The sequence below is a fragment of the Megalops cyprinoides genome, chromosome 5 (assembly GCF_013368585.1).
Source record: "Megalops cyprinoides isolate fMegCyp1 chromosome 5, fMegCyp1.pri, whole genome shotgun sequence".
In the NCBI taxonomy this organism is placed as follows: domain Eukaryota; kingdom Metazoa; phylum Chordata; class Actinopteri; order Elopiformes; family Megalopidae; genus Megalops; species Megalops cyprinoides.
In genome coordinates, this window is record NC_050587.1 from 6,381,841 (window position 1) to 6,453,929 (window position 72,089).

Genomic DNA, 72,089 nt, shown 5'->3' on the forward strand with positions numbered 1-72,089 from the left:
GAGTCTGGGTGGCGTGTGGATAGAGAAAGTGTAGTCAGGTTTACATGCCATGTGTGTCACACTGTCACGGGCTCCTTGGATCCGTGCGGAGGCATTGGGTCAAGGTCTCCCTGGGGTTCCGTGGGACTTTCGTGGGACTTCACGGCTCGCCCCCACACTGGGGTCTGTGCAGTGGCAGATACTCTCCGAGGTGCACAGTAATCACCACAGGGGAATCTGCCCACGCTGACTGTGTGGGTGCAGGTGATTCAGGGAGACAGGCTGGCGTGCCGGGTAAGATGGCCATTGGGCTGCTGCGGCTGCAGTCTGGCAAAGTGGCAGCACTGTTTGCCAAACCTGCATGCCATCCAATCCCAGAATCCCACACTGCAGCACTGTCCTTACATGAAGACAGCACAGCACACACACATTTTGCACACTGCAAAGAGAAACAGCTGCACAGACATCTTTACTGTGGGCTACAAATGTTCCTATTGATTGGAAAAGCCAATACCTTTTTGTTCGCCTTTCAAGATTAACCTTTGCTCTGAATGCTCACATGAAGTGAATTGCTGTTGTAATTTACGTGCAGGAAATGTAACACGGAGCAGCCTAAAGCACAGATGGCAGCACATGGGCAGAGCTGGATTGGTTCTTACATGTATTTCACTACTGCGGGGGATTCCTTGTGGTCTCCAAATTAAAAAAGGAGCTGATTCAAAACTCTGCCAGTGCAATCTTTGCTTCAGTAGCCTCTTGAGTGACCTGCAGTGTTAGTTTTTCTCACTGATAGTCCTTGCTGTGCTTCTCTCAGTGTAAATTAGAGCTTCATCAGACCTAACCTACACGTGTGTGGAGGAAAGACGCTTGTGCTATTGTGTCTGGAGGGAGCCTGTGGAAGGCGCACATTCTGCTGCCGGATTAGAACACTCGAGTTCCCAGCTACCGCAGGAACATGAGAAACAAACATGGCAGTGCCAGAGCCGACCCTGTCTGGGGCGGACGCCCTGCATGTTACTGCATCCACCTCCAGGTAGGGTGACATAATCGGCTTTGCGCATGTTACACTCTCCTCTCCTCTGTGCTCACTGACCCGCTTTCAGCGCTGGGCTGGAAAGAGACACTTAGCATCCCACACACTCAGAGGGGTTTGGGGGAGGGGAGGCGTCAAAGCTGATTTTAGTGGAATGATGTGATGAGGCTCATACTGTCTTTTTTCTCCTTACCAATACTATACTCAATACGGGTTAAGGTCTGACAATGCTCATATAACCACTAAGTTAGGAGGAGATTCTTTTTTGTGCCTGGTAGCTATCTGATACACCTCTGACACACACCAGTTTTAATGAATTATAATGTGGGGGCCATGTTACATATGACAAATATACAGGTTTTTTTTTCTGAAACTCTGACACTCTGTCACTGGAATTCATATTAACTAAAACACTTGCCTTACTGCATAAACTCGTTCTTAATAATGTATGACTAGAGTACATTGCTGCCTGGAAGGCTATATTGCTGTTAGCCACCCCCCAGTTAAATATTTTAAACAGATCCTCTTCCAGGAGAATGAACTCCTCTAAGCTGCAGTAGTAACATGATACGAGATGAACCTTGCAATCATTTTTAGATAAAAGCATCTCTTTCTTTATTCTTCCTGTTGAATGCTTCAGCTCTGTTGCTTGTGGTGGATATGTGAAGTGTCATAAATGGGTTAAGATGCGTCTTCTTGTTGTTGTTGACCAGAATTCCCCAAGCCTATAGTGCAGTGTCTGGCCTTCCTCACCCTCTTTAATTGTGATATTCTCTGATGGTTGGAGGTTGTATCTTCTGTCTGGAATGGATTATCGATGCTGGCTTCATTCATCAGCTCCCTTAACAGGCTTTCAATCTCCCACTGCTTGGCTTTCTTTCAAAAAGTTCCCATCAGAGACACAGGAACTAGCCTACATGCACAGGTCACATGGGAGAGGATGTTACCATGTGGATGAATCTGCAGGAAAAACATACAAGCTATAATAACCAATTACCATTTCGTACTGATTTCTGCTGGAGTTGATTATACATCAGCTAGAGTGAAATGGGGATGTGACAAGAGATAAAATCACAGAAGGCTTGTCAGAACAGAAGTGATGACAGAACCAATATGATTTCACTGAAATGACTGGATTGGTAATGGGATGCACTGTAGTGGAGTCCTTCTAGCATCCTACTGTAGTAGGCAGCAGTGTGGTGTAGTGGTAAGGAGCAGGGCTTGTAACTAAAAGGTTGCTGGTTCAATCCTCCACTGGCGCACTGCTGTTGTACCCTTGGGCAAAGTACTTAATTACCTCAGTAAATATCCAGCTGTACAAATGGATAACATTTAAAAACTGTAACTTATGTAGGTTGCTCTGGATAAGAGCATCTGCTAAATGATATTGTTGTTGTTGACCGCAGTATGAGCTCCCAAAGAGAGGGTTTATAGGAGGTGTCCTCCTTGTTCTGGCTTTATATTGGCCATGCTGTGGAGGGTGTATGCTGTCTCTGAAGGTAAAGTACCGTATCCATTATGCTGGGGTTACAGGGGTGGTTATCTGAGGATCTCAGGACTGTGACAGGCCCAGACAGCACCAGAGCCACTAATTAAGCAGATTATAGTCATTTTGATGAAAGCAATGAAAACTCCTTGAAATTGCAGTGGATGAAATCCAAAGCTGTCATTTTCAGTGCAGCTTACCTGATGAGGCAATAGTTTTTGAATTGTTCATTCGATTCCCTGTGGAATGAAATCAATTGTTTAACATAAATGTAATAACATCAAAAATGAGAAGGCTGGATTTCAGCAACAAATGATGACTTGTTGGTATAAACAGATGCATTACACTGGTCCTGTGTTTTGTTTATGTGGGGGCAGCATGTGAGCTGGGGAGGTGAATGGGGGTGGGGGGCCAGGATTGACAGCTACAGAGAGAAGACCAGCATGGAGTGTGGACCTCCTGTGAGCACTTAACCCCTGCCCCCTCTCACCCAGTCCTGCGGAGACCCCAGCAAAGCACACTTTCAGGAACCCACACCCTCAGGAGCTTTGCCCGTGGGCCAGCACACTGCACCAGCTCTTGCTCTGAGACACTGAAAGCCCAACACTATTCATAGGGATGTGTTCTGGGAAATGTGTCACTTCAAAGTATGTATGTGGTATTTATGTGTTCATGCTCTATTCAAGGCATCTTCTGGTACATTTTGTTCTTTCATTTCATATTTCACATGTCTGACATTGCCATGTGATTCATCCTGCTTGTGTGTGTGTGTGCGTTACACTGAATATTCACAACAAGGGCAGTATAGTATTCTGCTCTGACCTGACCCCACTCAGACAACCCACATTAGAGCTTGGATATCTGTTACACCAACATAAAAATCAATTTCCCATTGGTTCCACTCCGTATCTGTATCCATATTCTGAATCATTCTTTTGACCTCTGTATCGGATATTATATGTTGTATTTACAGTATTGTAATTTTGTGAACGGAAAAGTACAAAGTTTGTAGATGTTATGCAACAGTCCCGCTGTCTAGTGTTTGTTATTTTGAAGGCTGGGTCCGTTTGCGTGGCTGAGTGTTTGTGGGTGCGTGGGTGGTGACTCCAGCAGCACTGCATTGAGGAAGTGGCCCCCAGCATGTGTCTCAGCCCTGTGGGCTGAGCGCGGAGGTGTTAACGTACCTGTTACCGTGCTCAAGTGCCCAGGAAGCAATCAGGAGGGAAGGGCCATTCAGATGTTAAATGTAGGTGTTGATGAGTACCTCCTCATCGAATAACAAGAGCTACCGCCTGAGAGGTTAGCTATTTTTAGGGAACAATGGCGCAAGAAACTAATGTGTTTGGGGGGATGGCAATTCAAACAAGCAGAGAACATTTAGCATAGGAAGGTATCAGGAATAATTTAAAGCAAACTGGTTGGAAGTTTGCTTGTGGGTAATCTCCCCAAAACCACACTCCTTTAAAGTGATATCTGAGGGTGAAATATGACACCAATATTCAGTGATTTTACATACTTTATCTATGACTGCTAGGTAAGTGATAAAACAGGCTAATCAAACACTTTGGAATCTGAAAGAGTATAAAGAGTGTTAACTTGCTTGCTGATATTGCTACTATTGCTGATATTACCTGAAAGTCACCATTATGTATATTTTCTTAAGCAGGATCCACTGGATTGGCAGACAGATAATGCAGATTCATCTGTTAGTTTATGGACTGTTGCAAGAGCACACATACTGTGGGTACACTGCGCTTGAAACAGCAGGAAGGATGTATGAAGTCTTGCCACCCCCCCAACTGGCACTATTTTTATAGTTACACAGCAAGAGACTATTTCCCAGCTACCTTGTCTGTATGTGAGAGTAAGTTGTGAAAATGTGCCAAGAGGAGGTAGGTCATCCATAGCTTTAACCTTTTGCCTAGGGCCATGCAACATGAGAGTATGAACCTTTACATGAACCGAATCTCTCTCTCTCTCTCTAGTTCTCTTTTTTTGAGGGGCTTTGGGAGTTTAGTTGGTTGGATATATATAATTTCTGACAGTGGTCCTCTCAGAAAGTGGGCTTCCTACCTAAAGATAAAATAATGACAGTCTCACCTTCAAAGTTAAGCCTTTGGAGCGTGAATAAAAGTTAGTTTTAATGGCCAGTTAGTTCGGCTCTGATATGGTAATTGTTTTGCTCGGTTCCACACTGAAATACAGCGATGCGGAGTTTCATGCACTGCGGCTGGTGTGAACGGAGGGCAGACTGGATCCTCTTAGCAGAAAAAAAACGGGCTACATCAGGAGCCCCGTCTAATCAGAAAGATTTGGAGCATTAAGCGCGCTGAAATGTCTAATCGCTTTCGGTAGATGCAGGTGTCTAATGCCGCGGATCATTGTTGAAATCGTTCCGCACTTCCGCGCGGTGGGCTGCCACAGCTTAGCGCGAGGTCTGCACGTTTGCCAAAAATCAAACACGGGATCACGACGGATACGGTTCAGCCATCAGTTTTGGGAAAGGTGCCATCTCGGTACTGACCCCACTGCTGTGCCCACTCAGGACTGTAAAACCGCGCTGACCTCCATTCAAGACCCCGTTTCGTTTCATTGAATCAGCGAGATGTAAAATAAAGCTTGACGTGAATTCCCTTTCAGTGATCAAGTTACCAGGTGTAGTGAATAAATATCATATGGTATATATTTCCTTTGCCTGTTAACCCAGCAGACAGTATTTTTCACATATGGTTCTCATTTGGTCTTTATTATGTAAACAATATATGAGTTACATAATGTGATATCTGTTGTGACAATATATAAGTAGAAATGTTACATAATATGATATGAAATACTAGAATTTTTCATATTCTCTTCCTTATACAGCCCACTACACAGCTGTCATAATATGGTGGTAGAAACCATATCTAAGATAAATCAATATAGATCGATATACATGGATAGATCAAGGACACGGTTCTGGTATGAAAGAGTAGGCTACAGGAAACCGCATCTAATTATATTTGTTTGAAATGTAACTAATACACATCCTGGCATTGTAAATTGCATAAAATAAGCACCGAATACATCTGCTTCTTCAAACGGCATAAACGTTAGGGCATACGAATGCAATTTAACGTTTTTTAATGATTTTTTAAAAATGTGAAATATTTCAATGATCATGTTCTGTCAGCAGTAAGCGTATTACTGCCAGTTTAACTTCATTCAAGTTATCCGCCTACAGGGCTGTTTAACTAGCCGTTTTACACGCAGTGGTTTGTAGAAATGGGGCAATGGGATGACTCTCTGGTATTTGGATTTTCTCGTTCTGCACTCTGATTGGCCGGTGCGGTCGGAGTTAAACGCTGCTGAGCGTATGAGAGGACTGCGTTTCCCGGCTTTCTGACTAATATATTTGAACAAGCCTGTGTTTGCGATTTGTCTTACTCGGTGAGGGAAGCGATCGTGCGGCGTGGATGTGTCGATCTGCAGAGATCCAAGCTTCATCAAACTAATTGTGCGACTTCTTCGCGCTCATCTTTGAAGGACCATACAGAGGAAAAAAAAACTCATTCGGAGGCTGTGAATTTTTAAACTGCGCTTTATTCGGTGGTTAATTTATCTGCAGAAAGTGGGATTTACGACTCTGATATGTGCTCGAACATCTTCCCTTGTTTATGTTGCTTCTGTGTCTAACCTAGAGGGATCTTTACATCTACAATCCAGTTGTTCGTTTTACGGTAAGTTTGTGCCTAAAGTGCGTTTGAGCAGGACTTGGCTTTTTATTTTAGTGATGAGTACTTTGAGTGTACTACCGTATAATAGCACCCAAAACTAAATGTAATCGATATGTTCACAGTCCTGATGTCGAATCGTATAATATCGCTGTGTCTGGTTATTCCCTGGTTGATATTCAGATTATACTGATTGATTTTCAATTATGTTGCGCTGCCAAGCAGTTGTGGTTCAATAGGAAGGAGTGCTCCCGTGTTATCTTACGTGTGTAAAGTGTAGCGGACAAGCATCGCTGTCTTTCGTATCTTGCTAGTCTGATAACGTTAAATGAAAAATAACGTTAAAATTCCCCTGGGTCTACATGTAAATAGGGTGCCTGGTGTAACTTTTGTTTACTTTATATTATAATTAACAATTAGGATGGTGTCCACCTTGCTAAAATTGAGATAAAGTTTATCTCTGCTTCGGAGTGTAAAATCATCTGTTTTATGCATGTTTAGTTTCTGGTGTTCGTGTTCTAGTTTCGAGCAGTTTTTGGAGCATTTAAGTACTATCCCGTACTGAAATTTGCATTGTGGTTTCATGTTGACCTATATTTAGTTTCAAAACAACGTGTTCCAATAATAACAGGACTTATTGTTTTATATAATGTTCTCCGATGATTCTCTGAAATTTTGACCACTTTGCCTGAAGGACTTTACTGTTGTATTCTTATCAAATCCCGAACGTGTTCTTGTAGTGCGTGACCCCATCGGGCTTAGCTGATACTAAGTGTCATTATATTTTCAGTTTATTTCTCAGCTTCTCTGTTGTGAGTTGGAATGCACCTTTGAACAGTGCCGATGGTGACGTGTTTTGTCGATAATTTTAATCTGTTATTGTTTTGCATGAGCTCGTGGTGTTTATGCCGTGTTTTTCTTTGCCTTGGCGGCTTACATTACTCACCCATTTCAGCCACGAGATGCGATCCGTCCGATTAGGGACGCTGCGCATTGTGTCCGAGTCAATTGTCTTAAAGTTAACCATTCAAAGGAGGGGCGGTATAAAGCAGAGCCTCCTATTAGCGCTGTGGCTGCCCGGAGCAGATAAAAACAAGGGAAGTGTGGGAATTATTTCCAGCCTGTTTTGACTTTTGCTGCCCTGGCTATCTCTCTTCGGTAGCTGTTAGCACATCGTTGGCAGGAGCGAGACCGTTTAAAATATGCTCTTCTGCTGTAAAGCGAAACCCACCCAACCCCGCCTAACCATAAAAATGAACACACGTCTGTGTTAAAGCATGAATGCATACGGTCCTGTTCATTTTTCACTTAAATTTTACCAGGCAAACGTTTAGATGAGCTCTGCAGTATAAACGGAAAAGTCACTGGCGCTGTATCCCTGCAGCTGCGTACCTTTGTAGAGATCGATCATTATTATGTGACATTAGTTCCAACACATTTGTAATACGTGTAGTATGTATTCACTTTAATACTGAGGGTTTGTGGAGAAAGGATCCACTCCCTGATGCATCGTGTTCCTTTTTAATAAACAGTTACAGTATTACCTCAGTGCAGCCAGAGTTTCCAGCATGTAGTTCCTAATCATCTGGTATTTTCCACAAGTCTTCCACATGAAGAGCATAGTTCCTTGTGAGTGGAACTGCCAGAAGATGTGTTGACTCAGGTCTTCATTTTTACAGTCATACTTATGAGATGTCACTAGATGGTTTGAAGGGGACACCTTCCTCATACTATAACTGTATAACACAGTTTCAAGTAAATGTTCATTTAGTAAGTATAATCATTTTCCAAATGTTCTTTTTTTCCTTTCTTGTTTCAACTACAGTATTAGTCTAGATTAGATGCGTAGGGCTACCTGCATGTTATATATGTAAAACATGCACACAAGCACTGTGCTATGCACTGTATAATGCGCAGAAGTGCAGTCTTTCACATGCTTGTCATTCACTGTTTTTGAGTGTTTATGTCACACAGCACTCCCCAGGCCTGGCTCATTATTACATAAATGTAGGCCTGGCTATTACATAATCTCTTGTTGTTGTTATGGTATTATTACTTAAGTGTGCATATTAGCCATATTTTTACATTATGACATTGTTTATGCACAGAATGTCGTTTTGTGCCTGAAATAAATCCCTCTTCCAATGTAGTATCAGAACGGTACAGTATCTGTTGTTTTTTGATAGTGGGATGCTCTTGAATGTGTCTGTGTTTGATGGCTCGGGTCTGTGCAGTGTCTCAGTTACTTTTGGCCTGTGCATTTGGACACCTGCAGCCACAGTATAAATGGTTTGAGGATAACCTTCCCCTGCTTTGTTGAACACTTTTATAGGATTACGTGCACTTGCAGCTGCTGTACGTATCTGGGGAAAGGGCACAAGGGAAAGCCTGTGGAAAGTGCATTTGCATGCTGTGCAGAGGCTGGGTCTCGCTGGCCCAGGCGCTCGCTGGACCTCTGCCTGCTCGGCTCATGCAGGCTGAAGGGAGAAGAGGCTTTAGCGTTTTCTGTACGGGCTGGATTTCTGTGCCTGGCCATCACTGATCGCTGAAGAGCTTTAACAATTAAACAAATCATTGACACAAATTTAGTGTCAATCCCTGTGAAGAAGCCAGCTGCGACCTCTCCTATGAGAAAAGGTTATCATTTAAAAAAGTAACACAGGATTGGAAATGTTTAAAAAATGCATCATTAAACACAAGCAGTAAACCACTCCCCCTTCCCTGCTTCTCTTCTCTCCTTTTACTCAAAATCCTCTTAACATGTGGTGGGTGTGGCTTCTCAATTAAACAATTACCCAGTTATCCAATACCCTACCAGCTAGACAGATGCACAGACTCATGATTTTAACTGTTTGGAAGTGAACTTGATAACGAAAAGCTGCGGTTTGTAAATGAACACAAATGCACACAGGGCCCAAAGGCAAACAAACATTCATTCAAATACATACATGTAATAAAAATAGGAAGAAGTGTCCATGGTAAAGACTGTATCTTCACTATTCCCATGCAGTGCTTATGGCAGGTTCAGTGCTCTGCCACATACTGCATGTTAAGGCTTCCTCATGCAGGCCTGTATAAGCTGGCTCAGCATCTGCATGTGGCACACTCATGTGCGCTTTTATGGTCCTCATTTTGATTCGGATCGCGTTCACATCACCGTGGCAGCTTGCGATAAACTCCCTCTCTGTTGGTATTCCTCCACATTATTGGGGGGAAGAGGCCACAGATGCGCAGGGTGCTGATGTGACTTTGGAAATACGCAGGCCACCATATCCTTTTTAATGCAAAATTTCCAGGGTGTGTTTAAGTGGGGGTATTAATGCAGTATGCACATGTCCCGCCTCCCCCGCCCTCCCTGGACCCCCTGGCTCAGGAGCAGTCACCCAGAGGCTCGATTAGCAGGCTGCCAGCAGCCACCGAGGGGGGCTTTTGTTCCCCATGCCCTGTGCAGGGGGAGATGAATGCACCCATTGTGCGGATCAGGGGTGCAGAGCAGCGGATCTCCCCTGCAAGCACCATCCCGACGAATCAGCCTAATCGTGTAATAGTGCTCCCCTAATGCGCCGTGTGAAAGGGTGGCCCGGGCAGGAAGAGGGTGCACCGGCACGTGCTGGCACACACAGGGGTACCCCCCCCAAAAAAGCGAGGCGTTTGGAAGGGAGGTGTAAGGGACCAGGGGTGGGGGGAGTACAGAGCACAGAGGGAGATGATCACCAGCTCAAACTGTTGTTTACATGCCGAGGGGGGTGACCCAGATTTCCCTCACAAGCAGGCTTTCAGGGCCACATGCTCCTGGAGTGCGTCTCGCCTGTCCCGCACGGACAGCACAGGCATGCACTGTGCAGGATCAGCAGCAGCGCGCTGATAAGCCCATGTTCTCGAGGTCAGAAACTGGTCACAGTAACGGTTTCCTGGATAAATGGCTGCATTGTGTGTGTGGCCTCGTGAGAGGAGAGCCTGTGGAAATTGCCGCAGTTACATCGCTGTGTAGAAGGTTAGCGAGCATGTCCTGCGAGCTTGTGGGTCGTGGCTGATCAGAAAGCATGTCTGATGTCCAGGATGGATATAACCCTTTTCCTTTGAGTTCCGCGGAGCCGCAATGACTCTTTGAAGCTTAGCGCTGCTTGTGCATCAGTGTGTGACTGCGCACGGATCATCCAGCATTTTCTGCGTCTAATGATCTTAACAGCCTTCTTTGAAGGTAACAGACAGGCTCGGGTCAGTGCTTTTGTGGCCTTTGTCTGATTCATTTCCATTTTTACCCTCTGTCGTTTTCCATAAATGGGTTGAGTCATGCCTTTTGTTCATCTTGCTCATCGGCCTGTTTGTTTGTTCTTATTTTGACAGGAAAATATGCCGCAAACGCCACCGTTTCCCAGCACGTTTGGTGGCACTGGTTTTAACAACAATGTCTACCAGACAAAGGAAGAGAGCTATGGAGGCCTCTATTACCATGACAACAACCTCGTGTCCGGGTCCCTGGAGGCTCTCATTCAGCACTTGGTCCCTAATGTGGACTACTACCCTGACGTGAGTGTCTCTGCTTCTTGACATCAGAAAGTAAAAGGAGACCTTTTTTTTTTTTTTAAATGAATGTCTGTACTCTGAGTAGACATATTCTTTGCAGGCTAAAAGTAGTTACCATTGTGTGCTTCTGTCTTAGTTCCGTTTTGCAGGTTTGTCCTGTTGCTGTTGGAACATGCCTTTAGTGTATCTTGCCACAGAGGCTTTGCGAGTCTCTGCAGATTAGAGTGTATTATAACAAGTGGATAAGTAACTGTCTTCTGTCCTGCAGAGGACGTACATCTTCACTTTCCTGCTCAGCTCCCGCCTCTTCCTGCACCCCTATGAGCTCATGTCCAAGGTTTGCTACCTGTGTGTGGAGCACCAGAGGCTCAGCGACCCCCAGGCTGACAAGGTACCCAACCGCCGGCTCCACCCACTCCTCCTGTCACCCATCTTGGTCTCTACACTTCCCACTCCCCCTCCCACTCTCACTCTCAGTGTCTCGTCTCACCTGCATTCTGCTGATTCAGTGTCTGCATGAAATTAGGTGTCTGTAGCTGAGGGTTTAGTATTGTAGGCTGTAGGCTCTAGGTTATTATTGACTCATTGCATATATTATCTTATATTTAGTTATCTGCCCATCCCACTCTGAGGCTTCATATGTAGGAGGTTCCATATGAACCTTTCCGGTATTTGCTCCCCCCGCTTCCTTTGATCCAGACAGACCAGCTTTAGTGTCCTTGTGTCACGTGTCCGTATGCGTGTGCAGGTGGGCGTTTGACGCTTCTCTCCTCCTGTCACTGCAGATCAGACTGCGGAAGATCGCCCCGAAGGTGGTGCAGCTGCTGACGGAGTGGACGGAGACCTTCCCTTACGACTTCAGGGACGAGCGCATGATGCGCAGCCTGAAGGAGCTCACGCACCGATTGGCCAGCGGGGATGAGGTCAGTCTTCCAATGAACTGCTGTGTGTCCCAGCCATCACGGTCTGCACACAGCTCCACAGCTGCCACTCTTCAGGCCATTCCTTTCCTGCGCTGCTGTGGAGGAACGTTGTAATCCAGTCTCATTACATCCATTGAGCAGTAATGTTCATTACTGTGTGATCCATGCTAGTGAGTGCAGTAGGAGCATAGTGTAGTGTAGTGGTAAGGAGCAGGGCTTGTCACCAAAAGGTTGCTGGTTTGATTCCCTGCACTGCTGCTGTAAGCTTGGGCAAGGTACTTAACCCACAATTGTAAATATCCAGCTGTATAAAAGGAGTAGGTCCCTTTGGAGAATGGCATAAGAGAAAATAATATAATGTAAAGTACTTACTGATTATAAAGTATTGCTTTGTTTGCTGGTTAAGGTTTATTAGGATATATGAGGCATCTGGCTGGAAATAGATGTGGGCTGAAGACACACCTCTTCAGACTCTACCTGGACTGACACCCTTGCCATTTTGACCTTGTAAATCTAAGATTCTTGGCTTGTACTTGTAGCTCTCTCTCTTACCTTGTATTTGTAGCATGCTTTTACCTAGGTAGTATAGCAGCACTTTATTGTCCCAGTGACTGTATTTGATATATGTAACCTTAGATCAGATTAATTCTTCAGCACTAGCTGCATTGTATGACCTGTACACATCTTGCCCTTGTGCCTGTTTGCCCACTATATGCACATTTGTACGTCACTTTGGATAAACATGTCTGCTAAATGAATAAATGTAACATGTAAATGTAAATATTATAGCCCTTTGGAGATTGGGAAGGAAATGTCCTGGCTCCAGCAGAGAGATTAGCGTGCTCTAACATGAGAGTTCTCAAACTGACCCAAAAGACATAGACAGTGCTTTTTGGGGACCAGGGTGTGGAATGTAGCAGTAGAGGCAGGTCCTCTGTGCGGCAGGATTGTATGAAGCGTCATCCTTTAACAGACAGTTCCTGAGTGTGTGAAAACATCAATATTTTAGATTTGCTGTCATTTGTTTAGTGACTCACATCAGGAGTCTATATTATGCCTCTGTTGCCTCGGGCCCAGTTCACCACAGAAAAAGCAGTATGCTGTGTGAGGTGGGCTGGCCCCGGGTTCAGCAGCTGCAGTGGTGTGCATGGGGCAGCACGTGGAGAGTAATGGCGGAGGGGGCGGGAAAGGGGAGGGGACCGTGCTCCCAGCCACAAAGCAGTGTGCAGAGCCTTGCCGCACACAGAGAAAGGCAGCATTGTCCGGATTCTGGCAGCTTCTGTCTGCTTCAGCGCTCTCCCTCAGACGGCCTTCTGGCCTGCGTCATGGGTCGAGTGCACTCATGCTGGAGAGGCGACGCTTCTTCATGTTGGAGGAGTTCTAACGTCCACGCAAGACCTGCCAGGTATCATGGCAAAATGGCACGGATCACACTCAGACAGGAGGGTTAGAACACGTGTTCATTTAGCTAGAGTTTATTAGGTAATAATAATCAGTGGCCCATTGATAATTAATGAATTCGTTTATTTAGTGGATGGCCCCTCTGGGCCCCCCTTACCTTGTTATATTTTATCAACTCAGTGCACTACCTGGTAAAGGTGCCTGCAGCTTTACAAGGCCAGTTCCCTAATCATCACACCACACAGCTGTGCCACTGCCTGATGGTGGCCTCAGGCGGTACATGTTATTAAAAGGGGGATATCTGCAGCCTGTTCAGAGTGAGGAGGAGTGCAGTCAAGGCAGATTGCTTCCAATCAAGGATGCTCTCACATCTGCTGAGATCAACACCTCCCTGAAAAGACCGCCCGATTTTAAAGTGTTTCATCTGGCAATGTAAGGAGTGGATATTGATGCCACACATTCCAAATGATCGGCGATCAATTTCACCGGCGGCCTCTGCTCCCCGTGGGTGCCCTGCGTGACCTCCGCAGGGGTCGGCCGTGGCTCACAGGCTAAGATCTCCCACCACGGCGCGCTTGTCTTTGATGTCCTGCCACTGGAGCTCGGAGCCCATGAGAGGCTGCAGGCGGGGGAGGCCAGAATGTTCTGCGCCAGTTTGAAAAGCTTGTGAAACGGGATTGGCGGCCAGGCTCGGCCTGCGGTGTTCTGCGAGGTTGGCGGGTGCATTGCGTGGACTCGCAGGGGCTTGCGGAGTCATTAAAGATGTTTTCACTGGATGTGATTTATTTTTGCTGAGAATCAGGGGCCATGTTATGCGCCCAGAGAGCAATTTCAGTTTTTTTTTTCCTCTCCCTGCATGCGTCACCGGGTTCAAACATTTACAAATAGGTAGACCAGCACATAACTGGGTCTGAACGTTTACAGATAGGTAGGCAGGCACATGGCTGGGTTCTAATGTTTACAGACAGGTAAACCAGCACACAGCTGGGTCTGAATATATACAGATGGGTAGATCAGCAGAGAGCTGGGTTCAAACGTTTACAGATAGGTAGACCAGCACACAGCTTTAGGCCATTTCTGTCCAGAGGTTTTCATTAGCAGCTCCCCAGCCTTCTTCACATGTGACTATTTTGTCAATCAGGTTTCTGTGTGCTGGCTGTAAGGCTGCATTCATAATCACACAGAGGCCAGTGTAAGGTTGTACTGTGCGCTTGTAGGCCCTGCTTGTTTTTGGTAGAGTGTGGGCTACTTGTGCTTGGTACTGCACAGTGTCTGCAGTGGGCCATCAGTTCCCTGCTCCCCAGCATGTGCGAGCCAAAGCACAGAGCTTCTCTTCATGCTTAATAATGCGACAGCATGGGGACTAGGGTTTTCATGTGGTCCTCTGTATGCAGAGTGACACAGCATGATTGTAAAGTTGGTCTGTTAGCAGTTAACGAACATACACGCACAACCTACATAAATATTTATTGTCACTGCACCTTGCAGTGTGTTGTGTTGATGGTGCACTGTGCTTCTAACAGTTTTGAGCTGCAAATACAGCTGAAAATCCATTTGGGGCCGGTTACAGAAGTTGGAATCAAACCCAGAGTTCAGAACCAGAGTGCGCACTGAGCATGTCTGACCTAATGCACTGTACATCAAAGTGTAGGCAGGATGGCAGAAGCCCAGAATAGATGCTCCAGCATCTGTCTGCGGTGGAGTCCAGACCGCATCGCTCCTCTGCCCCTTACTTTGCAAAGGCTGTCATTATGGAAGTGGTGCAGCTATATAGAGAAAGCTGCTCTTTCAGCAAAGCCAGACAACACCAGCACTCTGCATGACCTGCAACACACACGCACGAGTGAGTGCCATCTCCATCAGTGCGTCTGTTCCCCCTCAAAAGGGGTTGTATGACCCTGCCAGGAAGTGATGTCACAGCACCAGAAAAGAGCAGAAGTGGAGGCCATACCATTAGCTGAGCTACCTATTTTTCCCATCATGCAGTCTGGCTAAGGCTAAGCACGGAAGTGAGGCAGAAACACTTTTTTCTTTTAAACTGAGCATCAGAGCAGCTGAACAGCATGAGGCTTTAAAATGTCTGTTAGCTCTTGCCCAGGAATGGTTTCTAAATATAATTCTTCCATTTGTAGTGATGGTTGACACTTTACCAGATGGTGAAATTTGAAGAGACAAGGCGCTACATTCTTTGATCCTCACTACGGTCACATAAACAGCTCAACACACAAGTAGTGCTTTGTCATAATGGGAAGGTCTCATGAAATACAAGAGCTCTAGATCTAATCATGACAACCATACTTCTGATATATTCTCAGGTTCAACAGATGACAATTTTATATTCTCTGAGTATGATCATATCTATCATAGCAGGACTCTAAGCAGCTGCTGTTTCCACCCACTGCAGACAGAGAGACTTTTTCATCCCAGTTTATTCTCCTGCTCAGAAAGCACTGCTCAGCACCTGCTCCCAATTCTACAGATTTATTTTAGGATCCAAAATGCTCTGCATTTCCACATATTTACAACAGTGAGCAAGGAGCACGCACAATAGCAACAGCTTGGCCAGAACGTCCTGACAATCTAGTTTTCCTTGCGCTCAGCCTCAGACATTTTTCTCTTTAGTTTTTTCCAATGTCCCCGATGCATTCCAAACGGTTCTTATTGTCAGAGCTCTTAAACATTTCTGATCCCCCCTCATTGAGGTTTAGAGGGTAGTGTCTGGTCATGCCCAGCGAGGCAGAAAAGGATTTATCAGTGTGAGTTAAAGCTGGGGGCCAGTATGCTTACTCTAACCTGGCTGATTGATGGTGGACAGCCCAATTTCCCCGATGCTGGGGTGTCACGCTGACAGCTCTGAAAATGGCAAGGGCTTTAAGAGCCCAGCCTGACACATCCATCACAGGGAAGGTGGCCGCGGAAATCTCCTCACCTGTGCTGTGAATCTCGGGCTCTCGGCCCATGCCTGGCTCTCGGATTCAATGCAAGTGGATGGATGCAGGTGTGAATTCTCCACTCTCTCCATCGCTTCCACCAGCAGAGGCAAAGTAGCGCATGCCTACACCCTCTTCACAAGAGCTGTTCCCTAAGTGTATTGGCTCCTGTTAGCGTATGATCATGTGATCACACAGTGTATGGAGGAAGAGAGGGTCATGTGATCACACAGTACATGGAGGAAGAGAAAGTCATGTGATCACACAGTGTATGGAGGAAGAGAAGGTCATGTGATCACACAGTACATGGAGAAAGAGATGGTCATGTGACCACTCAGTATATGGAGGAAGAGAAGCGCCTAAATGCCCTTATTGACCCCAGGATGGCAGTGGCATGTGCTGAACTTCAGAAGTTGACTCTTTAAAGAGGCTCAGGGAGTCTGTGTGTCAGTCTGTGTGTCAGTTTGTGTGTTTCAAAGCCAAAGCTTCTCTGGAACAGGGTCTGCGCTCCTCCTGCTTGTATATGCAACATTCAGAGGAAAGTGGATCTTGTTGTGGGGTTATAATGAGCAAAGTAGCTTCAGCCTGGAGTAGTATATGAGGCCCTCTAGCATGCTCACAAAATCACACAAGATCACAAAATATGGAATTCACTGGCAGTTACATACACTGTACACTACACCTGCACCAAGTCTACTCAGAGTGCGTACAGCCAACCAGCCAGTAGTGCTTTATTAGCTACTGTTCCTGCTGCCACATTTTACCAACTAAAATCTTACCATAGGATCAGCATTCTCTCCAAATGTTTCTCTTTTGCCACAGTTGGGAGACCTTGTGTTTGTCCCATTCCTGTCCTTTCATTCCTTGCTTCTATATACAGCCTGATTGTCTTTAGTCATGAGCATCAGTCTAATGTTGAGCAGAGCACACAGTGATGGAGGTCAGTATCAGTGGGTCTCCTTTTTCTTCATCTCACAGTTTTACCGGAAGGCCGTCCAGCAGATGATGCAGGCCCTCATCCGCAAGCTGACCACGCTCAGCCAGTATGAGGAGGTGCTGGCCAAGCTGAGCGCCACGGCGACGGACAGGTTGACTGTGCTGAAAACCAAGCCCCAGTCCATCCAGAGAGACATCCTGACCATCTGCAACGACCCTTTCACACTCGCCCAGCAGCTCACCCACATAGAGCTGGTGAGTAAACCGTCTGTCAGCTGGCCCGGAGCATCATGGGAAACTGAGTTTTCCCCTGGCATTGGTTTTTGCCTCAGGACTGAATGTTTGATAACAAGACCATACAATACTTTGTGGTTATGCTTTGTGGTGCGCAATGTAATATTCTACGTCAGCCTTTGCAATGACATTGAAATTTTGGCACAGAAACATGGAAGTGTTATATATGTCAAATGCGGTCCACATTGTATGTAATGTCTGGTGCTGTTTTTCAGGAGAGACTGAGTTACATCGGCCCTGAGGAGTTTGTCCAAGCCTTTGTTCAGAAGGACCCTCTGGACAATGATAAGGTAGCACGACCTATATCTTTCTGCAGAAGACACCTTGTTAACTCATTACTTACATAAGAGTTTGGCTCTCAGCGAGTTCGTGTAGAACTGTAGCTGGTGGTTTGTGGGTGATTTGGTCAGCCAATGAAGATTGAAAATTCTTAACTAATTAAATCACCCTGACGGCCTCAAGCACTGAGGAAGAACCCGTTGCAGACCTCTTTGATAAACACTGAGCTTGAAAAGGAAAAACTAACTTATGAAACACTTGTTTGTGATATTATATTCCTTATTTGTGAAATTTGGAGCAATGAAACAGGGCTTTGACCGAACTTAATCGCTCTGGAATGCCCGATCTGGCCGGGATTTCCTCCTCAGTCCCCAATCTTGAGTACTTCCTCTGAGCCAGTGCAGGGATGCTTGGAAATTTCAGACTATGGAGTCTAGACATGACAAAGACCTGATAGTGCCACTCCTGGTCATCACTGACTTTTCTTCAAACATCTCAGATTCTGAATAGCATATTTGTCCACAATAGCCCAGCAACCACTGGGCAACAAAGACCCACCAAAGCTCGCCTGGCCTGCACATAGGGCCAAGGCTGATGGCTTCGGCTGCTAGGCAACAGTGAGTTTTGTTATTTGGCGCACTACCCCGTCTGTGACGGCGGCCCCCCAGCCGGCATTGGGAGGCGCGACACTGAGAGTAATGGTGGATTCGGGCCCCCCCTCACTGGCCTGTGAAGTCATTGTATGGAGTGCCAGAGCACTGGAATGTCGCTGCTATTGAAATGGGAATCTCCACCAATCAGAAGCTTAATAGCTTGCCTTAATGCAGTGAATGGAGGCTGTTTCAAAGGCTGTAGCCCCCCCCCCCCCCCCCCCCCCCCCATTCTCACGACGGCCATGGCCACCAAAGCTGCCAGGATAACGGAGTGTAGCTGTCGTTGCTTGGTGTGACTGAAATAACCGAAGTGAACAGTGAGCTGTTTTACTGAGATGGCTGTGTGCGTGTGCTCCTGACAGAGCTGCTTCAGCGAGCGGAAGAAGGCCAGCAGCCTGCAGATGTACGTGGAGTGGTTCAATAGGCTCAGCTACCTGGTGGCCTCAGAGATCTGCATGGTGAGCGCTCTCCTACGGCATCCTTCCTCACTGTCACTGTTTCTGGGTGTGGCTCATTCGGCTGCATGCCATACACAGGGTTAATGGCTCTTCCTCTTTGTCCCCCCCCCCCCCTCCCCCCACAGCCTGTAAAGAAGAAGCAGAGAGCTCGGGTCATTGAGTTCTTCGTAGATGTGGCACGGGAATGCTTCAACATCGGCAATTTCAACTCCATGATGGCCATTATCTGTAAGTGTCTTTTCCGTTGCAGTTTCCTGCACCAGCTTGCTTTGTTTCTGAATCACCTGTGTTCTGGTTTCTGCTTCTTTAAAAAAAGCATTTGTTTTAAAACCCAACTAGGTGATACATGGTCTAACAAGGATGCCACAGGTTTCACAATATAGTAAAATATAAAATGTGTTTATTCAAAGTATGTTTAGTTTGTATGTTATTATACTTCTTTTAATAGTATAACATGTTGGGAAAGTGAAAATGGAAGTCATTAACAAACTGATCAGAATACTAAAACTACAGCATGGTTAAAGCATCACTGACATAATGGACTGCTACCTGGCAAGATAGTCACTGATACATGGCTTGTTTTTGTATAGTTCTTAAACAACATGCTGACACAGTTGTTTATCAGCTGCTGAGCTAGCTGATGAGAATCACTTCAAAATCATGTGCCGTAACATCACAGGATGAAGCATTTTCTTATCAGTTCAGTACAACCCAAAACTACCACCTTGCAGTTACACACTCAATTAAACATGTTATAAAAGGTCATTTGTATTTATTGATTTTTACTTTGGACATTTCCAACCATTTACCAAGCACTAAGTTCCAGATTATGTGAAGTGGCCAAGTGAACCGATGGCAGAGAAACCAAATGCGTTCTAGAGAGAGACTGGGAAGATGGCCATCTAGTGTGATTCTGTAAAACGTTCCTCAGCTGAGTTCTGGAGAATGTGGCAGCCTTAGGCATCATGGGTAGCGTGGACCCCAGCCCTGGGAGGTGGGGAGGAGGCTGAGGAGACAGCTGGCCAATCTAAGGATGGTTGCGGAGGCGGGGCGCGCTGGTGAGGCTGGGTACAGGCAGATGGTCAGGGCAGGCCGGCGAGGGGAGTATTGGCAGGCAGGCTGCAGGGGGACAGAGAGGGGAGAACCAGCTGTCCCCCTCCAGCCTCTCCCGGGAGACCTTGCCCCAGGCAAGGGCTATACACACGCCCTCTCCAGGGAGATGGAGAGGGGAAATTAAACTCCTGAAAAGAAGAGCAAACCAGTCGTGAGAAAGGTTGTGTTGTGTGCCTTGTTTGTCCCACAGCACAGGGCTCTGACATTGTGCGCTTTGAATGGAGGGTTTCGGCTGGCGACCGTGCCCTGGGGAACCGCAGCATTCACGCGGCTCTGTTTCACTGGGTTTTAGTGCTCCTCTGATCAGCACCTGTTAACGCTCAACAGGCCTTTGTCCTTAAACTGCTGTTCATCGGGTGAAGGGCTGATGGGAAAACAATACCTCCACACAAACAGTGTGTGTTAATCACCAAGCATCTGCAGCACTGCCTTTTCAAAATAAAAAATAAAACCAGTCAGACCCTGTTCAGATCAGATTCAGCTTCTTCTTTGTCACACTTGTATCATTTCCATCTCCCAGTAAAATAATATCTTCCAAACTCCTTACAAACAATGAATTGTATGAAAATAAAAAGAATAAAGGTGTCCAGCATATGGTGAGGCTGTAAATGATTCCTCACACCACTGAATTCCACAGCTCCTCTGTAACGGTGTCTCTGTGAGTCTGTCTCAGGGCAGAGGGGAGACCCCTCTGCGGTGACGGGGCCATCCTAAATCTGCCACAGCCCTATCTCCATATGTTAAAGACAGTGTGGGGGCAGAGGTGCAGGCCCCGTGCCATTGTTCCAGTGGAGGCTGCATGGCAGACAGTGGAGAGGGGACAGTGCTTGGGTCCGTCAGAATGCCATTGTCCCCCAGGGTCTTCTGACCCCCCTTCCTCTTTTCCCTTCCCCCACAGCTGGTATGAACATGAGTCCCGTGTCCCGGCTGAAGAAAACCTGGAGCAAAGTCAAAACGGCCAAGTTCGATATCCTGGAGGTAAGAGCTTATGTGGTGCAGACGGTCGGCATGCTGTGCGGGCCTGTTTTTATTTATTTTTTTCCCCGGGTGACTCGATGGTGACTAAGTACAGCGTTGGGCAGAAGTGTGGGAGTGCGCTTGTGTTCCATGAGTGGCAGAGAAAACAACAGCTGACGGGGATGAGTATGAGGTGTGGGCTACCGAGTGCGTAGGTTTCTGAGGGCTGCTCTCTGGCTCAGGCTGCTGCTGCTGCCCTTTCTAATCTAATACAGGGAGTGTGTCTTGCACTCTGACTCTCCTTTCTGAGGTATTTCAGTGCTCCTGAGTGGAATGAGAGTGCAGATAGCAGCCAAGTCACCATGGTCTGTGGATTGGTTTTTTGTCAGCAGTTACCTGCTGTAAAATGTGAGGTCCAGAGTGAGTCATCTTCCTGTCTAAGGTTTTTCTTTTCACATTATTGACCGTAAGAGGGAAAAAAAAGACGGCGCTTTTCTGAAATGTATAGGTTTGATCCATGTGGGCACCTGTTCCATGTCAGTCAGTGTGCTCTCTGCATCTCTGATCTGAAGTGGAGGCCTCTGTCCTCTCTGCCTGTGGGGTGCCTCGAACCTGTGCCAGCCCTCCCCCCAGGGGGCATGGCCGCCAGATAGCCCCCGTTTTGAGATGTTAATGGTTTTGGGGGGTGGAGTGTGTTACTGAAGCTTGGCAGTGAGGTCGGTGGGGGATCCGTACGGCTGAGCCCAGCAAAGCCCTCGGAGGCCTGATCACACGCTGCCTCCCCACCCCCATCCCAACCCCCCCCAGCGCATCCGGGCTGCGGGGGTCAGGGCGCAGACGGTCGACTCCTGAACTTCTCTCTGAGTCAAAGTGAAGGATTATGGGATCAGGCAGTCTGCTCCCCGCACCAATCCCCCTGCCATCAGACAAGGCTTTAGCCCCCCCGCCTCCCCCAAAGCCCTGCTGAGGTCAGTCAGGGGGATTTCTGATGCCACGGTGGAGAGATTTTCTTTCCTCTTCTCAACCGGTCTTCCATCACTGAGCCCCCCAGTGAGAATGAAACTGTTCTAGGAGCCACATGTTCTGTAACACTGTACCCATTTGCGCATTTAACCACAATTAAGCGGTTATGTCACTACCAAAGGCTCACTGACATAGTGACAGGAACCATTCTGCAGTGCATTAGTCAGAGCTGTTAAAATCATGCTAATATTATCATTATGGTTAATGAGGATGTAATTCTAATGGTATCCTCCTCCTCTTCCTGTTTGACATTTGGGCATTGTCTTCATTTTTGCAGCACCAGATGGATCCATCCAGCAATTTCTACAACTACCGGACATCACTGCGAGGGGCGACCCAGCGGGCCATAACGGCACACAGTAGCAGGGAGAAGGTGCGCAGCCCCCCGTTTCTGACCTGCACCTCCTCTGCCCCCTCTGTCTCTGACCCGCACCCCCTGCATCTCTGACCATGACCCGCACCCCCTCTGTCTCTGACCTGAACCCCCTCTGCCTCTGACCCGCACCCCCTCTGCCTCTGACCTGCACCCCCATGTCCTGCTGTGTGGTTAACACCCCACACAGCAACAGCAGCCTGGAGCCTCGCACAGCAGACATGCTTCTGATCACATCTTGTGCTCCTTGAGCTTGGATGTTTTCACATTCGGAGTACAGCTATCAGCTTTGTTTTTCTAGTGTTAGGGGAGTGGTCTAAAAATAGGTTTCTGTACACTATTTGTACATGTACACTATTTTTGGAAAAGGGCTAAGATATGCATTTCCCCCTCTTCTCTGAGAGAGCTTAACGCTGATTTGTTATGTAAAGAGAAGTGATGGTGTCAGGTGAAAGCTTGGAGCTGGGAGTATAAGCCTGTGTGATGGGAGCGCTGGCCACCTCCAGGACTCAGAGCAGACAGTGCAGTAAGCGACATCCAGCTCATCACCCCTACACAGCAGCAGCCTTTTACTGTACTAAAGTGCAGTGTCTGCGATGGAAGTGTTGCATAACACTGCGATTGGGCAGGGGCAGGGACAGGGGTCAGGACAGAAGGGGGCCGTCCTAGGGTTTGACGTCAGCAGGGGGAAAAAATTGTTATTTCCTCTTTGGGATATGTTCTGTTCCCTTCTGGAAAATATGGCAAATGGCCTTTTCACATTTTGTACTGCAGTGCTCCACAGAGTCCCACCCATGGAGAATGTTCTTGTGCTGGAGGTCACTCTGCATAAAAGTGTCTACTAAATGAATGTACTATAGTGTAGTGTCGTGTTTTAGAAGCAGTAAGGCAGTTCTCTGGAGTGCTGTACTTGCTGATTGTTGCCATTGCATTACAAGTGCACATGTGTGGGATAGAATGAGGAACAGGGCTTACAACCCACAGGTTGTTGGTTCAGTCCCCCAGTGTACCGCTGCTGTTGTAGCCCCAGGCAATTCACTTTCAGTATCTATCCAGCTGTATGCATGGATGGCATGTAAAACATTTAGCTGTGCAAGGTGTTCTATGCTATGGTGTGCTAAGCCTCTGTGCTGTATTGTATTGGAATGGAGTGGAATACTATGAATACTGTTGTCATTTGGAGTCCCTGCAGTGGTCACTGCAGTGGGAGGTTGGCCATGTGCTGTCTGCCTGTAAGCGAGTAGCTCTACTCACTTTGGCAGAGGTCAGAAGACAGAATTTTCCCAGGAAAACTGGAGCGTTCTCTCTCATGACATCTCGGGGGGGGGGGGGGGGGGGGGGGGGGGGCGGTCTGATCTTTCCCGGCAGAGCAGATGTGTTTTTTTTATTCTTTCTTTCTTCTGTTGTTTTTTTTTTTCACACAGTAGTAACATTTATGTAACATGTTTTCCTCAAGCCCAGTTGGTTTATGTCAGTCGTTGTGAGGTCCCCAAGACAAAAATAGTTCTGTACATGTAGGTTAAGTCAGTTAAGCAAAGGCACATTTGTCCGTGAAAGGTCTTAATTCTTCGGGCACGTCACTGATCTATGCGAAGCATGAGATCTCCTGATTGTGATATAGAGTCCTGGGAGATGAGCCAGGTCTGCGTTACTGCCCCTCACCCTGAGTCCACAGGCTCCTCCCCTGAGACTGCAGCTTTACAGTAAAGCCCTTACAACTTGCAGAGAGACTACAAATTCAGCCTGTGCTTCTGTCTGTGCAGAGCCGTGGTTTGCTGGCCTGATCGCACTGTAGATTCTGCATCATTCTGCTCTCATGCCTTTCACTTGAGACACAGGAGATGCATGAGCATTTCTGCTCTGGCCTCCCTGTAGTCCTACAGTTGTGAGTGTTCCCCCCCTGTTGTCGCACTTACCTGCCCTCAGAGGGCGCACATTGCATTCAAAGTGGTGGTTATATGTTCTCAATTCACCTGAACACCCTCTGTTGCTGAGACATAGCAGCTCAGAGAAGCTGCGTGTCACTCTGACACACAGCACCTTCCTGTGGTTACCGGTGCAGCCATTCTCCCTTTGGGCACTGGCTGCCCTCGTCTGGGCTCAGGCTAAAGGCACAGCGTCCTATAGCCACAAAGGGATGGCCACAGTGTTCGCTAATGCAGGTGCTCTGCAGTCTTTCTCCCTGTTCATGTGTGATACTTACATTTACATTCTACCGTCAGGAGAATTATCTTCAGCAGGCTTTGGTAGACTATTCATAAACTGTTTAAAACAACTATGTCTCTAAAAAGCATTTTTGTCTTTTCTTTGCAGATTGTCATCCCGTTCTTCAGTTTATTAATCAAGGACATTTACTTCCTGAATGAAGGATGCTCCAACCGCCTGCCAAATGGACTTGTTAATTTTGAAGTAAGGCCTTAGACTGAAACATACTCTTACGCAACTGGCAAAGCTTGTGTATACATGCAGTTGACTTGGACAAGGATTCTTGACATAATTTGGTTCCAAAACGCATCCACCGACATGCATGCAAGTACCCCAATAAAAATGAAATAGGTTTAGACAGAGAAAAAATGCATCTTTTACATGAGTAACTTCCACCTGTTTGAAACGATCGTTCCATTTTGAGATGAGCAGTGGATTTCGATTGTAATTTTAGCATGCGTGGCTAAAGGAGGAAACATGAGGCATAGTCATCCTCGCACATCCACCATACATTCTGCAACAGCTGAGCAAGAAAAACTGCATTTCACTTCCCTCTTCAGCCGGTTTCTGTAACACGCTCTGATTGCTCCCTTGCAGAAATTCTGGGAGCTGGCCAAGCAGGTGAGCGAGTTCATGGCGTGGAAGCAGGTGGAGTGTCCCTTTGACAGAGACCGCAAGATCCTGCAGTACCTCCTGACCGCGCCCATCTTCAGCGAGGACGGTACGTCTCGTTAAAGCCGCCACTCCCCTGGCGGGCTGACAGAGGGGGTGGGGGTGGGGGTGGGTCAGGGAGGCTCCCCCTCCAGCATGTTCAGACCTCACTCACATGCCATGGAGCCATGGACTGGAATGTTTTAAATGCTGTCTGTCAAGGTAGCACAGATGGGAAACTGATTCAAATGCTCCTGTGTCTCTTATACAGATCACTTGCATTAATTTCCTGAGCATACACCCATAAAAGTAGAACATTCCCATATGATGCATTTATAAAGCTGGATGTGTACTGTGGTGAGCTTCAGTGCTCAGTGGTGTACAAGCAGTAGCATAGCCAGGACTGGAGCCTGCAACCTGCAACCTCTACATTGACTTGATGGATAGACACCGTAACCCATCACTCTTAACAAAAGCTAACAGTCCATGTGGATTAGAGCCTTAATACAAACAGTTAAATGAACATCTTTCATTGTATTGAATTAGGATTTGGTTTTTTTGTTTTTTATGGAATAGATGCACATAATCTACCACAGCATTTAAACTGATCATTTTTATGAAATATTTTCAACATGCTAATATGAACATTATGAATTTATTTACACCAAAGATGCATTGCAGGCAGTTATTTATGAATTCATTGTGCAAAATCACCTTCAAAAGCACAGGCCAAAGTCCTAGTGAAAAACATGGCCTTTTTCCTGTCTTCCTTTGAACAGTGTTTTTCTACATTGCCTAACACCCAGGCATGTTCATAGTGTTAGGTATGGTGAAGTTAATGTACATTATCCTCTCCCCCAACAGCCCTGTACTTGGCCTCCTACGAGAGCGAGGGACCAGAGAACAACATGGAAAAGGACAGCTGGAAGTCTCTTAGGTTCGTACCCGGGGGAAGTGGTCAGCGTCATTTATCAAATATGCCAAACCATGTCCCCTTCAGTGATGGAAATCCAATCTGGTCCAGGTCGAATCCCAAGAAGAGCCTTTAATCCTGAGAGTTCAATAACCCATATTGCTTTTGCTTTGATCAACGGCTCTCCTTACCCAATGTATACATGGTCTCAGAGGTCAGGGAACGACCAGCCCGAGTCACTGAGTTTAGCCCTGTAGAGCGGCCCATCTCAGCACAGTCTGGCCTGAAGGGAGACATCTTGGCTCTCAGCTCGGCGGCATTTCCTTATCCCAGTCCAGCATGAAGTGTCAGGGGTTTTATTTTATTTATTTATTTTATCTCTGCGACAGATTTCTCATTTGAATCTTTGCTGTGTCAGCACTGCGGGCACCGTCCGGGATGTGAGAGTGGCTATGAATGTTTCAGCAGGAGGGAAATGAGCTGTCATCTATCAGGAGAGACTGAATGGGAGCGCAGAGCGGTGCAGTAAAGTCTGTAGGTCCAGCTGAAGGGCTGAGTGTCAGCAGGGCTGGGCTAGACTGTGTACTTACCAGTATCCCAGAATGCTTTGCAGGCAGATATAATGAAACATAAATTTGTGCTCCACCAACCTCCCTCAACAGATTCCCGGTGGATTCTTCCCGATCTCCTGCACTAACCAGTCCCTAAACCCATCCATACAAAGGAAATATTTCATTTTCATAATCAATTTTATATTGAAATGGTGTGACTTGTTTTTCAGCTTTTGTAAGCATTTCTATTTTGTGTTTTTCAGGTCTACTCTGCTAAGTAGAGTGTGAATACCAAGGTGACACAGTGGACCGCATGCGAGAGGTGAAACATGCCCACAGCGAGGGACCGACAATCCAAACCGTGCCCAAGACGGCCTTAGTGTTCAACCGCAACACAACCGTAAAAGGACTCACGCATTTGCTGCTCCATACGGACGTTTCAGGACGCATTTTTCATCTCTTTGTAATCCTTTTTAACAAAAAACTCTGATCATGAAGGAGAGCTGTTGAGAAGCTGGCACCACGGCTTTCAGAAGAGAAAGCAGGAGCTCGTTCCGCCAGGTCACGCTGTACAGTATTAGAGAGCCATTCCTGCAGATGGCTCCGTGATGTTGCGTAAACACATCCTCTCTCCCTGGACGCAGGGGATGGGCCGCTGGGTGGCTCACCCCGTCTGAACCCTGTGAAAGCTGCTCTTCAGAGCCAGCTCTAAGTGCTGTGGGGGCAGCACTGTGCGCTAATAACCTACCTGAAGCAGAAATCCCTTTCAATTTAAAACTAATATTTTTCATGTCTTTTTTTTCTTCCCTCATGTACGTCAAACTTATTCGAACTTGTAAATACGAGTACTGTGTTATTCTAGATGAATATGGTCAATCACCGTTTCGGGTGAGATGTGGAAATGTTAAATGCACCAAGTACATACACTAAACCCCAAACGCACAGCACGCCTCCCTCTCTGGCTTTGAGCTATTACCTTTGAACTTCAAAGGGCTTAAGGTTGTCATGTCCCCACATTGTCTGATGCTTTCCTGGAGGTCAAATTGTTGTAGTTTAGCACTGAGTGACAGTTAGCCACAACGTGCAGACATCTGAGCCCCCCCCTCCCAAAATCCTGGGCAGAAATTTTACCGAAGTAGTTATGCCGGATGAGTTTGTGAGAGCTAGGTGGGCAGTGGCTGTTTACAGAATGAGTGAGGCTAGTTGGTGTGTGTGATGTGTGTGGCATGTGTGTGTATGTGCGTGTTACGAGGAAGAAAAGTCTGTAGACTGCAGCAGATTGCCACCCTGGCAGTTACTGCTCAGGTGATTCTGAGGATGAGAAAATGCATTCATTCTGTCCAAAATGTTATTTATGTGTTTCCATTTCCAGCAGTTACGTGTGCTGTCTTGTGTTCTAGATCTTGTTTGCAGTTATTTTATTGTATGATTCCTATTTAATTTTGTACTAGGTACATAACATACTTCAGTAGTATATCAGTTATCGCCCTAACTAATGTTTTTATATATATATACACAACTTTGTAAGTAAAAAACCTCATTTTCAGGGTACTTGAAATGAAGTTGAATTCATTGCTTAATGTTTGGCTTAGCTTATCTTTCTTATGAAAAGTAATTGATATCAAGGTTTGTTGTATAAATGATTTATACATTCACTATGTCCAGGTGGTTTCGATGAATTAAACTGAAGTAGTTGCATTAAAAAGATGAATAAAAGAATCTTGAAGAAATTAAATGAAATTGTTTTTTTTCCATTTGAGTCACTTTGAGTATTATTAACTAGTATGTGTTTGACTAATATTTTATTAATATTTATTTTACAGTATGCCATAATGCCTATATTAATATGTTACACATAGACACACACATACACACAAAGAGAACATACTCCCTTTGAACAGCAGACAGACAGTGGTTAAGCCTTTCATAACTGTGCCGCTCCAGCGGGGGCCCACACTGACCTGGGATCAGGCCAAGCCTGTGAACTGTCCCTGGGGAGAGAGCATAGTGTTGGTGGGGGTGGTGGACCTGGAGCTGTAGATACAGTTTCTCTTGCGGATGAAAGAAACCACAATAAAGCACTGTGTACATGCACAGATTTCCCAGCATGTTCGTGTTATACCGTATGACTGAGGAACTGCAGCACTGCAGCCCCCAGGAGCAGTATACAATCTGTCAGGAAAGCAGAACCACCAAATCTGCACACAGCATGGCAGGCCTGCCCAGCAGACTGGCCTGGGATCAGCAGCAGTGACTGCAGTGATGTCACCCCCATTTTGTTTGTGTTGTTTGTGTAGATTTACAGTGGCACAGAGAGGCAGCATTCTGTGCAAACAGAAAAGCAGCCTTGAATTGATACTTAAATCAGATTATACTGGTGGACATTTAATTTATACTTAAATCAGCTTACACTGGTGGAAATTTAATTCTGAAAACCATGTGTTGTTCCCTGATCCACAGAAAGCACAAAGCCTTGAAGAACATACTGTATTATAACATCTATAACTTAGCAGTGATAGTTCATATTCCAGAATCCACATAATACAGATTTACGTAATACAAGTTTAATTTTTTAATTGTGCTTCTTTGTTGAGTTTCTGAGTGTGAGAGTGATAAGAAAGGCTGATTGATGTAATTTGTATGACATTAATTAAGATTTGGAAGCAATGCTATTCAGCTCCACTGTATTTTATATTGTACATGAAAATGTGTCACTAGCACCATCAAGTGTTCAAACCCTTCAGGGCAGCTGGAGGCAAGCTATGGGATATTATTTGACTTCCTGACCTTTCTTCTTGTGACAAGAGCATAGGTTTCATGTGAATGCTTTTGGGGGGGGGGGGGGGGTGTGCTGTTATCCATCACATAAATATTGTATTACAGTGTGGTTAGTTACATTCTCTCAACACCGAGAGGGGCATGCCCCCTCCAGCACCCCCGCCCCTCGCTACCCCTGAAAGCAGTAGCACAGGCTATATGTGCAGAGCTGAAACTTTAAATAAACACTACAGTAAACACATATTTGGATGCAATCCAGAGGAGAATTCTGATGAACCAATACTGGGGAGTCCAATCTACTTTATTTGTTTAGCAAATCTCCTCAGTGCTGTTGTATTTACTCCTGCAGGCTGGTAGAATTACTGTCTGCCATGGCAAATTATACAAGACACTGTTTAAAAATCTTCACGGCAAATGTCAATGCAAGTAATTAGTGAACGTAGTACTAAATGACATCCTTTTTCAGTTACTGCAGTGTATTATTTCAAGATAGGTTGTTGTCAATTACTGTTATTTTCACAAGTCATTTTACAGTTTTTCTTGATTACTAAGACACACTTAATGGAACTGGGATCCACTTGATCTTCATCATCACCCTCTTAGCACAGCAGAAGGCTGCATCCGAATACTCAGTATGCACTAACGTCGGTTAAGCACATACTACCCGACCATTACTGTAGTACGTCCTATGGGTATGCGAGCGAGTAGTAAGGACACAATTCGGACGTACTCCACCGCCATCTCCGCCGCCATCAGCAATCAGTATCCATCTATAAAAGATGCCACCTCTGTGTTGCTATTTGCAAGCGTGGATCAAAGAGTCCAAAGGCACGTAATGAGAGTAAGAGGCCATGGCAGAGGGGCCTGAGGAAGAGGAGTTCGCATGCATGGTGGAGGAGCTGCAACAAGAAGAGAAAATAGAGCTCAAGTTACAAATCAAATTCGGGCAACAATTATTGACCATGTCATCAATCATGGCTTGTCCTTTAGAACTTCTGAGTTTGAAAAATATGGAAAAATTGACATGGAAAAATCTGATGCAGTACAATAAATTTGTTTCTGAGTGTATCTCATTTTGGGTGAAATTCTTTATTGGTTCTTTGAAGAAGGAATCCAGTATAAAACCTGTACCATATTGAATGTCCGAATTTGTCTCGTCTGGGTGCTTACTGTAGGTCTTACATGTCAACAACAGTTCATGGGCACAGAAAGACCTGCACACAAGAATAAAATGAATGAAGAAAATTTTCTTAAATGTCTCTTTTTTACACTATTTCCACAGGGCATCTCAAAGTGAAAAAAGTGCAGATGCAGAGTGCAGCGGGGTCTGTTATCTCTAGTAAAATCATCTTGGGAGAAAAGAATACAATTCATGCTGTGATATGCTTGCTTGCTTTTTTTGGCGCATACTGTAACTATGTAAAGTATCAACAAATGGCACAGGCATATAGCACAAATTAAGGTTGAACCGGTTCATATTGATAGCTGTATTTTATATTTTGTTGTCCATTGTGTAATGATTGAAAGAATATTTGACCACAAGCTGTGGTGCTTGAGGGAAATATTTGCTTTTGTTGCATGTTTTTAATGTTTTGTGGATGTTAGAGCATTTTGAAAACAAAATTAGTCATTTTGGCCAGTCAGCTTCTGTTTCAGCCTGTGTGTTAATTGTTTTGAAAATGTGACGTCAGACTGGACAAATGTGTTTAAGCATACGAGAAAAACTGTAATAGTTAGGTTTGCATTTGGCACCAGTGCTAAGTACTTCAAAATGTGAACAAACACTTCAAAGTTTCTGTGAAATCCCACAGTTGGCCTCTCACCATGCTGACAGCCAGTCAAAGTATTTTCCTGCCATTGTTCTAGATTACTGTCACCCTTGACCACAGCTACGCAAATGGGACTCTACAATACTGTAAAACAAATAGTGAGCAGTGAAGAGGAATCATTGCCTTTGTGAGTTTTTTCTGTCTTTTACTGACTGGATAACACAGTAGCCTGAAGGCTTTGACACAGAAACACAGGCACTTTTGACACAGTGCATCCCTGGAAACTGTACTGAGATCAGCAAGATGCAAATCAGTATCTTTAGACACGTGTGTGTTGACAAGAAGAGAGAGACCTCACACATACTGAAAGAGTTCAATAAATAAACCTTTCTCAGCTCCCTGTCATAGCTTCAATGAAATCCAGAGACTGATGTAAGAATAAACAGCTCTAAATGAAAAAGCATGTAACTTTGTTGCCTTACATACTTTTTCACTTTGCTTTCAGACATTTTCTCACTCTTCATTCCCTCTCCCATAGCTTGTCACTTGTCACAAATCAAGATTTTGTGTTGTAAAATAATTAATGGCCACATATCTTTATAGACAAATATGTCAGATTGTCTTGAGCAGGGTACTGCTTGTATATACGTGCGTTCCAGCCCTACCTCGCAGGTGATTTGCAGTTACTCTGTGTTCACATAGCACCACCTAGTGGCTAATCAAAGTGTAAACGGATATTAATATATATTTAATGCTGTAAGACTTGCGTTCTCAGCCTGCGAACCCTGAGTCCCGGATCCGTGGGGTTCTTAGAAAACACGCAAATTTGAAAGCCAGCTCCATACCTCTGATAACTCCTGGCGCATTGTTCTCACACCATTGTCAAAGTCAAAGTCAAAGTCAAAGTCAACTTTATTGTCAATTCTCCATTATGCACAGGACGTACGGAGGATTGAAATTGCGTTTCTCTCAGGCCCACGGTGACAATACAACAGTTCGACATAACACAGTGACACTGAGAGACAAGAACAAGAATTTTCACAGATATACAATAAACACAAATGGCTCAATAACACAGACATGAATAAAATGTGTGACATTAGAGACAGAACAAGCTACAAATATTTACAGCAAGGGCATCAAGGCACGTGGTAGGTTTAGAAATATAAAAATATAAATATAAATATAAATTCCACAGGATATGATGTAGAGTGTTATATAAGTTAAGTGACTGTGCAGATCTGTGTGAGTTTGTGTGTGATTAATGTTGGGAGTAGGAATGGGTGGAGAATAGTCCAGGCTTCAGTATGGGGGGGGGGGGTCAAATTGTAACTGTTACCAGAAATAAACTTACAGTTTAAAATGATTGTTTAGTCTCAACTCTTCAGACACTATTACTCAAAGACAGAGGAATTTCTTTAGGAATGCAAAGGATGAGAAACAGATATGTATGAGTCATGTGTATTTTCCACGATGGGCCTGCATCTAAAACGATGTTCGTGATTGATCTGCGCAGACATTGCGGTTTCTAGCAGCCAGAGCTCATGGAATCTGAGGACAGAGACAGCGTGTTACTGTTAGTCATATTAAGGCTCATAAGTAAGCAGCATACAAAACTATATTGTATCCTCTGTAGAACGCTTAAGTGATGTTGACAGTGTATATTTCCTCTTTCCATCAGTCTGTATAAAACACAGAGGGAGCACATGCCAGTGAATCCCCAGCACCCCGAATGTGGAATTCTGCGGCCTCGCTCTGCATTATTCATCAGTGGAAACCCGGGAGTGAAATATCAGCTTAATGGAAGCGAACGGGAACGTTACCCTCCCCCTGCAGGCTGTCCCTCTGCTCTCCCACAATGCCCCATTCACGGCGGCGGCGGCCTTTCGGGGGTGCGGGTCCCCCCGCGCCCGGTTCGGAGAGGGAGCGAAAGCTCTGACTCAGCTCCGCCCGGCCTCCATGCCGTGAGTCCGCTAGATTAACCTGTCAAAGCGATCGCTCCCCTCGCGGCAGATCGCATTGCGCCGGGAGAAATTCCGAAACATTAGAACTACACTGTATAAATGACAAGCGATAAAAATGTCAGATACGTTTTGAATATATTTCCTAAAATCTGCAATCTGTCTTTTTTTAATGGCACAATATACACAGGGAGGTTTCTTTGACAAAGGCTATGCTCTATTCTCTGGCTTTTGGTTTTGTTTTGTTTTGTGTTGTTTGTTGTTTTTTACTTTTAGCATCAGGTCCATTCACGTATGTTGTGATGTAATAAGAGTTACGAAGTAGAGATAAATAAAGCAAAAAAATACGCATCAGATTACTTATTCTCTGATAAACACTCATTAAAGTACACTGAGTGCAGATAAAATAAATATTTAATCTACCAGATCAAAACTATGATTGATGGGTCTATAATAATTTGACTGAGAGAGGCAAATCTTCTACAATGTAGATGGCTGTAAGCGAGCTTGTGACTCTCATATCTCCAGAGTAACATACCACAGTATCACTGTATGCTAATAATGGATCCCATCAATAACATTTGAATGAGATATCACCATAGAAAGTATTTACAGTGGACAGGTGGGTGTCTACCTGTAGTAGATACTTGAGCACTGCCTGGACACTGTGTTTGGCAGAATTAGGGATGTTTATAGGGCATTCTCATATGATGGAGGAGGAATCAGCCTGGCAGGACACTATAAACAGTAAATAATGTAATCTCCTGTACGTGGAGTTGATTTTAGGTATTGAGATGTGATGAACAGAAGCATCACTGCATGGTACTAGTGACTGCATGGCCAGAGAGTGAGCTTCTGGAGTTAACCCTAGCTTTGAATAACATACTGGAAATGTAGTCTATTTTTTCCACTGGGGCTGTATTTGAACTTTGTTTTTGCAAACAAGTATTTCCACAGGGTATACAGACTATGCAACAGCCTAAAGAAGAGAGACCCATTATATTCATAGTACTTGGACAACAATAATCCTGCATATACTGTATGTAAGCAACAGCCACCCCAGTTCTAGCATCAATGAAAAGTGCAATCCACATTCAAATTCAAGTTCAAGTAGTCAAATAACACCCACTGGAGTGCAGTACATTGTAGTCAATTATGACATAATGAGAACATTATTAATTATGATCGATTTCCATGTTGTACAGTGTGTGGTACAGTGATCCATTATAAGTGGTCTCTGTTACTAAGTTCAAAAATGTGTCATTGTGAAGTCATCCATTACACAAAGCCAGCCTGCTAAAGCAGATGTTTTTCATCACATTCAATGTCCTTTTATCTGCTAGCATTCTTATCTATTCCATCTGCCAATCGAGCTGACTTCAAACACCTGGCCCAAAGAAATGACCGTTAAACTCTCTGATTGCATGAAATGTGTAAATGTATAAACAGAGTTTTTTGTTTTGGATTTTTTTTTTCTGTCATGCATTTGTTTTAACTTTCTCTGACTTATGAACATCCAGGCTTGTTGGAATAGCATGACAGTCTTTATTTGGCATTGTGGATCGGGAAATGAAGTGGAATGTAGATTGTTTAAAGGAAACTATGGATGCTATTCTGATGCAATCCAGTCTGAAACAATTTCACCTCTCGTGCCCACTGTTTCTAAGCTATCAAACAAACAGAGGTGCGGTAACCTCTGAATGAGCTGTTTTTCTCACACAACTCAAATCTCCATTTTTCTCCTGGTGTAAACATGTGTCTTAGCAGCATGGTAACTGCGTATGTTACAGCGCAATGTGTTCCATGGAAACTTGCTGTCTGCCCTGATAATTGATGTTTCAGTGCGACTTCAAGCCAGACCACTTCCACTCTCCAAGGTGAACGTTTCATATTTCATATTACGTGATACTGGGAAATCAATGTTTTCCAGAGACCAAAAAGCCATTCCTGCTGGTGTGGACTGGCAACTGCTTTGCATTAATACATCCAGTTGCCAGTCCACCCTAACATCTGATCTTGGATCAGTCTCGTCATCTCCCACCTGCACAACGTCATTGTGTCTGATTGTTTGGGATCTTGGTTTCTGTTTTAACAACCAAGAGTCAACATGAGACCAACCCATCACAATCCACATATCAATCACTTCTTCTCAGAGAGAAAAAAATTCTTTGTCATCTGTGGAATAACCATACCTACCAAACAAATACTCGCACAATTCTTTATTTTATTTTAGTTACTCTTGACACTTAAGCACATAAGTCTTGCTTAAACAGTTCTTACCCTTAGCAGGGCACTAGCTCTCATTGGCAGAGTACAGAGCCGAGAACTGTGCGCCTGCTGGTTCTCCATGCTCAGAACCAAAGCTCCATTTCCCTGGTATGAGTCTGCTGGCTGTGTGAGGACACCCACTCTGGACTGTTCCACAAATGAATGAGCATGACGAATGAGACCGTGCAAAACCAGACTGCACTCCAGTGTGAAAACCACTACACCCCACCTGTTTGAATCCGGATGCAAGTTTGACTAGTCCCTGCCCAAGAAGCCAGGCTCTTTTTCTGCAGTGGGCCACTCACATCCCAGTCTAGGACTTGCGCTGCGTGATTGTGAGGCTCATGAGCTCAGACCCTGCTGGAATCACACTGGGTATGTGAGGACAGGCTATTTGTTCAAGATGTGTGATACTATGCAGTTCTAAGTGATGCTCTGTCTCTCTGATGCAGTGCCAGCAAAAGTGAGAGTTTTGTCAGCTTCATTTTAAACAGCTCTTTCACAATATCTTTACAGTGCAAGCACTATTTGGGGGACTGCACAGACCAATGGTGAAACGTGCAGCCATCTGTTTGTAATAGGGACCATAAGCACAGTCATTCATACAACCCGTGAAGACATAAAACGTAAACATTGTGTAATCTTCAAAAAAAATCAAATAAACTTCAAATATATAGGCATTGAGATCCTTAAAGAGGAAGTGAAACTTCAGGCCATGTGTGTTTCATAAGTGAAAACATTTTTTTAAAAAAACTGTGCGCTGGCTTGCATTTTAAGTTATGTTCATTTTACACTGGCTTGCTTGTATGCTGCTTCTGTGATGTGAATGGCATTGCTGTAACGTTGGTTGAAGTCATTGAATTATTTTGACTTATTTGACTGTTGAAACTGATTTTGGAAACAACCATGACAACGATGAAAACGTAATTTATCCGCTCCGTTCACTGAAATTATTTGATGCAAATGATTAGCTAGATGTAGCTGTTTCCACATTTTCCACAGGCGTATGCTCATGAACAGGAAAAATCACCCTCAGATTGTCAGACACAAAACCTACTGTAACTAATTCTTCACGTTTCAGAGTTTAAGCACGCAAGCCCTCAGGAAGCTACATATGGCATTCATACACCATTCAGTGTTTTGTGCGGCCATCATCAAAGTACCACAAAAGATAATGAGGGCCTCTGCCTCTGTTGTATAATGTTAAGACACCTGACATACCAAGCCTCAGACACAAACACAGGAGCGAGCCCTGGCAAATTGCAGGTGGGTAAAAACCTCTAAAAAGTGAGAGAGAGAGGGAATAAAGGAGTGACTCTGTGCTCAGAGCAGGAGGCCTGGATGTGCTGGGCTTTTAAAGACATTTCTCTGCAAACACAGCTACCTATGCCCATGCTTTGGCCTGGGGTAAACGTGTGTATGAAATAAGGCTTAGGTAACTCTGCATAGACGTGTCTTCTGTTGAGGGGCAGCCAGTTTGAAAGCCGATCTTCTTGAGTGTTGATAGACCATTTTTATGTAATATGCACAACATACATAACAATGCAGATGCATGCTTTGGTAATCTGAATTTAAGTAAAGGGTATGAAAATGGTGGCATAATTTGAAACAGCATATTTAACTGTTAATTTGTTTAAATGCTTAATGATGGAGGGGGCCTTCCAAAGCAGTTACTGATTAAAGTCTTCCACAATCCATGATGTGAACAAGTTCAACAAGTGCACCTTGTTCCCTTGGAAAAGAGGACACTCACAAGGTGTATATCAGCACTAACTTCTGTCACTCCAAGGGTCATGTGATTCATATATCTCCACCCCTCTCCTCTATAGTCATGCCCCATAATTGTCATCAAAAACTTTTGCATTTTTGATCACAAAATACACACACAAAAGCAGCAAAAAGAAAGAATTAAATAAAAAGCATCTTGTAATATTTTATTCCATATACAAATATATTTTATGTAGCTTATTGTACAGACATTTCTTTTTACCTAAAGCTACAGCTTTATAGGACAGACTTTACGGTATGGTAGGAAGCTATGCTAAATCAAACAATGTTATTGGTTCTTTGATCAGTTCATTGGTGAAGGGGTGAAATGGCATTGTTTGTTGGTTGTCAATGCAGAACAGAAATTTATCAAAATGCAAAATTACCCCGCTCCATTCATTTTCCTCATCTGCCATGCTCTGTAAAAACGGCAAATCCGTAAAACAAAGACGAATGTATTGACTGAATAAGCACTCATGAGAAAAACGTGCTATAGTATCTTACTGCACTGGCTATGAGAAAGGGATGCAGATACTTTTAGCAAGATAAATTGCAATACAAGGGCATTCACTGTACATAAAACTTGCCTAGGTACATATTTTCTACATACACAATGCACTGTTTACTAAAAGAACAATGGAATAATCTTGTAGTACTGCAGTATGAATTTATACAATAAGCCAATATACATGGTTAAAACTGAATTTAATCTCAGTTACTGAAGGAACTATTGTATCCTGTGGAATCTAAAGAAAATGCTTCATTAGCTAAAAATTGATAACTTGTTAAAAGAGGAGTCATTTTTGGATCCTATCAATTAGATACACAGCAACCCCTGGCACCAGAAAGACATCCTGAAAAAGTGATGTCAGCATCTCCCTGACATATCCTTGGGGGTGGTTTCACATGAAGGCAACCCCAGTGTTAGATGCACCTAGCATCTATGAAGGAGCCTTGATAAGGCTGAGTGATCTGTACTGGAAACCCAGCCACACACTTTTCCCCAGGGTTCATTTTCTGAATGGATATGTTATCTTTTTCCAGAAATGTCCAGTTCCAATTATCCCCAATTGGAATTACTTGCCAAACATGAATTCAGATGAGGATTGTCTCAGAGAACAGTCCCATGTACCCTTTAACAAAACATGATATGAATGAGTTACTTCAAAAGGCACTTTATTCTTCAATAAAAGAAACATTGTATTCATATCATAGACCTACAGTATATACAACACCAATATACATACCTATTGAACACATTAGTCTCTATTTTTAAATAAATATTTGGTTAACCATTTTCAATGTGTGTATACAAACATAGTAAATGTTGCTAACAATAACTCAGGTGAATATTTTGATTTATGTTCTACTGTCATGTACTAAGGAAGTGACGCATCAGAAATGACAATAAAACCTACATTTCTAACTGATGGCAAGAGGGTCAGCTTTAGGTCTCACATCTAATTACAAAACCAACACGACATGTGTCATGTAGTAACATTATTCTGATCCTCAAATAATGCAATTTAAATGCAGTGAAAGATTTCTTGCTTATATCATTTCACAAGGTCAATTATATTTGAAGATCTACAATTTGCCTCAATAAATGGACAACAAATGCAATCTTTATAGAAAAAGTTACCAATCTGCTTGGAGGAATGTGAATAAATTCAAATATTTATATCTGTACATTTGAATAGTGATCAATTGAGTGAAAATAATTATTATAATAATTCTTCTGTATTAATATATCCATTTCTATTCCATATTAAACCATTATATCATATATTTGTATGCATTCTGTGCACACAAACCTAGCCAGATTAGAATACAATGAAAACCGTACTGAGAAGCAGGAGAAACACATCTGTGTGGCAAAATATGCAAACAGAACCCCTTCAGGGCACAGAACTGCTCAGACAGGAGGGTTAGAGTGCCATATGCAGACAGACAGCTTGCTTCCTCATAATACATACTTCAGTCATTTAGAAGTTAGAGAATGGCCATTCACACCCTAACAATGGGGACAATATAGCTGTGGAAGTGGTCGTGGTTGTACTCAGAGAAATATTATACTCCCAAAAGTCATTTTTCCTCTAATTTTTTCAGCTGTATTCAATGATATCAAATCACTGATAACCAAAATGGGGCAAATGCATAAAAACACTTTACCCAGGTACAGTTGCACTTAGCATAAATGGTAGGATGATGGAAAAATGCCTCATGCCATTTTTAAAAATATGCAGTCACATCGAACATCTTTCATGGTACAGTTACTTCTTCAAAGCAAATTGAGGATTTATGACAAAAGCCTGACTTCTGAAAGGCAATGCCTCACTTTGACTCTGGTGTTGGTATCTTTTGTTGACTGTCAGCATTTAAGGCATAACAAAGAGGACTCACACCACTGGATCCTTGAAATGCTGCAGTTCTGAGATTAAGGTGTTGGTTGTATTGCATCTGTTCCTGAAGTAACCATTATCATATACACAAGCCTGAGCACTGAGCACAAGATGAACTTTGCAGCATTTTAAGACAGTGGGGAAAATGGCAGGAATGCACATCATCATGTAATCTACGCAGAGTCACGTCAGGTCTCACAATGCTTTGCTGCTGCTGTGCAATTGATTCAGACAAGTGGCTTTAAGATACATTTACAAAAAGGCACTTTCAACAACACTTTGGCTTTGAAATGTGTGTGTATGTTCGAGAGAGAGATCTTTTAGCAGCTACATGAACAGATAACAATATTTTCCCATATAGAGGATATAATCTATAATGTGAACGTGAGAACATAGACACAATTTCATGACACAAAAGTGATTTTAAAGTGTAACGGTGTGGTCATTGAGTCAGTGAGACGCAGTCTCCATACACACAGAGATATTCTGGGGAAGAGCCTGCAGAGACTGGGGTACATGGAAAGACCAGCTCTATCAGCCAGAGTTCAGCATCTTTGCGCTGCAGCTGAGACACAGAGTATCTTCTTCCCTGTGGTGCCGGAACATAGATATTGCAGTCCTTCATCTATCTGACAGAAAGGGAGGGAACATCTTTCAAGGACGAAGATTCAGTCTGTGACTCTAGTGGAGAGAGAGCAACATGTCTGGGTGAAAACTGCCGTGCCGTGGTGCAGAAATATCGTTACATCATGCAAATGTAATGAAATCAGCTGAGCGGTCCCTCCTCCCCCAGGCATGATTCAGGAGTTACGACAGCACTTCTGTCTTTTGCTTTCAAGCTTCCACAAGAGGAAAAGATAGTCTTCATGAATCATTTCACTCTTTCGCATTTTGCTAGCATTTCGGGTGCAGTCTTTGTTCCAGTGCAAAAGGAAATTGAAGGGGCAGTGGGGAAGCGGAGGTTAGGGGTGGGAGGACAGGGGGTGAAGCAGGATTATCTGCAGGCACAGGAGTCCACGGTCATGTTGGGGTACACCTTGAGGACTACGTTCTTGTCCTCGTCGAAGAAGAGGATGCTGAGGGAGGACATGCTGTCCGGCACGCAGCAGGGCTCGGGGATGCCCGGGACCACGCCCACTGCCCGCACAATGCTCTGGATGGTGGCGTGATTGGAGGGCTTCAGCGACTGTGGGGAGAGAGGGCATGGGGGTCAGACACAAGCTGCAACAGCACTCCCATGTTCTGCTGTCTCACTCGTTACATTATGATGCTATTGTCACTCTTATCCAGAGCCACTTACATAGGGTATAATCTCACCCATTTATACAGCTGGATCTCTACTGAGTAACACAGTGCCCCAGTGGGGAATCAAAGCACTCCCTCCACTGTGAGGGCAAAGGGAATAATGCTGGAGATACACCAATATATGGGCCTGTGAACTCATCACAATGCTGCTAAAGGGTCCAACAGTCCCAAAACCAACAATCTACAACAACCTGCACAGTCTGAGGTGAACACTGCCTGAGATGATGGGCATGAATTACAACTTTTCCTCACCCTAGACTAGCTTGTGTTGAGAGACTGCTATGCTGAAAGTTTTTTGGTTTAGATCTCAGCCCACTGTCCTGTGATGGGCAAGCTTGGTGTCTAGGAGGTGCATTCATGTGCCACCAAAACCAGGATGGGCCATGAAACCCTGCTTATAACTTCCATATAGCTTACTCTCCTGAGTAAACATTTGAGAGGTCCAGAATATTGACCGCAGGTCAAGAAAGATCATTAATGCAGACTTTGGATGTGTGTCAAAAGTAAGCAAAAAGCTGTTTTTGTGTGAACACTGCTTTTCAGCTGTTCTGGAATGCCCAATGTCAGGATGCAGACGTGCTTCCTCTCTGTAATTGAGCTGGTTGTTTTCACTCAGGAGCAACATTTTTTAAATGTATCCATCTCCCTGAACACAAACAACATCCCACGAGCTGCCACCAAAGCCTGCCTGAAGACCAGGCCTCACAAAGGGAGAACTTCCTGTATTTAACAAAGGAATCTGACTGGGTGTTTTCACAAAGGAAGTTTCACAACTGCAGGAGAAGTTCACCCGGGCATGAATCTGGCCTCGGCAGGCAGGTGAGCTGCATGCTTCCTGACACCTAATAAACCATATCAACACCTTCAGGCAATTCAGAAAAAAAGAAAAAAATGACATGAATAAGTGATATAGTCATCACATTTAGAAATTACTGCCTGTACTCTGAAGATATGTGTAGAGAAAATGGCACAAATGACTGTAGATTTCCACTACGTTTAGTCTGAATATTGAGTTATTGTTTTTGTGGGTTGTTTTACACCCTTTGGGTTAAAATCAATGTCAATTATAATGCTCTGCAGTTACTGTGGTCTTTACACTTGGCACATATGACACATTGCAGCAAATCAATTTTACATAAGAATGCATAACTGGACTTAATTGTTTCATTCAAAAAAGCTTTATACATCTCATATATGTTATGTCTGGAGCTTGTGAGCAGCATAGTGATTCAATCAATTATGTTTGAAGGTAAATTGTACAAAAAAATGCTAAATAACATGTTCTTAAATATATTTCTGGCAAAACAGTTTTGTTGCATGTCCTTCAAAATGAGAATTAAACTCCATTTGACTGAAAGAAACCTATATCATTAGGTTTCAAGGGTTATTCTTTGGAGATTATGTGTGTGAGTGAGAAACGAGTACAATGCAAATGAAAATATCATTATCACTCTGTCCGAAAATGACCAGTGTTTGACAGGCAGCTGGATGTGGTTGTATTTACACTACGATGGTGCTTTTGGGAGTGGACATATTACATCAATGATTCTGTCACTTTCCCTTCCTCTGTGGGCTTAAACAAACCCATTGAACGGTGTTCTGACCCATACGAATGAGTGGAATGTCTGTTTTTCAACAGATAATCTACCGGAATAAAAACGAAGCCTGAAATAATATCCGCGCATATAATTTATCACTCAGTGCAATATAACCGCGCACATAATGTGCACGCCACTACTTTCTTGTTCCACTTGGGGGCTCCCTTGAATCATTTTAATTAGCAAGGGCCAGTATTCTGAGGGAAAAAGAATGCAAAGGAATCTCCTCCTCACGAAAAGAACAAAATCAGCCAATAAAAATGTAAATAAAAATAAAAATGAAGATTGGCCAGGTTTGTATTTCAATTAGGTCTATATCAAATATATTTAAGGGGCACAGGAGGTCTCTGTGCAAACATCATAATTAGTCCCATGCCCTACTCCTACATGACATATGCAAACAGTTGTGTTTCTTTTACAGAAAATTCCCATCATGCTCCCCTCATGAAAGAATACACCTGTTGTGCCTGAACCGATTAATCCTCAGAAGAGACTGGTTTACAAGTTTGTTGGGCTGAGAGTTTGGAATATCAACTCATCTGGCCACTGTACAGACATCGCCATCCGCTGGATGTCAAGGCTGTTGCAGCTTATAAAAATGTGCTGCAGGTTCTTTCATCAGATGTACTGTTTAAACTCTTACCTTTGGCATGGGAAATTGACAGGATCCTGAACAATAGTAGGCGTCGAAGTATTTAGGGGATATAATCCATTCACTCCAGCCGATGTCGGCGAAGTCCACCTTCAGGTATCTGCGGGCACAGTTTCGTGGCTCATTCCACTGCCTCTTGCGAGCCTTTTTCATTGTCTGCTCATCAAACTGCAGCAGCGCCATCTTGTGGTGATGGTTCTTCCGAGGTTTCGTCTTGGGGCGTTTGGCCGACCTGTTCTCAGGCGGCTCGTAGGGGTTCGTCTCCTCCCATCCTGGAGGTCTGTGCGGATACTCTGTCCCCGGCAGCTCATTGTTTTGCAGAGGGAGGAGAATGTTGGCGGAGCGCCTGGCCCTGCGCTCCGCCGTGCCGTTGTGCGTCTTCGCTCCCAGTCTATGAAGTCCTGTACGGCGCTGCAGCGCGGACACCACGCTGTCCGGCTCCGAGATAGCCGAGTCATTGGCGTATACCAGGATATAGGAGGAACGGTCCGACACCGGCGTTGTCCAAGGTCTGCGCCCTCGTGACGCCACGTTGATTCCGATAAAGAGTTCACCGTGATGTTTTGCCTGGTTGACGACGCGCGTTATGTCTTTCCATTGCCAAGATATAAAGTCCCTGTAGAGGGTGGAGACATTGATAAGGAAGTGGCCCCGAGTCCTTGCATTATTATCTACAGAGGCAAAACTCCAGATGCTGAGATGAACATGGGTCTGCTTTCTGGGACCATGACGACCGCAAGTCTCTGACCCGGCACGGCCTTGACTGCTGTTCTGCAGGTCTCCTATGTGGTAGTGTAGTGTTGCAGACAGGACGTCTTCTGACTTGGTTAGCGATGTTAAGTTAAAGATCTGCAGCTGAGTGCTGTTGATAGTACCTAAATACAACACAGACCCGTCAGAAAATGACATATTACATCCCACGTTATATTTTGAAATTTATATCAACACACCGAAGAGAGTACTGTATGGCCTTCAGCACAGCTTGAATAAAATAAGCTAAACATTATCTGTCATGCTTGTTTGTTTATTTGCTGTATTATTCATATAGGAAAATAAAGGAGTTCTGAACTTCTGTATATTGCTTAGAATTAGCATAGTTTATTCTGTATCTCTACTAGTAGGAGGCACACGCCACTGAGCCATCACCTGCGCGCTTATTTTCGCGGTATTATTACAGAAAACAAAACAGGCAGCCAGTTTCATAAACCTAATCGGCAGGCAAGTACAATCCTAAGAACATAAACAATGTTTATCGTTTCATATAAGCAAAAACATTTTTACCATCAGAAAAGCACGTTGTGATCTCTTTACACCCTTACAATGATTATTTCCAAATATGTTGTACATGCCTTATTTTGAGTTCAGTGAAGCATCAGAAACTAATCTCATTTTCTCTCTCGTAACATTAACTGTGTGTAACCTGAACAAATCCACAAAGGTACATTCCATGATGCATGCTGTGGCAGAAATCTGCTATTTGTTATCTATTTTATTCAGCAGAGTTGCACGCGCTTGACGTCTCTGTAAAGTGCCGTATTAATTTCTCAAGTATCGCCTTGGCTTTTTCAACAAGTGTACTCCCTCTGCCCAATACTCATACAATGTATTGGAAAGTGGCATAATAAAGAAAGTCAATACACACAGGGATGATAAATACAGAACAAAAACGTTATTATAAATTTGATTTATTATTGTTGTTTACGTTAACACTGTGAGAGAAGTACACGTATTTTGTTCATTAGCGCTCAAAGGCAGTTTATGGATATATTCACATATCATATATATGTATGGTACATACCCCAGTGAGCTCTGAAGCTGCGCACTGTATTTCCATCTTTGAACTGAAAGCCGTCTCTGCTGTATTTCTCGTACAGCACGTGCATGTGCTCAGACACTGTATCTTGTATAAGCGGGTCGTTCTCGTGCTTGGGGTGATCTTTTACCCGAGCCCTGTCCGGCTTCCCCCACTCCTCGCTCCTCTTCAGCCCCGTGAAATGTTCTTTTAGCACAATACAATATCCACTGTAAACACAACTCCATCCGAGAAGCAGCAGAAACGCGCACTGACAGCGAGCCATGCCTCAATTCAATTCAAATATCGAGTTTAGAAGTTATGAATAATGTTGTCGCGCAGCGTAGGTTTCCAAAGTGATCTTATCTCTCAGATGGGATATCATCACCTGAAAGACAGTTCTCGCCGAGAATGCAAAGTGTTCACTTCCAGAAGCTTGCTGCCGTCACTTATACGTTACGGTGAAGTCCTTGGGAAGTTGCTTGCACATTAAGACTTTTTTTGTTCATTCACTTTACCGTTACCCGTTTTACTTCGGAGGGCGAGTTCCCTTGATTTTGTATCTGGGATCTGGGCTGATCTCAGAATCGACAGCCAATCGCACCCCTTCTCAACTTTCATTGAAGATAAAGCATGTTGTGGCAATCGCCAGGGGCTTGCTGCACCGTCTCTGTGCTGTTGTCTCTGCTGGCACTTACTGCAATAGCACCTTTTACAGAGAACCGCATTACACATAATTCAGAATTTTGGACGCTGTTTCTTAGTGACATATATAGGCTACCAGCTATTCTGTGTATGTTACCAAGTTACTGTGGCAGGTATTATTTTTAATAGTGATGACATATTTGTGTAGAAATTATAGAAAACAACGCACCGCCCTCCAGCTTTCCAGTTCTGGTGAAATATTCCAATATATTTTCCTGGTAAACATCGAATGGTAAATTGATGATAATCTATTTGCAAAATAAATATATAAGAATAGTTTCTGTAGATTTCTCCCCTTTATTCTACCTTGAATGCCCCACAATAGGTGGGTTGATTTTTTTAGGTCTTTGTGGACAATCATTTTCTCACCACACCAGCTAATGGCAAACCCTACGGTCTGAGGAGCTGCAAAATGCAGTCTGCAGTTCAGTTGCTTCCAACGCTGCAGCTGGATTGGTGGAGCGTGTCCCTGCAACGCATCGGTTTGGGACGCGGGGTTCAATGAAATGGCTTGATGCCGGCATTAAGGGCTCTCCTGTATTTTGTGGTGTTCAGTGCGGTTAAGCACACACATCCTGTACGTACAGTCTGTCTCCGGCTGTGCATCGCATTTCCCCACACATTAAATGAATCTCTATAATGACTTTTAATACCGTTTCTCTGTATAGTCCTCATGATCATTCAGGAGGAATAATTATTTCCCCGTCAACATTTGATGTGAAAATACCCGCGCGTTGTGTTTTCGACGGGTGCGTGTTTGAGAGAGATCTCCGAAGGTCTAGGGAGTCGTATGATATACAAGTCTACATTTGAAGATTATCTGCCAAATTAAAAGTCCGCAGATGTGCAGTGTATGTGTATACAGTACGCACGCAGGTGTACCTCTACGGTGGCAACTATTACTATAGCGTACGAAGTTAACTACAGGACACATGTTTTCGTACATATTTTAAGCACATTATTGTCAGCTTCATCAACTTAATCTGCCTCTGCTGAAGATCTGTGATGTAAAAGATGAAAGCCTTTGAACCTAGACTGCCAGAGCTCCGTCAAGATAACAGTTGTGTGAGTATGCGGACTGGCTCTCGGCCCAGGCCAGAGTTTGGCCCTGTGGGCGATACACTGCTGGTGGCCAAGAGTGGACCCACATGGTGACAGAACTGGGCTCACAGTGCCTCGACTGGTCTTTAATGGGCAGCGTGGTTGGGGCGTGTTCGACCACACTCAGAACACTGCATCACGATTTCACCCTAACGAGAGCGCAAGCAAAACCCAATCTCTGCTCTCGGCGCTGCTGACTTTTCAAAATAGCTCTGGCTCATAAACCTCCGGGCTCAAGCACGAAAAATAGAGCGGCCATCTCATTTGTACTTGTGGACATTGCAGCGCCTTCCCAAGATCTCCGCCTGTCTAGTGTGTAAATATGGAGGAAAACCCCCGCCTTCAACCAGAGTGGATGAAATGCACACCGAACACCTGCGAGCCACCGCCTCCCCGCAGGTCCGGAGCCGGACACATCACATGGTAGCAGGGCGTTCATGAAGGTTACGGCGCCTGTCGCGTCACATCAGCGCAAAAACAGAAATATGGGAGTTTGTAACGTTAATAGCTTTTCCAGTAGAGTTTTTTTCCCTGCGATTTTGAAATAGTTCATGCGAGAAATCCAAGAAAAATGTCTCTGCTTGCAAAGGTTGCCATAGATGTAAAGTAAATAACACATAAAATAGAAACCCTCTATACATATAACTTTAATGTAGACAAAATGATTGTATTGACTATTACTTTTAGTTAAACCCCTAAACATCTGAACCTCTAACGAGCAGCTGCTCGTTGCAGGATCCGAACATCGTGTTAGTCGTAACGTGAACATCGTAACTACCACAAGGACCATGGCCCAGTAATACTGTTTATCATTTTATGAGTTTGCACCTGCAGTTTCTAATTGCCTTCACCTGCCCGTAGCTCTCCACGATCTCCGAGCCTTTGCGCAGCCAGGCCGCTGTTGTGTTTCGGGGGCGAGGCGGCTGCGTGTGCCCGCGCATATGAGCGAGCGAGCGATCAGCAGCTGCTCAGGAGCTGGAAACTGACATGGTGGGCAGCGTGCCTAGATCATCAGCAGCTCTTCATTCTGTACAAGACTATGATGACTGCGCCACACATACTGATTCCCACCCCGAACTACGCCTCTTTGTGTATGCGCTGAAACTGTATCTGTTTATAATATAATAATGACAGCGCTATGAATATTGATGCATTTGTGAAAACTTATTTAAATATTGTTCATGGCAACTGGATTATGTGCGCATGCAGAAGGAGATTCGCCGCTCAGAACACTGTGGCATTGGCGAAGTGCACTAAATTCCTGTTGGAATAATATAAATTCCGGCTGGAAATTGTGTCTTGGCAGTGGTTCCTCTGCCCGTGCCCCACCCGGTCATAAAATAACCTGTTGTTTATGGGGGTAAAATTCCTGCAGCGATGTAGTTTGATTATGAGTTTTATTATTTTATATAACGTAATAATGCCATTCTCGCCACCTGCTAGATAATGTCTTATGGCATGTAGCTCCAGGGCTTGTTTCTGCAGTGAATGACTAACACCTGCTTTCAGGATAGATATCAGAAATGTTTTGCGCATCAGTTTTTCACTGATATGAAGAGGGTCGTTCAGAGGGGTTCATTTAACCCAACGTGAAAGTAAAATGAAAACACTGCAAAACGATGTGAGTAAAGCACCTCCAGCCTGGCAACTAAAACTAATATAAATTTGTTATTAGACGTCACATATATAACATAAACAAGTAATAAAGAAAATATGCATTCAACTCACCGATAAACCCCTTTGCTTCTTTGCTTCCCCATACACATGAAGTATAACTCTGACACAGGAAAAGCAGGAAGGTGCGATTTTCAATGTCAGTTTAAGTGGTTCAAGCAGCTGCATGATCCCAGCATCCTCCACAAGATTAACAGGCTACCACGAAGGTAACGACTGCGTGAGGGTCATCCAATGGTAACGTAATAGTTACACAGCAGAGAAGTCTTTGGAAGGAGGCGACTGATGTAGCGATATGGTGACCGAAAAATCGTAATGTTATGAAGATGTGTTTGTACCTCAATAAGGTAGGTCTACATTGCATAAACTGCATGTCCCTTTACTGGAATTACCCACCACCACTGAAAATCAATGTTATGATACCATATCATAAAATTGGCTTTAAGGAATTATTTGTCCAATTAGTTAAATCCATCATAAAAGAGAGGTCTATCACCAAAATGAATAATCAAGTAATGAATACTCAGGTGAATTGGTTGCCGGGGGGCAATAGGGGGCCTGAATGTTGCTATTAGAGTATTTTAAAACCATTTACTGTCCCTCATCAGTTTAATTTCTTATCATTTCATTTCAGCATTGCAATGCTTATTTTCCTGAATGCAGACAACGCCAAATCACACGCCAAATCACAAATCAGACCTCTAGATGCATACAAAAGCAGTATTCAGTCCAGGAGCATGTTTCCTTATGAACACTACAGTGCAGCAGCATTCACTTTATGGCAAATTAGCAGCCAGAAGTGTGGAAAACAAGACACACAAGGAGTAGAACCAACAACAGCAACATACTTGTAATGGCTTGCAATATATTTTTTGTTATATGTTTTAATGTCCTTCATACACTGGGACTGCAGCTGCAGATTAGCTACATATCTGGTGCAACCAATGTGTTGTGTGTGATCCCTGCTAAATAAACTAATGAACTATCTATCTAAACTTTCAGGCACAAAATGAGCCATGCCGTGTTTCCGTCAGCTCTAACGCTTGCTGTGGGATTAAATGGCTACTGCAGCACAGCAATAAAAGCTTTAACAGATTTGACTCTAATCAGTGTTCTCAGAGGTAATAAAGCACACTTCAGCCCATACGAGCAGTGAGTTCCTTCCCCATGTGACTCGCTAGTTCATTTTAGCTGCTCTCATCACCAGCGCTTGTGCTGAGATCCAGCTGTTTTACAGTAACATAACTCCAAATGTCACACTTCCAGGTGCTTAAGGTTGCTCTCGTAGACCTCGGCTATTCCCCACCTGGAGACATGGCCGAAGATCAGACAGCCTCCAGGAGCACGGTCTTCATGCAGCCAGTGTGAGACTCATGGATGAGAAAGATGAAAAAAAACGTCTGCATATTATGCAAGATCCCGATAACACAGCAGAAGGAGGCCAATGTGTATATGTCATATCTCCCTCACTTTACAGAGTTCAATACATGATAAACAACAGATGTAAAATGGTAATGACCAAAACCATAAAAAAATAAATCACTGAAAGCTTACACTTAGCCACATTAGACTTTGAAATATTGCCCTCATTTGTCCGATGTCAGACTCTTTCTGAACATTTTAGGGGAGATTTGTTTCAGTAGCAGTCTCTGGTGAAACGTAAAGGCTTTGCCATTAGCATGTGGGCCATGGAAATATTTCTTGACCGCAAACACATCTGGAATGTTTACCCTAATTAGGCACACAGTCTATATTTCAAAGAGAGCTTTCTGTTGCAATTTTCAGTTTAAAAAAGAGAAGAAATCTTCATTTATGATACTGCTGGGTATTCAGTACATGTAAAGAAGTCAAACACATTGAAACAATGTTTGAATAACATCACACGAAAACATAAAAACTGATTTTACAGTCGGTACAGCGGTGTACACTCACGTCTCTCCTGCCTTCAATACCCATGGCACACCACAGTAAATCACACTCAAATGAAGGGATTAGGAGAAACCTGCCTGAAGCTTAGGGGGGGGGTTCACACATGGCCCCCACATCTGCCAGTATCTGATGTGTATCACCCAGAGTGCTTCAGAGAGAGGCATGGTCATATATGTTCCTCCCCTGTTCTCTTACCCCTCCCACCCTTGTTCATGGGGTCTAGTCCATTCCTGGGAGGTAATCACCTCCACCAACAGCCACATATGAACCAAGGGAACAGCCAGGTCCATAGGCTTAGGAAAAGATGCATTTACGCATCTCTATTCAAACTCAGACTAGTTTTCCAAGTGGAAAATAGTAATACTTGTTTAAATGTGGAAAAAACACTCATCAAAATATTAGGCAGTGGAATCATATTCAAAGTGCAATTGTGTTTCTGTTTATTTGAGTTTTTGTTGTTCTTGTTAGCTTAACTGAGCTTCAGCACAGGAATATAATATTTACACTTACATTTGACCACATATAACAGCAAATTAGCCTTTGAGAGACATTGTATTGGAAGAATGGAAGAACTGGACTGCAAAATAAAGGTTCAGGATGATTATGAATTAGTTTGCATGAACCTTCAGCACCATGAGAGACTCAGTCACAGTCCTCTGTGCCCCAGGAGTGAGAGTGAAGCTTACTACCCACTCAACTGATGACCACAGCATTTCTTAAGGATACATGTGTCCCTGTTAGCTTTGACTCTGTTACTGACATGGATCCATTGTTCCAAATGAAACGTCCCCCAGAGGGGGATCCAGCAGGTTTTCCTTGTTATTCAAACAAAGCACTGACCACCAGTGGTTACGAAATGACAGGTTTTGGGTTTGCCCTTCCGGCCTTTAAAATGCAAAACAACTGCTCAAGGTATTGAATTTATCATTTCTATAGCCAGGTGGTTCAGTGCTTGGGTTAAATACTGGAGATATGGCCTACCTCCGTGGCTCACATTTTTTGGCATTGAAAAGGATCTTTGGAAACTCTGCAGCACACCCAGATACATGGAGCATGCAGAAGTACAGGAAAAGCTGAAGCAGCTGATTACAGACTTCTTGATTAAAGGGCTCTGAGAGCACTCTTGCAGATGACAACCAAGGAAAAATGACTGATTTGTGCTTCACACTTTCCATAGCCAGGCCATGGACACAACGTGTTATCATGGCCAAGCATTCTGTCATTTTGGGTCACACTTTTGTTTTTCTGGTAGTCATACGGGTATATGCCTATGCTTGCAATCAGTACAGTGAGGTTAACAGTCAATGTTGTACCCCCCGTACTCTCCTGAACTTCCTGCTTACAATCTAGAAACATAATGAAGACCTACTCTGGCAGTTGGGTCAGTAGTTTTTTTCTGGAAATGAGAAATCCACAACACATGTTAAAACAATCAAAACCTTTTTTATGTGTTTTCAATGTGCTGTGGCTTGTTTTCAGATCCACTATCTTAGTACACAAAGCTTATTGCTGTGAATCAGGCAGTAACACCAAAGCATGTACTGTATTGTTTTATAATGCCAAATCTCAAATGACTTATAATACCTCCTTGCCAAAAGCTTTGCTTTTTCAGGGTCACCTTGACAGAGATCATCAAAATGAGCAACGAAATTCTCTTGTACAATTCTCAGTACAAAATGTGATTAATTAACGTTATACAATAAAGATACTTTTCAGATTCCTTTCTTCAATTGTAATGGCAGAATGCTAGTTTTTGCACTCGATTTTATCAAATAAAAGTCAGAGCTGACATTTAGTTTGTATCCTTGCCAGCTCACAGCTCATTAATTGGCTACTTATCCAAACACAGAAAGCATCTTCTGCAGGAAATATCTCGTTTGAATTCTGACCACCGGAAACTGCTTGTAAAATGTGTGTTCACCACGTGTAAATATCTGGAAGGACGGTGGAATGTTCCCTCTTTTCCAAAAACATCTATCATGGCCAACAGCTTGATCACATACTCAAGATAGGGTTTCACACTCGCCCCAGAACAAACAATGCTTCAGGTCAGCCTGCTCATTCAGGAGCTGGAAGGACTTCTATTCCTATTAAAAGTTCATAAAGTAAAATAACGAAGCAAATAATTTTACAGGAGCAAATGCAGTCAGACCCACAGGTGCATGGCAGGAACTGAGCATGGAAGCAATATAGTTTTGGCCAGGAGAAGCAACCCATTTGTCTTGAGAAAAAGTGCTTCAAGATACATTCTTTATACAGTCACTAATGCACACACCAGCACTGAAATCAAGACGAGCCTTTTTGCATTAAAATTGTGGTCAGCCTTAACTTCTCGATAGTGCTGGGACAGACTAATCAGCCCATCAAAGAGTTTTACCTTTTAAACCATCTTTAAAAATATAATAATCTTATTAAATGACTGAATATTTGGAGTAGATAAGATTCCCGGTGAAGCCTCATTTTTAGGCACACAGCCCACTATATCAGCATGGAGGTGGTAAGCTAAGGTTGTTACAGGATGAGCTGAGCTGATTTTTTTTTTGTTGTTGTTTTGTTTTGCTAACATAAATTAATCAGTGGTTTGGTGTCTCCTTTGTTGGATGTTGCCATAGCCCCAGTCCTGTTTCCAGTCATGGGTGTGTGCAAGGGCCATGCGCACAGGGTAGAGATGTGGAGGCGTTATACCCCTGCCTCTCTATCCCAGCTGTGCAATTTCATACCAGAAACATGGCAGGGGTGGGCGGGAGGTGTAAGCCACCAGAGGTTGCTAGGTAACGTTGTGAGGCGGGATCCAAAACTCTAAACAATGCTATGGAATAAATGTTGAAAATCTCAGGTGACAAATCACCCTCTCATTCAATGCCGTGTGGGATATGTTATGTATCGAAAATGTTCCACTGCACATGGTAAAGTGGGAACAGTCTGGAGGAAATGGGGTTGCATTTTTTTGCTGAAATGCATTCTGGGACACTAAGGGACACAAGGGTGGTCTTGAGGAACAGACAATCAGGTTGTGCTCAAGAATGGAAAAAGTTATATAAAGTAAAGTAACATGTTCCATTATTGCAAAGGAAATATTAAAACAAACAATCACCTTTTGGTGCCAGACATTTTATCTAAGTGTTCTTGAAGCGTGTGTTTTTGTCTGTTTACTTACAGATGGATAAAAACCAACCAAGAAAGAGGCAAACCATTCAATGAATAAGAAAAAAATGTTCATCTCACTCAGCCGATGCCTCTTAGTGCATATTAAATGGAGGAACAACATGAAACAACATGAGGAGCTTTATTCAAACCCAGGGCAGATGTGAAATGCAGTATCTGCTTGTTGCAGCTGCAAGTCAGCTCATGTGACTATTGAATGTCAATCTGGGGGAGATGGTCAGAGAGCAGGAACATATGGTCACTTTAACTTTAAGAGACATCAGAGATTCTGAAGAAGGAAGGATGCTTTGGAGAAGCAGCGAGATGCTTGCAGATGACAATTTATGACACTAATGAACACATTTACACTGCATTACCTAACTCTTCTTCAATAATAATTACAGAGTCAACCTCCTGCTCCATTGGAAATATGACTTACAAACAGATGTGAAGGCCACTAATGGATATACATTACTATATTATGTGAATTAATGCGTATTCTGTGAAATACTGTATTAAAGCCTAAAAGATGACATAAAATCTGCCAAAAGTCTGTGTATGACTGTGATGAGCCAATTTGATCAGTTTTGAGAAACGTCATCTGGTCTCATTGCACCTACATATAGCCCGGCTGCCAGATGAGGTATGTGAAATAAGCACTGGGATTTAGAGAAAGCTAACAAAATTTCACAATCCTGTGTGATCTTAAAGTAAGTTAAAAAACAGACAATATTCCACAGCATACAGCATAGCTCAGTATGTATGTATGTATCTCCATAGAAACAGGGGTTCACATTGTCCAGAACCTGCTGCTAACAATCAATTTCTTTCCCTCTTCTTTTTACAAATGCACAGTCATTTGAGTTTGAAGTGTTTATTATCCTGTAAGTTCTATGCAACTGTTACAGCCTTTGTGAAACATCTACATAGAAGTGCGTTTGGAAGCAGGGAGGAATACAATTTGCAAATAAGGCTAAATCACATTTACATTTTTTTCACCATGACGTTTTTGTGCTCTTATACATATGCACTCACTGGCGTGTGATGAATCTGTGCTCAAAGGTTTGACTGCTCTACAGATGTGGACCAACCCAAATGCCTACAAAACAGAGAAAGTGACTCTCCCTCATCGATGAGCCCTTTGCTTACAGACTCATCATACAGTAGGGACACTCAGTTCAAGTCCAGGAGGGCTACAGTCTAAAAACGGAGAAAATTGGTTAAGTCCTTCTACAAAGGCAGCAGTAACTATGGTTCAAGCTGTTAATTGCTTCTCTGGAAAAAAAAACAACTTGGATCAGGGTCCTTAAGGAACTAGACTGCACACCTCTGTCAGCCAGGCACAAGTGAGGCACAAGCAGAAGTTCAGTCACAAGACCATTAAGAGCACAAGGAGACCTGCGAGTCAACAATGCTCTTTCTCCCCATAAATGAAAGCGTAAAAGAATGCTGTATGGGAGAGAGTTCATTTCCTCATGACATGTGTTTCTGACCTCTGCCAGAGTGCCGTTATGCCTTTTTCCAGACCAGGTGTGTCTGTCTTCATGGGATTTGCAGCACACTGCCTCAGCGTGTAGGCTGTACTCTTGAGAGGAGGCCTGGGGTGTGAGAGCAGCCAGAGTTACCTCAGGTGACTCTCTGAAAAAACACTTCTGAAATTAGGCCTCACACAGAAAAATACAGGCCTCACACAGAAAAAAATAAAGGGAATAACTCCACTTTGAACATAATTTTCAAGATAATTAGAATTTTGATGCCAATGTTGACTTTACTGGAGTTTTAAAATCTCTTTATGGCACAGATCTTTTCAAAAAGGTTACCACCAGTTATGAGCCTGGTGAAGTAAAACTGACAAAACTGGCCTTGGTCATGGTTTTAGAATCATAAGCCTCACACCTTCAGTCTTCTGGTGTGTATATGTGGGTCATGTCGGTGTTCAGAGGATATTAGATTTGGGTTTTGCTGAATGCACTTCTCTGTGGAAGCTGTCTGAGGAATCAGTTACTGAAAAGGTGGTGAAGGGTGAATATGCTAATTTTGGAAGTGGAGGTGCCATTGTGAGTCGTTGAAACAATAGCAGACCTACTTAAAATCAGCTGGTCTCTCATTATGTTGAAATAAATTTCAGATACGTAGGGTTTAGTCTTTGGAAATGGTCTATATATTTACATGTAAAATATTGTTTATTGTTACATAATATATCCTCAGATATATCCTATATACAAAAAGTACTAAGAAAGAACTCCTGAAAACCAGGAAGAATCTGTATGTAAATTCTGAATGTTTCTTTGACAAAATTAAATTTACATTTCCAATGAAGTAGGATATAAATTGAATAAAAGTGAATATTTTCATGGAATGGAATATTTTCATAATATATTCATGGAAAGCTAAATTTCAGTCTGAGATATTCAACACATATTTACTCATAATCAATTTGTAGAATAGTTGGGAGACCTATAATAAATCAGAAAAAGTATTCTCACAGCTCATACTGTTGGTATTTTGTTACATGGCTGTGACACTGTCTGTAAGGGGACACACTTCACAGAGAGTAAGTCACAACACTACAACACATCTGGCAGCAGCCATGGGCAGGTGCAAATGCAGCCATGCTCCGTTCCCAAACAGCACTGGGGCCAATCCCGTGCGTACACTCGTCAGGCTATCCAGCAGCAGGAGCAGGCTGTATTTACTTTCATTCATCCCTGAATCAGGGATCATGAGTGATGAACAAGACAGAACGCTCAGTACCAAAGCGCCATGGAAGTTTTACTGCCTGAATTACTGCCCCCTTTCAGTAGCCTTAAATCAATGCACAGTTACACATCATAAAAGGAAAAAAACTCAGGAGGAGCAACAATCACAGAGAAACCAGCTCTTTCAAATAAGGAAGAATAGCTACAGTGGAAGCATGTCATCTTGCTAAGTCTCCCATTGTTGGAAAAGGAAGTGGTTGGTGTGCTTTGTTCAAATCAAGAAAGAAAATGAAAGAGTTGCAGATGAGTGCCCTCAGGTGAGAGGAGAGCCTGAAATGCTCTTTTCAGGTTGCTGTGATCACAAAAATGAGCTTACGGAGCTGAATCAAAATCCTAAACAAAATACACTGTCAACTCTCTCTCAAATGTCTGAACAGAAGCATAATGATTAATAACGCTCTGTTTGCCTGCTTGTTGTCCTCTGAATTCTTCGCCACAGACCAAAAGGTGGAGCGGAAAGTGGAAAGTTACAGCAGATGAAGTCACCTTCGTATAAACTGTCATAAGCGCAAACCGGCGCGGCTGTGTTTTTTTTTTTGTTCTTACTTGTGAGGGATAAAACGTGAGACGACCAGCGCGTCGGCGCTCAAAGGAAGACGTCTCTTTACATCTATTAAACAGATGCTATCGGGCGCGCAGCTGGCCGGGAGCGGCGCCAGCTACTATCTGCGGCTCCTGTGCTCCTCAGCCAGAGCCGAAATAAATCAGCCAGGGGGGAAGCAGAGACCAGGCAGACTAGGAAAGCGTGCGTAATGGTTTGATATTTATTACTATCAGCCCAGCCCCAGCCGCGCCGCCGAGGAAAGCTGGGCTCTCCCCGCCCCGCAGCCCTCTGTCATGAGAGCAAGCCTCGCGGTGGAGTCAAGAGGAAATGAAACATCAAGGTGCAGCGCTAGGCTGAAACCGCATAAATCGGCTGCCGTTTAGCAGCCCCCGAGAGCAGGTGCTCTGACCTGACCAGGCCTCCGCCGGCCTCCGCCTGCTGCTGACGAGAAGGTGTCGCCGCACAGATACTGCCATAACACATCCCTGAGACGTTCAATATCTGGGACATTGTGTGTGTGTCAATTTATATGCTGATTGTTAAAGCATTTTATCTGTCTGTCAGAGCTTGTTATTTTAAAATTATTGTTGCTACATAAAATATAGTACAGCTGATTCATTTGACTCCTCTGGAGTACAGAGAAAAAATGGATGACGTATGACGCCATCCTGGAAAGAAAATACCGCACCAACAGGGGATCACAATGGAGCGTCTACCTCCTCTGCACTTTTATGGTGTCATAATGGCACAATAATCTGGACATTCAGCATCTCTGCTTCCTGGGGTCAGCGAGACTTGTCAGACACTCTCATACAATGCATGGCTACCTTTCAGATGGAGACATGACTATCACTGCATCATGGACCTGGCCCAGACACAACAAAGCATTGTCTCCCTTCTGCCTTTAGCGAGAGGCGAAAACAACAGGACCTTCTGCTTCTGATCAGCAGCATCCTCTGATCTGGGATCAGTCCCTCCCTGCTGCAGAGCCTACAGGTGTCTCTGGATGTCAGCTGGCCTCTGTTTACTGCTGGTGGGCTGGACTTCAGGAGGCATCCGCGGCCATCAGTAACAACTGTGCAAATTTGCTGGGCTAATGAAAACATGGCCTTGACAACAGGAAGGCTTGAGGTCTGAGTCCCTTTTTCTGCAGGCATGTCCCAGTTCCTCTTTAGGTTTTCCTCAGAAACAGTGTGTATGTGTGTGTGTGTGAGAGAGAGAGAGAGAGAGAGAGAGAGAGAGAGAGACAGAGAGAGAGGGGGGAAAGGAGGCTGCTTGTTTGACTTGGAAACGGCTTCACACAGTGGGGTTTGTGTAATGGATGCAGTGGTGGTAACCAGATGTGGTAAGGTGTGCTGCCCGTTTTTGGGATTGAACAGAATTACACTTCCTCTGGACATACGATACAAATTGCGCTTACTGGGATGGCTTATGCACACACACAGTGGGGCCAAGAGAGACACAAGGATTATTCAACAGCAGAAGTGAATGACCTACGTCAGTATGAGAGGGAAGTCGCAGAATCTGAGAATACCACTGTCTGCCATGAGGAGAGTGCTCTTTGGAGGATCTTCCAAAGAGAATGGCTGCAGATGACAGGTTCTCCAATGCACAGTGTCACAAGATCTTTCTCCCTTTTAGACTGGACACATAATACATAATACTGAATACAGTGTGCGATTCACAGCCAGCCGTGACAGAGTGCACAAGGAGTGGCAGCTTCAGTAAACTCACACACATTCTGCCCATTTCATAGCTGCTTTTGTAGTTGAAAACAGAATCTTTACAGAACAGACATACTTTTGATCCAGTTATGTTATGAAATTGGCACTGTAGTTTGTAGAGTTAAAATAGTTATGTTCTGCATTTCTGGATGTTAACAGTAATGAATTGTTTAGCATCTTATGGTAGCAAGAGTCTATGTCCTGTATGCATCATTTAATGGTCATATCATCACTCCTTGTGGCATCAATCCAAAATTGAACCATTTTTACCAGGCCTACAGGCCAATATTGTCCCAGTTCTAATATTTAATGTATGTTAATTAAGCCGTCCAAGCTCCTTCTGCTGACTTTGATTCTGCACATTTATATAAGGGAGATGAAAATAATCATAATACACTGTTCCCCATGCTCAGAACCACAGGGTGTGACACTGAACAGATGTGTTGGAGCAAGAAGAATGTGAGCCTTAACCATACGAAAAATCTGCATGCAGATCTCTGAACACACGGCTCAGTTCAGTGTCTGGTGAATTGCATTTAAAATAGAAAATGAATATAAAATTGAACAGACCTGTGAAGTTTAGAATAACACCCTCTACGCAAAGAATGCAACATCACCCCATTGATGTTGAAGTGTTGCACATCACACAGTTCATGCTGTGATCTATATTAAGAAACTGATGCATTTTATTATGCTTCAGATTCAGCTGAAGAACAGTAAGACTGAGCAGAGGAACAAACCTGATGTTTTCGGCCATGGAAAAGGGTTTCTCTTTTTTCTTACTCGCACGGACTCTGCATCTTCACGTTTCGCTGTAAACAGCACGCCAGTGTTTGTTCAAGACACTAGACAAATCCGGGGCAGGTGTTCGGCGAGATCTCTCTCCCAAACACAGACGAGCGGAGAGTTACACCCTGAGGTTAGCCACGAGGACAACTGTGGCCGAGCACCAAGCGGGAAGCAGACAGCTCAATCTGCCAGCTCCTCGGAGAGATGGCATTTCGCAGGAATCGCCAACAAAGCCAAAACCACAAAATGAGAGGCTGAAGCCCACACACTTCAAATTACAGAGAGCTCAGAAACGGGGAAAACTCTACCCTGCTTCTTAAACACAGCTTTAAAATTTCAATTAAAATCTTCCTTTCGCATCCTACCAGTCTTCAGAACTGTAACTGTGGCAGAATAGATTTCTTTGGAGCTTGACTCATTTGAAAAAAAAAAAAAAAAGCCCTGGGACAAACACCATCACATAAAACTTTGTAATTAACACTTCAATGCTGTAAGATAATATAAAGTGTCTCCACTTGCACACAATCGATGATGCTGCCAGGTCATAACGTACTACAATATATCTTTAAGAGAAAAGCTGCTTAGTGCAAGACAACATGAGCATTTTTGTTTGTTTATTTTTTGTGGTAGTTTCTTAAGACCTGCAGCTCTAAACATCAGATTTTAAAGCTTAACATCCCAAAGTATTTAGGGCTATTTACTCGTATGTGTTTGGTACATTCAACCAAATACTTTCCCTGGGGTTCTTTTTCAAATGATGTTTCATTCCAGAAAACTCCAAACTGATGCAGCTATACAGGTGACATGCAAATGACATGCAATGATATAACATGCAATATAAATACATTGTGTATATGTGTATGTATATGTGAGTGTGTGTGTGAGTGTGCGTGCATGTGTGTGCATGGGAGCATGTGTGGACAGCATGTGTCGTGAGCATGCGAATGTGATTATCATGGTCATGGATGCACTTAATGTATAAACAACTACAATAAACTGAATAAGTTCACTTTGTGATCAGTGTCCTTAGAGCTGCAGTCTAGCAAAGTTCCTTCTACTTTTAATAACATTTGTTTTCTTTTTCCATAAACTTTTAGCAAATCTTTTCTTGGACAATGATGTCATAAATACGGTTTATTCTTGAGAGTTCCACTCTAACTAACACTGTAACTTGCAGCGTTCTATCCACAGTTGCGATCAGCAGCCCCGTGTCTCCGTAGAGAGGTGAGGTCCTGCAGCGCGGATCGTGTCCCGAATCAGAGGCAAGCCTTCGTTCCGTGAGGGATTATGGGTTGAGAAATGTCGCGGTTGCGCTTGGCGCGTGTAGGAGAAACACAAATCAGCGAAAGCCGTCCCAGCTGTACATGACCGAGCTCAGGCACATCTTTCCTCAGCTCGGTTTCTGCATTCTTATGGCTTTCAAATTACTCGTGGCACAAAAAAAAGTTAATTTTAGCACACAACATCTGTGGAGCGGTGCAGCCCCATAGGGAGGTGGAAAGGTTTATGTTTACGGACCTCCGAACACATGACCAGAGCAGGCAATGCTGAATGAAGTCACAGCTAATATTAGTCGCTTATCTTGGTAATGCCATGGCTGTAGCACACAGTAATTGACAGATCAGTGGACTCCATGAGAAATGTGAAGGAAACTGCATCTGAAATGTGGCCTAATTCCCCAGAGTTTCATTTGCAGTGGGGCAAAACTGTGCATAACACTGTTATACTTGCTACAGTAAAAACTTGCTAATAAGCAGAGCAATATCCTGAACCACACAAATCAGGCTATTAAACAGATATTAACTGAAAATGGAGTTTATTTTTCCATTAGAAATTTCGTATGACATCATCCTTAATGAGTAGCTGTTAATGGGAATCAGGTGATCACTTTATTATTTATTTGGAAAAAAAAAACTGAAAAACATATTGGGTTAATGAAGCGCCAACATCTGGAGCCATTCATGCTCAGTGGTACAGCTCTAACCCTGGAGGTCAGGCGTGGACTTTGAGCCCAGCTGAGTTCCAAATACTCCAACAAGTGGATCAAAGGCTGTGTTCATCGTTATTTTTTTCAGAAATTTTGATGTACTTATCCACAAAAGATGGAAAATAACTTGCTTTAGCTTTAAATCCATATTTCAATAGGCTTTGTTTGTTTATATGGATCCTACCATGCTAATTCACAAAAAGGTAGCATGCTGCAACAGATGTTCCCACAAAACCTTTTGGAAAGTGTCCATGGAGAGGTGCCAGTGTGTGAGTGAGTGAATTTTAGAGACAGTCCTTAAACTGCAGGTCTCCTCTTCCCTGCCCGTTACACCACAGGAGGAGAAGAGAGGTCAAGAACACCCGACCGCTAACCCCACACTGCTTCCTGTTTTCTGACATTTCCAGCGCATTCCCCCGCCCTCCCTGATGGGCAAATCAAAACTGCAGAGGTTTTCAGAGTAAACTCCCATTGATCGATAATGAACAGCCTGCTCCACATTTTCAGAGTCTGCTCTGTTTACAGGCCTGAGGTCAGAAAACCTGTTCCAGAAGTCCTGTGGCCGCAGCGGCCCGAGGGCCACGGCACACACCCTACCACAGGGAAGCCTGCAACGTCCGCATGAGTCAGGCCCTCTGAGCAGAACCCAGAGGCCTCTCAGACCTATGCAAACTAACAGCAGGCTTTTCTTTACTGTAAGCTACACACCAAGTTCACGTTGTGTTTGCAAAGCCTGCCTTTATTAACAGGGAGCACCACCTGCAGACGCTGAGGGAAACAAAGGCAGAGAATAACCACAAGTGACCCAACAAGGACAAAGAGTGAGTCCACAAAGACGCTTGTCAAATATTTCAAATTCCATTAAGGGCACTGCTTTGTCTGTGAGAGGTGGCCTAAGCCAGTTAGACTCTCTCCAATAGAGTTCTTTTACTTCTAGTTTTAAAGAGGTTAATACCTGATTTGATAAAAATGGGGTAGATGGACCATATGAGTGAAAATGATCATAAATACCATTATAATCCATAACTTCTCTGCTTGTGTAATTTGATACAACAAAAATAATGTTACAATACATTGCTGTAACAGAAGATATCCTTAAATCATGGCAAAAAACAGATACCTGAAATTTACTGGAACAACTGAAGTATACTGCTAAATAACATAAAAGTGTTGTAGGATTTATATATAGAATTTTCAGGTGGAATATGTATGTTTAAACTGTAAACCACAAGGACTGTCTCACACTGAAAAGTTAGGAAACTACTGTATATATAGAGAGCAATACTGGCTTTGGAAAATGTCAAAAATATGTAATACTTGCTTAACAAAATTTGTTATTCAGAGCTCTCTGTCTTTATCAAGCAAGCAATGAGACAAATCTCTCACCAGCCCATCTACCTGCCTGTGTGTTTCTTATCTACTCATTGCAGCCCAAAACTGGTTGCCAGTTCACCGGTCAGTTTCAGGCTACTGGTAAGCATGTGCAGCCCCTGCTTAGAAATGGGGTGTCAGAGGTGTTACAATAACAGCATAAAAGGACCAAAAGCATATGCATGTTGCACAGTGACATCATTAGGAAAGAATCTGAAAAAGGTGGAGATATTGACATTGACAGAACAGGGGAACATGTTCCACTACCCAGGGTTAGCAGAAGTTTACACAAGTTTGTGGGTTTATATTCACAGAGCTGAACATGTCACATACTGACATGAGCCAGTGTATGATTATTATTATGATTTCCCTATGATTACCCCTTTCCTAATAAGGTGCTGAGGAGCTTTTACAGAAAAAGGGTACTCAGGGCATGTTGGGTCTCATGTCTCCAAGCATGTACCAATCAAACCTTCTGAGCGACATTCGAGTGTCATATACTTTTATTAAAGACTTTTCCCAAAGAACTCATCTTCACGTCCATCTGCAATTAGCCATACATGTTACATGACAATATGAGGTATATGATTGATCACTTTAGGCAGAAATACTAAATGTGTGATGAGGGCATGCATTGGATGGATCATTAGCTGTTTATAAGAGTCTCTACTGTGGCTGCTGACTGTGTTTGTTACACAGCTTGAAAGAGACTGTCTCTTTCATACATATATTTCATAAATAGCGCCTTTGACATTTCATACCTCATGCCAGTCCAATTGAATGACAGATGGCTGAGTATAACCTTCTCAAAAATGATATGAGCGTATTACCTGTGCAAAATATAATTTAAATGGATTCCATGTGTATGTGTAGCATTGTTCAGCTGATGTAAGGTCCTGTTTCACTTTCCTTTGTCATCAACACATTGCTCTTTCTGTCGTGACCAGTTTGCATGTGACTGGGCATTCTGAGGGTTCCTGCACCACCAAATCTCTACCCTGCAGGTGTGCCAAGTGTGAACAGACTGGCAAGCATCACATTACATATGAACCTTCTTACTGACTTCACCATGTAAATTGTGTAATGTGTATGTGTGTGTGGCCAAAAATGATCACATTCATATTTCCCATACAAGAGCAAATGTAAATCTAAATGAAATGAAATTGTTTAACAGGGACAACCTTTAAACTGGACAGTGCTGGGAGGCTAAAGCTGACAAGATTGTTTAAAATGATATTAAAATAAATCACTGTCACTTAAATTAGTTTAATTACATATTATGGCATTCTTCATGACTTTAAGTTAAGCTTAATTTCACAACATCTTTGACAAAAGTTTCTCAGTGTATATTTGTTCCTTTTTTTCTTTGGCCTTCAATCATAATAAAACTGTCAGGCTTTAATAAGGGCTGAGACACTGAGATCATGGTGTATAATTACACTGTGCATTTGGGGCCTGGTAAAATGTGCCCATTCCTGTAATTAAGAGGACTGTTCCAAACGCTCAGTAATAACATTCCTGCAGAGTGTCGACCATAGAGCCCGCTCTGCCCTTGGTGTAAATGAACGGTTATCTGACACTAACAGCTCATGACTGTAATCAGTTTAAGATCCATTAAAAAGACATGGATCCTTAATAACCATAATTCAGAGGCACATAGCTGCAGCAACTTTGCCGTAACTAACTCCCACTATAATTAGCCTGTTCTTTTTTTGGGTGGCAGCGATTGTTTCAACTTTTTTTTCCTCCTTAATCTCCTTTAATTAGGCCCATTCACAGCCTCTGCCAGCATCGGCAGGTGGTCCTGCACTGAGAAAGCGAGAACAGCATGACACTGTGTGGCTGTTTAGTCTGGCTGCTCTGGGTAGCCTGAGTAAGAGGGGTCACTCACTGCTGTCTGCACGAACAGAGGGCACAAACTGAGGCACTTTGTCTTTGAGACTGGGAATCAGAGTGAGGTTGACTTCCTGTCGCAGGTCACAAAGGACAGGGCTATGAGATGCCTTGAAAGGTACCAGAGGGGGTACAGGTGCGGTCTGACCTCATAAACTGAGGGAGCCAAAAACAGCCCAAAAGATTGGGAGAGCACAGGATGCAGATGGGAAGCTCTTCTTTGACTCACCACCACAAACCCTCCAGGGTCTTTTCATTCCCTCTACTCTTTGGACACAGGGTGGCCCCTTCTCTTCTACTGACCGCTGCAGAACTGTGGGGCTTCTGTCATCTCTTCTTCCTCCTTAGATGGCTTTACCCACTGTGGGCCTGCTCATCTGCCTGCTGGAGACAATAGGTTTACAAGATCTTTGAGATAAATCTTACTGAGCAAGACTACGAAAATGGCAAGCCTGGGACTGTGATGTGAGTATTCACAGGAGAGGTCCAGTGTCCAGTGCTACAGTTGAGTATGCGCTCTGACTGCCATACCAACGAGCCTGGCTCTTTGGCGTCGTGGTCAAAGCTGCAGTTTGGTACCCTGTAGACCCCGGTGTGAGGCCGGGTGGGGTGATTGCTCTCACCCTTCGCTACAGATGGTGTCAGAGTGGGATGGGCTGCCGTGAGGCCATCGGAGGCGTGCCCAATGTGTGAGCCGTATGAGGGACCCCCAGGTTAGGTTGACCCCGGTGTGAGGGACCCCAGAAATGGGTGAAGCACTGGTGAGTGGGGGACCCTGGGATGGGAGAAGTACGGCAGGGGAATGTGTGGGGGATGCCTTGGTGCATGAAGCACATGGGTGTGCTTCCCAAAGGGGGGGGCAGTGTGACAGAGTGCTGTCACTACAGTTGAGTATGCACTCTGACTGCCATACCAATGAGCCTGGCTCTTTGGCGTTGCGGTTTGGTACCCCGTAGACCCGGGTTCGAGGCCGGGTGGGGTGACTGCTCTCGCCCTTTGCTACATCCAGTCAGTCAGCCACCTGTTCTGAAAGAGCAAACTTGCAGACAGCAAGTTCCAGCATAGTGTTCTTTCTTCCTCTGGCAGACCTGCAGCTTGAAACTTCTGTCGTACTTCAGTGATAAAACCTTGAGTAATACAACATATCATTTTCTCTGTGTAAAATCATTCCCAAAGTGCTTATAAGTATATTCAGAAGTATATTACCCATGGACTTTTACATCTTGGAATGATCAGACACTTTTCTGTGATGCGGAAAATGTTTACCTGTTGAAGCATTCATTAAACTATTGATTTTTACAGTCTTTGTGCTGTAGATATGACAGCAGGAAGATGTGGTTCCCTTTGGAAGATTAGATAGTGTTTAGGAAATGGCATCAATCATGGGTGTATGTGTTGGGAGCATATTATGCAATATATGAAATTTTAGATGGTGACTTTACTTCTGCATTTAAGAGATTGTACGTGTGATGCACATTCCCTGAAATTTTACTTCTTTAACTGAGTCTAATGGGAGCAGTGTAACACCCAATGGAAAAGAACATGGCAATGTAACACCAATCATAAAAGCATAGAGCAGCGAAACACCTAATGGAAACTCAAAGAGCATTGTGACACCTAGTATAAAAGCACAGAATGGTGTAACACCGAGTTTAAAACCATAGAACAGTGTAACATCTAGCTTAAAAGCACAGAACAGTGTAACATCTAGTATAAAAGCACAGAGTGGGTACTGAATAGGAGCTGACATTTTCCCTTTAAATCCGTATACATTACAGAGTTAAACTTGATCAACAAGCATACCACAGGAATGTTGTTTTGGCACTCTACTGAAGAATGTAAAACTAAAACAGTCGCATAAGTCAAGGACATGAAAATGCAGCTATTTTTATGTGAAAAGAGCACATGGACTTTTTAACAAGCAAAGATAAAGATGTGGTTACATTTAGTAAAGACACGGAACAGCTTCACCGTGGCAAGATTGTGAAAAGTTGAACAAGTGGGCTGGACACAGTGTTCAAAAGGTCACATGATCCAAAATCATCACAAACTCTCTGTAACTTTATAAATGAGTGTAACCTCTGAGCGTAACTTCCTCTAACAACCCGCAGACACAGCATCAGAGGGTAAAATGTGGTCCTTTCCAGCAACAGATGCTATTCAGTAGCACTGCTCCCACTGAGTGCTAAGATCCAAGCTATAAGTACTAAATGCAAATTTAATTGTTTTATGTTCTAATATTTCACCCTCTTTATGGAATTTGCTTTATTCACTTACTCTCCCAAATCCCAAGATATACTGTATTACTGGACTTGCCACTGTCTTGTTAAACATAAATGCTAACACTGATATACTCAGTATCCTGGAGTTATTTATAGAAGAACAAGGATAAGAATAACTGATAGCCAAGTCAAGGTGCTAATTTTAGAGGAGAAATGTAATCAGAATGTATGAGAATGCTGAAAAGGAAACAATCTGTTATGGTCTGTAATGGCAAAGCTCAGAAACAATGAGGAAAATACTTTTGTTGGGGTTATGTGTCAATAGCAAAGATAAAAAAAAAAAAACTTTACATGAATACAATTGAAAATGCAACATCATTTTTCCTGGTTATCAGACATAAATATAATGGCTACACTTTGCCCCTTCTAATCTGAAGGGATGCTTAATTCTGGGAAATCAGCACAATCTAGCAATACCTTCAAAACTGATAGTGGCAAAGTGTGGGCAGGAAGTCTTTGGTAAACAGTGCTAGTTGTAAAGTCACAGTGTGTCTTCCAAGATCCCATAGCTCTGTGCAGCTTTGACTCCAGCTGCTGTGTAACTCATATCAAAGCGGGGAGTTTGTAAACAGCAAAGGCCAGGGGTCTCTAAGGGCATTCTGGGACATGATCCATCTCTCTCCCGGGTCAGCCTGTTGTGTAAGCTCTGTTTAACTGCTGACAAAACTATCATTACTCCCCTCGGGACTAGATGTCATAATTTAGCGCCAGGTATAGTTGTAACATGATTCCGTAGTGATGCAGTTTGTGTTGTATTTACTGCAAGGTATGCTGGGAATGGAGCTGCTGTCTTTACACATATTTTTAAGGCTTCAATCAGAGGAATTTGCTGGACTGTTGAAACCAGATTTGTATTGGGCACAGTGGTGGTGCTACTGGAGATCCTCTGGAAGAAAAAATTGGAAGAACTAAACAATATGATTACAGTAAATAATAATGGTAACAATAGAGCATATTTCAGGGACTTTCAATGTTTTTATCTGCCAACTGGGGCCCTCAGGACTGTCAAACGCATGACTTACTCTTAAGTACACAAGTAGAAACTAATTCCACATAGACACTCACTGGCAGCCAGAGCACTTCATTTGGATCAGCTGAAGCCTATTTTCTGGTCCAGGACTTGTTAGCATCACATGTGGGAGGTACAACGTTCCTATGTGAAACCCTGTGTGAATGAAATGAATTATCTTATGATGCTATGACTGTACAGGACAGCTGTGTCATATTGGTCGGGGTGGATCATTGGGGGAGAATTTTAAAGGAAGACTGGTGTGTGGCTCCAAAGCCAATCAGAATCACTTTGTAAAGTATCTCTTTAGGTAGAGAGCCTGCTGGATGTTTCTGCTTCCTTTGCCACACTCGTGGCGCTGGTCTAGCTGAAACAGCTGAGCTTCTCAGTGCTTCTTCCTTCATTTGTGATGACGAAGATGCATCCAGTAAAGAGCGAATAATTGGATTATATCAGCTTCCCGCCCAGATCACCCAGTGCTGCAGCAATGCCCCTCCTGCAGGGAGGAGAGCCAGTGGCAGGAGCCCCTCAGCTCCGCAAGCTGTTCATTCTTCCTCTCTTTCCTCTCGTTCCTCCCCTCTTCAGCACCGCTGAAATCTCCTCTAATCCCGGCAGCCGCGCCGCAGTGCTGCTGAGGTTTACTGCAGGGATGACAAAGCGGCCGTTCCGACACAGGCGATGCTTCGGCCCCGGACAAAAGGCCATCCTCTTTCCCAGCTCCGGAGCTGGGCCCACAGGGTGCGCAGTCCCGCCGCGGCAAATTCAGCGTTGATCCGGGGTCTGTGGGTGGCCTCCGCACATTCCTTACATGGGGAGCACTTCATACCCTGCCACTCGGGGAGCCGTGCGCCTTCAAACTGCCATCCAGAGACACACAAAAGACCCTTGACATAAAAGCACAGGGTGGAGCAGGGGATCGGCCCTAAAAGACTCACACGGAGCCTGATCTTCGGAAGCCAACCGGAGCACCGCTGCAACAAACGGCAGTCTGTGTGGGCTTGCACTGATTGCACAGCTGTTATATTACACTTTCAGGCTGCGTTTGTTGTGCATGTGATCATTAAGGGCTCCTGCCATGTTAAAAATGGCTAATCCAGCAATACAAGATGCCATGAGCCTTTCACAACCGAAGGCAGGTTTCTCTACTTATGTTTGAGAATACCAAGAAAAAATCCAACAGATCAGTGATGCATTGGCCCAAAGATGAGGTCGATAAGCTATTCATCAGGACTGGACACTTACAAAGCCAGCTGCAGGCAAAATGTTTATGCCAGAATGGAAATGCTACCCTGATGCAAAATCACTGACAAACATAGTAATCCTTCTCCAGCTGGGATCTCACATAATGCAAGTACAGCAAGAGGGGTGTCAATAATTTCAAGAAGGCACTTCATTTTAGTGTACTAGTCTGGGATTTTAGATGAATATAATGTAGCTGAATATAAATAATAATTCCATAACCTTGCATTTAATAACTATGCAGTCTCAAGCATCCAAATGGGCCTGAAGAAATTCTGTTGAACCAGAAATTTATGCCAAGGTCATCCACAGAAACTCCAGCCTTTCTACATGTGTAAACATGTACAGGCAACTTTAAGCCAAACATATTAAATCCTGAAAGTTCCTGACCCTCAACATAATGACAAGTAATTTTGTAATGGATATTTACTTGCGCAAATGTACCTTATAAAACAGGTGTCTGTTATTGAGGCTTAATACCTGTGGATACATTCCAAAAACACAAAGCCACAGGTGGAGCCGAATCAAAGTGAAGTTATTATGGAGAGATTTTGTGAATGCTCCTTTGAAAAAATATCCCACAATAAATAGGAGGGAAGTTTAATTTCTAAATGAGCTCTTTCTTTCGGCTGCTCTATTCTTTACCAAATCTGTGGAAAATAAACCAGGTATTTGGAAAGTGTAGTACTGAGAGCATAACCTCAAATATGCCAGCGCTATAAGCTGATGATAAAATCTTTGCATGAACGTGTACATCTAAAAAGTCTGAACTGACATTAATGGCCTGAATCCGAGCGTTGTGCAGCAAATTTTCTCAAACCAGGAGACTGTGCACTCAGTTACCGCTAACAGACCATCCAGGGGGAGGCCTCTTAATGAACAGTATCAAAAATGTCTCTGACTGGCCTGGCGTCTCCATGGCAATCTATGCAACACAAACAAAACGAGATGAGGTCCTTTCAGTGGCTGGCTGGCATGGGGTCTCACAGGCTTCTGGGGCTCACCTTATGAGTCTCTGCACAACACAATCACAGCCCCCTGGATGGAGAGGGCCGGCCATGACATCGCTTTGACAGGGCAGGCCTTGCGGAGGAGATGGAGCCGACGCTGGGGGCCATAAGGACAGCGAAGCTGCCATCTCTCTGTCTCTGGAATCACACAGGGCCATGGACGTAACAGGAATTTTCCACTGGCTACTTTTTTAAATTAACATCCCCCAGATAATTCAAAGGAGCCGAGTACAGTAAACCTGTAAAATCACTCACAGTGACATAGATAAAGCAACTGCAAGCCACATGCAGCAATGATCTTGTGTTTTTTGTTGTTTTAAAGAGGCCCTTGACTTGAGAAAGAGGTTGGTCGAAGTCTATTTCATTTTAAAAATACAAAAATGTCTTGTGAGAATCTTTTAGGTTGCAAACAAGATCTTAAGTTTCTCAAAGATCTTTAATAAATGGGGCAGCTTAGGATCTGTGTACTGTGCTCCTGTTTCAAACCGCATTTTGTCCACATACAGAGTAACAGCTCTCCCCATGTCTCTACATGCTGTAGTCATACAGCTGTAGTCATTGCATTCCCATTGTGTCCCTTCAGCTGTCACTGCTCTTTTGCCTAAATACAGATAGTTCTGGAAAATGCATTTCAAGACAAGAGTGGAGCTGATAACTGTAATGAGCTCAGACTGGATGAAATGACAGTGTCATAAATGTCAATGTGTAATGCATAGGATGCAACTAGTGTTGCCAATTAACATCTGTTTTATAGGGTATATAAACTTCTATTAATCAGAAACCAACATGGCCAAGATTATGTCATAAAGCAAAGTATGATAATTCATTCTGCACATGTGGAATTGCAGAGACTGACACACACAGTTTATGTATATCTTTATTATGCAGTAATACAGTGCCCAATTTAAATGCCTTCCTGGAAACCCTGTCAGAATATGGATTGAAGGAGACAGTGTGCACTCTAAAAGGATAAAATGAAACATTAGTGAACATTTTCCATAATTAAAATGGTTACATTCCTGCATGCAGGGAATGGGGTCTTCAGAAAGGTTCCCCTGACAGCTCTGTTTCACTGTAGAGCCTCTTCTTCGGATGGGTCAAATACAGAAGACGAATTTCTGTGAATTTCTGTGAGGGTCTGTGATTAGATGTCTTCAAATGTGGTGTTGAGTGGCATTTGCAATGTTGGAATGATGTAAATTGTAAAAATGGAAGCAGGGAGTCTGTCTAGTACTCAGGAGTGACTGAGTGTAGCCCACACCCTAACACCTGAGGTCGAAACTGACCATGTCATCTGCCAAAAATGACTGGTAGCCCATGTTGGTTGAACAAATTCGCTTTCTTTCACAGAGGTGGGTATGTTGGCTTAGGCCACTTCTTCTCACCAACACCCTGCAATTCATCGGGCACCTGCAACTTACATGTGGAGTAGCGCTCATCCACCAATGACTGCCCACTTCACTGTGGTGCACTTTGGGATATGTAGTGCAAAACAGCCATTGGCTGGAATGTGACTGTTCTGAAGGGTTAGCATTTTGCTTCAGGGGTCCTGTAAGACTGCAGAGGTTGTTGCAGTGAGAAGAAACTGATGTGCAATTGCGCAGTTCCAGAAAACTGCTTGTATAACAGGAAGAGGCATAAAAAGTTTGACCAGAGGACAACAGGGTCATTATTTTTATGAGCAACACAAAGAGGAAAGAACTATTATCCTCCTTCCTCTAATTCAGTCTCCCCCCAGAGAAATTTGTGGAAAGTGGACTTGGCATACAGTAGCCCATATGATACGGCTTTGAGGGAAACACAAAACACAAAATACATTCTGGTTCTCTTTGATTATTCTTGTCTCTGACTGACATAAACATTTCCCTCCTGGTACATTTGTGAGATCCAGACAAAATGTACACAGACAGTAGTTTCCTTTGAGATTGGTGGTCGTGTTAGGGGGGGGGGGGGGGTCATGCAGTGATCTACAGTACAATACCAAAGCTTTTTACTTCACTAAAATGTAAAGCATTAAACTATAAACACCGGTTCAAGAAATTAAATAACGTACAAATTGATCCAATCAGTAATAAATGCGTGATTTCTTTAAAAATCACTCAAAAAACCCGAAACACCTGTGACCATTAAAGCTGGGGACTGTAATGACCAGTTCAACAGAACACAAACATTATTCCCTGGCTCCCTGTTATTTGAAAGTTATTTTACAACCTTTCATCCTGAAATTTTCTTTGAAAGC

General features: G+C 43.7%; 2 protein-coding genes across 2 annotated transcripts; one reads left to right on the forward strand and one right to left on the reverse strand.

Annotated features, from left to right (window-relative positions):
• Positions 1 to 5,938: 5,938 nt before the first annotated feature.
• On the forward strand, positions 5,939 to 27,907 carry LOC118777975 (ras-GEF domain-containing family member 1B-A-like). The gene is made up of 14 exons (XM_036529254.1): positions 5,939 to 6,217; positions 10,559 to 10,741; positions 11,007 to 11,129; positions 11,524 to 11,661; positions 16,971 to 17,183; positions 17,438 to 17,512; positions 18,517 to 18,612; positions 18,738 to 18,840; positions 20,624 to 20,703; positions 21,983 to 22,078; positions 24,392 to 24,487; positions 24,881 to 25,004; positions 25,799 to 25,871; positions 26,662 to 27,907. The coding sequence occupies exons 2-14, from the start codon at positions 10,565 to 10,567 to the stop codon at positions 26,684 to 26,686; spliced, it is 1,419 nt and encodes a 472-aa protein (XP_036385147.1). The 5' UTR covers positions 5,939 to 6,217; positions 10,559 to 10,564; the 3' UTR covers positions 26,687 to 27,907.
• An 11,880-nt stretch (positions 27,908 to 39,787) lies between these two features.
• LOC118778246 (bone morphogenetic protein 3-like) lies at positions 39,788 to 45,109 on the reverse strand. The gene is made up of 3 exons (XM_036529678.1): positions 44,697 to 45,109; positions 42,890 to 43,773; positions 39,788 to 40,529 (listed from the first exon to the last, which is right to left on the reverse strand). Exons 1-3 carry the CDS (start codon positions 44,974 to 44,976, stop codon positions 40,338 to 40,340), a joined length of 1,356 nt encoding a protein of 451 aa, XP_036385571.1. The 5' UTR covers positions 44,977 to 45,109; the 3' UTR covers positions 39,788 to 40,337.
• Between the last annotated feature and the right edge of the window lie 26,980 nt (positions 45,110 to 72,089).

What these genes read in the sequence shown, in the direction of transcription:
- LOC118777975 (XM_036529254.1), top strand. Translation starts at nt 10,565, where the DNA reads ATGCCGCAAACGCCACCGTTTCCCAGCACGTTTGGTGGCACTGGTTTT. An exon ending in ACCCTCTGGACAATGATAAG is followed by an intron (nt 17,513 to 18,516) that starts GTAGCACGACCT and finishes TGCTCCTGACAG; the next exon opens with AGCTGCTTCAGCGAGCGGAA. An exon ending in CCAAGTTCGATATCCTGGAG is followed by an intron (nt 20,704 to 21,982) that starts GTAAGAGCTTAT and finishes TCATTTTTGCAG; the next exon opens with CACCAGATGGATCCATCCAG.
- LOC118778246 (XM_036529678.1), bottom strand. Translation starts at nt 44,976, where the DNA reads ATGGCTCGCTGTCAGTGCGCGTTTCTGCTGCTTCTCGGATGGAGTTGT. An exon ending in CAGCTTCAGAGCTCACTGGG is followed by an intron (nt 43,774 to 44,696) that starts GTATGTACCATA and finishes TGTTGTATTTAG; the next exon opens with GTACTATCAACAGCACTCAG. An exon ending in GTCAATTTCCCATGCCAAAG is followed by an intron (nt 40,530 to 42,889) that starts GTAAGAGTTTAA and finishes CTCTCCCCACAG; the next exon opens with TCGCTGAAGCCCTCCAATCA.